This window comes from Scomber japonicus, chromosome 1, assembly GCF_027409825.1.
Source record: "Scomber japonicus isolate fScoJap1 chromosome 1, fScoJap1.pri, whole genome shotgun sequence".
In the NCBI taxonomy this organism is placed as follows: Eukaryota; Metazoa; Chordata; class Actinopteri; order Scombriformes; family Scombridae; genus Scomber; species Scomber japonicus.
The window spans coordinates 25,672,762-25,744,850 of NC_070578.1; the positions used below are offsets into that span (position 1 = coordinate 25,672,762).

General features: G+C 38.2%; 4 protein-coding genes across 5 annotated transcripts in view; all 4 read left to right on the plus strand.

Annotated features, from left to right (window-relative positions):
* The first annotated feature begins 464 nt into the window (after positions 1-464).
* LOC128357180 (ephrin type-A receptor 6-like) lies at positions 465-42,211 on the plus strand. 2 transcript variants are annotated; one of them, XM_053317441.1, is made up of 18 exons: positions 465-590; positions 1,597-1,746; positions 1,841-2,002; positions 2,271-2,499; positions 16,472-16,627; positions 17,440-17,790; positions 26,987-27,111; positions 27,526-27,688; positions 29,280-29,385; positions 31,911-31,981; positions 34,245-34,370; positions 35,577-35,762; positions 35,832-35,932; positions 37,841-38,050; positions 39,834-39,983; positions 40,118-40,311; positions 41,481-41,630; positions 42,097-42,211. In XM_053317441.1, the coding sequence occupies exons 1-18, from the start codon at positions 480-482 to the stop codon at positions 42,209-42,211; spliced, it is 2,856 nt and encodes a 951-aa protein (XP_053173416.1). In that variant the 5' UTR covers positions 465-479. The 2 variants fall into 2 exon arrangements, with proteins under 2 accessions (XP_053173416.1, XP_053173425.1); XM_053317450.1 differs by having other exon boundaries at positions 35,871-35,932.
* A 1,637-nt stretch (positions 42,212-43,848) lies between these two features.
* Positions 43,849-49,414, plus strand: arl6 (ADP-ribosylation factor-like 6). The gene is made up of 8 exons (XM_053317616.1): positions 43,849-43,983; positions 45,560-45,713; positions 45,917-45,978; positions 46,151-46,219; positions 46,313-46,407; positions 46,660-46,789; positions 47,027-47,082; positions 48,985-49,414. The coding sequence occupies exons 2-8, from the start codon at positions 45,594-45,596 to the stop codon at positions 49,008-49,010; spliced, it is 558 nt and encodes a 185-aa protein (XP_053173591.1). The 5' UTR covers positions 43,849-43,983; positions 45,560-45,593; the 3' UTR covers positions 49,011-49,414.
* Positions 49,415-53,579: 4,165 nt separating this feature from the next.
* Positions 53,580-57,307, plus strand: LOC128357213 (high-affinity choline transporter 1-like). Its single transcript, XM_053317497.1, has 8 exons — positions 53,580-53,763; positions 54,146-54,259; positions 54,534-54,689; positions 54,825-54,973; positions 55,172-55,315; positions 55,632-55,785; positions 56,310-56,527; positions 56,633-57,307. The coding sequence occupies exons 1-8, from the start codon at positions 53,580-53,582 to the stop codon at positions 57,305-57,307; spliced, it is 1,794 nt and encodes a 597-aa protein (XP_053173472.1).
* Positions 57,308-70,605: 13,298 nt separating this feature from the next.
* Positions 70,606-72,089, plus strand: part of LOC128357256 (BTB/POZ domain-containing protein KCTD12-like) — a 1,682-nt gene continuing 198 nt past the window's right edge. Inside the window, exon 1 of the mRNA XM_053317569.1 lies at positions 70,606-72,089. This exon is cut by the window's right edge and continues 198 nt beyond it. Within this exon, the coding sequence (XP_053173544.1) occupies positions 70,699-71,490 (792 nt within the window). The 5' untranslated portion in view covers positions 70,606-70,698 and the 3' untranslated portion in view covers positions 71,491-72,089.

Consider the following 72,089-nt stretch of genomic DNA (forward strand, 5'->3'; position numbering starts at 1 on the left):
GTTAGCAAACATTTCTCAGAGCAGAGGTTTATATTGGGATGTCTCTAATATGAGGGGTCAGCATATCTAATCTGTTGACTGATTATGGGAGGAGTCTCTTGCTTTCAGATGTTTTTCCAGGTAGTGTACAAGTGAAGGGATAGATGAAAAAGGTTATTAGAGAAAGGTTGTTTAAAAAACTGCCTTGGGGAAAGAAGTATTTTGTAGTATTTTGAAAATACAAAAATACAGTATTTTATTTGGATACATTTTTTGGCTGCTGTATTTTGTAGCTTATTTATATACATTTTTAAGGTGGGTATTTGGTATTTTATTTGGAAATACATTGTGATGTATTTGTGCCCATCCCTGCTCATGCCAACATGGAAGCAACAACATCTTTCACATTAAAGTAAATATTATGTATGGCAACTATTATTCACCAATTTACTTAACAGCTTCCTACATTTTTTTTTTTACAGTGGGATGCTATCACAGAGATGGATGAACAGAACAGACCTATCCACACCTTCCAGGTTTGCCATGTAATGGAGGCAAACCAGAACAACTGGCTGCGGTCTGGATGGATCCAGCGACAGGCTGCACAGCGGGTCTGAACCACATTACACCACCAGTACTTCCTTAGACACCTGCTCTACCTGTTTAGAATTTGTGTTGTGTTGTCAGTGGGAATGATGAGAGCAATACTGTGAATTAACAGTATAAGTGTGTCATATTTCCATTTCATATATGTCATAATCCTGGATGGCTATCAAAGGTGCCTGAATAGTTCAGTCACTCAGAGAAAGTTAAAAGTATGAACTCATTGGAGGGAAAGTGATTATAGTAACTTATCAGGACTAATACAATAACATCATCTAAACTAACACAAAATGACATTATCTAAGGGTAAAATAGTGATTAAAATCAATACAACCCATGTCAAATCAAATATGGCCAACGGTTACACTGAAACTGAGCTGCATCTGTAACTGTAACAGTTAAAACATCAAAGTCAAAGTCCAAAATTGCTAGACTGATGCCACTAGATTTTACAAATGACCTGCTTGAGCAGTTTAAAATAGCAGAACGTTTTGTATGTCATTGAGTAGTTTTTTCTTTTTTTTTTAAAGATTTTGTCTGGCATAGACACCTTTATTCAGCAGTAGACAGACAGGAAACATGGAAGAGAGAGGGGGGTGTGACATGCAGCAAAGGACTTCCAACTGGGATTCGAACCTGGGTCGGTTGTGTATATGGAATGCGCTCTAACTACTCTACCACCTGCGCGCCTTATTGAACAGTTTTTAGGTGCTGCTTTTATGCAGCCTTTTTTTATGCTTGTGTAATCAGTTTCAATATTTTGGTGTTATCACCTACTGGATTGTTTAATTATATCTAAGCAATAAGCTCTGTGGATAAAAATTAGGATTTAAATAGTTATAACATTATTTATACCTCAAATAGGCTTCTTCCCAAAGACTCTAATTACCTTCCTTTCAGGCAATTTGTAGAGATGCTCTGTAAAATCTTTAATATCCCTGCTTTATGAAATGGGATTTGAAATGAGCTTGTACTCATTGTATTTATCATCTATTTTTTTATATTTTATCTCAGGTATATGTGGAGCTGCGCTTCACGCTGAGAGACTGCAACTCCATTCCTTGGGTGTCCGGCACGTGTAAGGAAACCTTTAACCTCTTCTACCTGCAGACAGATGAGCAACTCCCTGCAACCACACGCTTTCGTCCGACTGACTATGCAAAGGTCAGTATAAGATCCATACCATGAAAAGAAAGAAACTCGTATCATTTAGTAAAGCACTAGACTGTGCTAATAAAATGTTTTTGATTGGTTTTAGGTCGACACCATAGCAGCAGATGAGAGTTTTACACAGACAGATTTAGGTGACCGTGTTCTTCGCCTCAATACTGAGGTCAGGGAGGTGGGGCCAGTGACACAGAAGGGTTTCTATTTGGCCTTCCAGGATGTGGGAGCTTGTATTGCTCTCGTGTCTGTCAAGGTCAGTGAACAGAGTGGTGAGACATGAATCACTCCCATGAACTGTTTTTCTGTTTGAACTGTTTGTTAGTGTGCTGTTATATGTTTCAATTGTGACCTGCTGAAGGGTCTGTAGATGAAAATAAGCTGTAAACTAACTCTGGTACAGTACATCAAATGGTTACATTCACATGAAACACTATACATGAACCCTTACAAAAACAAAAAACTTTCATTTCTTGCACAAGTATGGCTGTACTTTAATGTCCTACTTTACTGTTTTTCACAAGGTTTTCTACAAGCGCTGCCCTTCAACTCTTCGTAACCTGGCGGCATTTCCTGACACTGTGCCACATATGGATTCCTCCTCTCTGGTGGAAGTTAGGGGTGCCTGTGTGGAGAACGCAGAAGAGAGGGACACACCCAAATTGTACTGTGGTGCTGATGGGGACTGGTTGGTACCACTGGGTCGCTGCGTCTGTAGTATTGGCCACGAGGAGATGGATGGCTACTGCCGGGGTGAGAAGTGGTTTTATATGTTTGGTTTGAGTGTGTGTGTATGTGTGTGCTAATTTTAGAACAGAAATAGTCACCAACAGCGTGCTGAAGTTGCATATGCAAACACATTTTGTAAGTAACAGACAGTAATGGCAGAGAAGAGAAGAGAAGAGAAGAGAAGATATTGCATCACATTAACAGATCTCACGAGCCTTCCACCATCATCTGCAAGAGCGGAGAACTGCTATGCCCTCCTCTCGTTCTCAGATCCTGCATTCTTGTCTGATCCATTCCATCCACATCACTCTTCATCTCTTTTCAGCTCCGCCTCCCCTCATCATCCTCTCTTGTCCTCTTTATTTACTCTCTACTTACTCCCCCTTCCTTCTCTTCCTTGCCTCTCTATTTCCTCTATGTTTATTCCTCCCCTTTTATCCTCACTCTTGCTGTCTCTCATCACCGTCCTTTTATGCAATGAGATCCTAAACAATGTGAGGAGATTAGCTTATGTCCCCAAGAGTTTTCTGACATTTTAAATCATTACTTTGATTCTCATGAGGACCTCTCTGGACTCTGTCAATTATGCTCTTCAAATAGGAAAGTCATTGCTTGTAATATCAAGCTGCTTTTGGTTTACTGGTGTTTACACGCCTGCTGTTTCCTTGATAAATGTCACACTAGCAGATATATGCAAACAGTTCACATTCATTTTTGGGATTCTTCCATTCTAATTATTTGTGTCAGTGTTGGGTAAATGTTCCCCATTGTCAGAGAAACAGATTGGGCGAAGAGTTAAAGAAACTGTTGAGTTGCTCCAGATAGACTTTGGCCTGGTTTCTCAATTAGACTGTGACGATAGACTGGGGGCTAGCTGGCTAATTGCCATCATTTGTTAGTTTCACTTCTAATTTAGCTTGCATCTCTTCTTTTCTGAAAAAAACTTCTCGAACCCTCTCTTTCATTTACGAGCCTCAAACTCTTGTAATTAAGGCAGGTGCTAAATTAAACCACACGGCATGATTACAATGGAAGTGCACCCACTCTTACTTATTACATTTTGCACTCTTAGGATGTGTGTCTATATAACATTTTTCTCTGGCAGAAAAGTGCTGGCGGGGTACTGGAGTAATGAGCAAATGAGGAAAAACCAAGAACAAACAAACAAAGGACACTGTGCATGGGTTTTTTGTTTTTCTTCTTCTCTCAGCTTTCTCTCTTTCCTATACGTGTTCCTCAAGTAGTTTTTATTTGCAATTTTCACCTATAGAACTGATTGCCTCAGCTTAACACAACAAGGCAAGGAGACCTTCCTCATCCAAAAGTTGCACCAACACTGTGACGCTATCTAGGATTTTAGCCTAGATAAATAGCTTGTGGCGAGCTACTGTATATAGTGAGACATATGACATACAAGACATGATGACACTGTAACTCTTTACTTGCTCTCCCTCTTTTCACCAGGAATAGGCTGAAGTAGTCAACGCCAACTCTTTAAATGGAGGATTGTAGGACAGGATCCATCATTAGTTTCTTGCCATCAGTTCTGTGTAGTTTATTTTTACAGGTAACACACTGTTCCCTCCATAATCTTTGACACAGTTTAGCCATCATGAGAATCCTTCCAGCATGACTTTTAGTCCTGTTCTGCTTGAACTACAGAAAGTCTTGCTTGAAGTACAGTTGCCTGAGCTCCTCTAGCTTGGCTGACGAGATTCGATTTACAGTGACTTCTGTCAATTTGTTTGTCTGTATGATATCGCTTCCACCTCTGAGTGGTCCATTTACCTTACAGTCTAATATTGTTATCACTGCATATGGTCCATTGTCCATGCCTCTGACCACTTGTAGTGACTCCATTGCCTTGGGAACATGTACTGCTATGAATAATCTCACCTCTGCTTGGATAGTGGGAAGTTTCACCTCTTGTAGGTGAGGCCAGCTACTAATATCCTCTTGGTGGGGGATATTATCATCGGTTTACCAGGATTATTTTGTTGTGAAAACACCTCTAAGTTTGATACACTGGTTGACATCCAGGCTACTGTATATAATGCAGTCATTATGCAATTCCCCATTGTTCACAACAACCGTCCATTCACATTAAGTTAGTTCTCTGTAGCAAAAGCAACTGAGCTATCGGGATCCAAAAAATCATATGTGCCTTGATACACAGTGGAACAATTCAAAGATACAAACCTCCTTACCGGCCCCAGTGACACCAAAAGTTTCATTCATTCGTACAAGGGTACTTGATGTTCGCAACTTTCTTATGCTGTTTTTTCTCATAAGTCTTAAATGTTCATGCACAGCACTGTGGTATGCAAACAAAAGCATTCTTGACATTGAACTTTGCAATCGCTACTCAATTTTCAGACATGCAAAACACAGAACCCAGACTGTTGCTTCTCAGGAAGTCAGTCGTTTCTTTGTGTGGCCAGCTCTTGAGTTTTCTGTAGACAGTGGGGCTGCGTTACTCTCCTGTGCAATAAACAAAAGGCTTGCTGTTTGCGTCCAGTGAGACAGTTTGTATTTTTGATGTTGCTTGTTTGTCGTTCTTTTATGTTTCCATAGAGCAGATGCAGTAAATACCTAACTTGCTTGTTGACCAAATCTGTTAACTTCACTCTTTTCTTTGACTTTTCTTTTGTTTTTCACAGGGAGACTTTCTCCAAGTTTATGTTACAGTAGGTTATGTGGATGGAAGATTGTTTGGCAGTGCCTTTATGTTGCTGTGTCTACCTTTTCTATGGCCAACTTCTGCCTTAGAGATTTTATTTTTTATATTACTGCCTTCATTCTGAGAAAGATGATGACATATTGACCACATTGTTATCCGGGTCTACTTGGGCATTTAGCAATTTAGTGGTCGATGTTAATAATGTAGACCTGCTATATGTGTGCTGGGACTTAGAGTTTATTGTCTTCTCTAAAACCACCTTGATGTCCTTGCCAAGTTTCCTTCTGCCATCATCTGTTTTGTGTAGTATTGTAACAGCATATAGTTGATCCATGGTCTGTACGGATCACCCTCACGGTTCGGCATTCATTTGAACTGCAGCTTAATTGCAAAAATCTTGAATGTTGCTTTAATTCAAGACCATGAGCAGCATTACTTTGGTTTAAGTGTTTACAGAATAATCAAAACCAAGTTATATTTTTTTCCCTTAGCCTGACACTCCAACGATTCCTCTCATCCTTATCCACAGGACCACTTGGTAAAGTTCACCTGTTTACTCCGCCACAAAAACAATTGGGTAGAAAACAACTGTCCATTTACAGTAAGATTACTGAATCAAATTCAAGTGAGAATCATAAGTGAGGAAAAAAAATAAAGAGATCAAAACACTGTGTAGCTCCACCTAACTGCCTCGAGATTACCACACAAACTTTCATCTTGGAAGAGTATCTAAAGACAACTAAAGGTATGTGGTTACTACTTGTAGTAACCAACAATGATAGTCACGCATTCCCATAAATTACATTTTATGCATTTTAATTTATCCACATACATTTCAAATGCAAGGAAATATGAACTGTAAATACATCAACTTGTAAAATGTTGGATGTATCCCTTCCAAATCCTTCTTAATCAATGAATCATGTACATTAGTATCTCAGTAAAACATGCAGTGCTCAAATAGTACGAGTCTTCCTGCTGCTGTCATATTCCTGCATTGTCTACACATTGTTGGACTTTCCTGCCAGTAGCGGATTTTGACATGAGCAGTCGCCCAAGGTGACACAGAGCGCAAACAAACAAAAAAAAAAAGATCAGTTTTACATCACTTAATTGCACCTCATGTCTTTTACTTACTAAACTAACTAAACATTTCGGCTTCTATACTCCTCATTGGGAACAATTCTAAAAAAAGACACTGGTGTTCAACAAAGGAGAATGGACACAAGCCCTTACAAAAGTCTCAGCTGGTTGGGGTGAAATTCATGTATTACCCCTGTGGTGATGAGGTAACTCAGGTTATTACAACGAGAACTCCAGCAGTCATTAGTACAGCTGATATGTAGGGCAGGCTCTAATATCTCCTTCATTTGCTCCTCGGGTGTAATATTTCTTTTATCTGCTTCTCTTTTATCTACTTTTTATTTATCTTTTCTCTCGCTCACTCTTGCTCTCAAATATGTAGTTAAACAACACAGAAGCCTATCAGGAGAGATTACTGATGAGACTGGCAGCTTAAGAGCAGCACTCTCATGACATCCCTCATATAAAGGCTATACTATGTCCTACATCTATACTCACTATCCATCCCCTTTGACTGGCTGTAGTCGCTAGCTCTCATTTGTACTGTAGTTGCAACAGTGTCAAGGGACTCTTGACAGGCACTGCAATGAATAGGTCAATAACTCATGTAGCATTAACCCACTTGGCACTGAAAATAATGTGTGTTTGTCTATTTGTTGGTGAGCATAGTGGGTAATCATACATACTGTATACAGTATTCTCTTACCAACAAATTCAAATTGATGACCAGAATGGACAGTAGGAATCAAATCTTCTATTATAATATATATTGTGATATAATCCATTTTCTGATAAATCAGTTATTTATGGATGAAATAACCATACATGAATATATATGACTGCTTATTGATTTGCAACAATGGAAAGAGATGTATATACTGTATAACTTATACAGTATGGCAAAAATCCTTATCGTCAACAAATGATCTCACAATAGATATCATCCTATCACCCCACTAAATATTTTGCAGGATGTTTTATGCTGATTTCTCAGCATCGTCTCACTGGAATTTGTGACTATTGGCTTTTAACACTGTAAAACTACTGGGATTTGTAAGTACAATATTGACAATGACAGTAGGCCTACATATTGCAGCTCCTTGCAGAGACCACAGACTCACCAGATAAAGATGAACATTTTGAAGGGGAATCGTAACACAGCAACTCTAAACATTTGAATACTGCAAAATAATACTGCATGTGAATTTATATACTGTACATCTGTTTCCAGAAATACTGTTTAACACATGAATAATCAATCACTTACTGATTACAAAGCAACAGTTGTGGCTTAGAAGTAAATATCATAGTTTCCTCTTAAACATATGACTGCAACAAAGGATTATTTACATTATTGAGGATTCTGCCAGTTCTTCTCTTGATTCATTAATAAATTGTTCAGTCTATAAAATGGCGACATCTTCAATTAGCCCCAAACCCGAAGATATTTAGTTTTACATCACATAAGATGAAGAAAAGTAGAAAATGCTAACGGGTGAGAAGCTTGAACCATTGAATATGAAAATGAATTGAAAATGAATTGATTAAAAAAATAGTTCCTGTCTAGTTTTCTGTCAATTGTCAGAATTCAATTAATTGAGAAATCATTTCAGCACTAAACTTATATAATACTGAACTAGCAACCTACTAAAAACTGGTAATTAAAGCAGCACACATCAAGTTGAAATACAAACAACTACAGATAAATGTAATCAAGCACAATCATGAAATTTAAATAATGAGTCAAAAACTCAGTTCAATTATGCATGGGCAACTACCATAATTGCATTAATGGTAATTTATGAGAGTGCAGCAGAGCCTTGTGATACAAAGTTGCACACAATTACCTAGAAATACCTTACAACAGTGACCAATCTGTAGCAAATAAAACTTTAGAAGCATTAGACATTTTCACTTTTGACAGAGCTAGACCAGCAGTTTCCCCCTGCGTCCAGTCTTTGTGTTGGCTAAACATTTCCCAGAGTTAACTCTGCGCTGGATGTACAGACATGAATCTGATATTGATCTTATCATCTGACCCAAGCAAACAAGCCTATTCCCCAAAATGGCTGTTCCTTTAAGATTCACCTTTTTCTGAATTATTGTTGTACTCTCCTGAGCCAAGGAAACTACAGTAGATGTACTGTTCTGCTGTGTTGTTTTGCTGTGCAGTAGTTATTGTTGGGTTCAGAATTGACATTTTATCTATGTATCTACAGCATCTTCATCTGCAGCATTCCCAAATGGCATCGTCGAACTCAATAACTTCAGGTTAGGAGAGGTGACCAGTTGCAAGAATGCATTATTGCCTTGTAATGAATGATTTATGGCCAATTATTTACTCTCATCAATAATTTCCATAGGTTTTGCAGAACAGGGCTTATACTGTGATTAAAATGTGCACTTTGCAAGTAGTTGCAGGAAGTTTAGGCATGAACTTGCGATGACTTCTGCTTTCTCCTCGTTTTCATTTTGGAACACTGCTTCAAAGGGTACTGTGATCAAAGCTGTCTGAGAGGCAGCATGGGGAAAGAGCAAAAGAGGGGGAGAGAGCGAGAGAGAGAGAGAGAGAAAGAGAGAGAGAGTGAGTGAGAGAGAATGAGAGAATAGGGAAAACCCCAGCGCTCCCAAATATGAGCACAGCTTTGCGCTAACACGTCCATCTTTCCCTCCCAGCTGCCTAAACAAAGGCATCAGCGCTTATCAAACCCTGCTTTCCACCCCGATAGCATTCTGCCAGACTGTTTTGACATCTCAATCGAGTGCTTTATTATTCTATTCCTTTCATTCAGTGTCAGCCACAAGAGGATTACTCACAGATAGGCTGGTTATATCATGACCTAGATAAGGCAACATCATAGTGCTAATGCTATTTGTTCCACATCCTTTCGTCACACCATCATATTCAAAAGGAGGCAGTGAGCTGTCGGGGAAGCTAATAGGGATGTCTTTTGGAATTGGGTTTGAATCAGAATAAAGATGCAGACAAGACCAAAAAAACACCAGAAGGCTAAGTGATTACACTCAATAGCTGAAAAAAATCTTCTATATTCAAATATTTTGGTCTGAACAAGACCTTTTGAATATCAGTTTTTGCAGCTAACACCCCTGTATATTTTTGTAGAGTTGATATCGACCAAACAAAAAGTATCTCCTTTTATTAGGCCAGTTGCATGGTGAAGAAGCAAATAAACAATTATCTTTCGAGTCCCACAATAAAGTTGGTCAGTTTGCTTTTTCCTTTCTCTTTTTTCCCTTGACCACTCTACAGTATGTTCTCCAGAAATTGACCATACTTAGCTTGCTCACTGACAACCTCTGGTTTCTCAAGACTCAGGATTGATTCAATTGGAAAAGTACAAACTCATGACCTCAAATTCAGGTAAAGTAGACTTAGAAATGAGGAAATCAATACATTTTCTTAGCTATATCTGAGCCACTATGCCCCTCTCCTGTCCATTAAGGACTGTGTTTACTCTGGCCTCTAACGCAGCAAACCCAGACTACAGCATCATTCATTCTCTGTGAACTTCCTATCTGCATATCAAAGCTGAGAGACCAAGGTAAACACAGTCTCTGGCTCCATCTGTTTCTGACAACGTAAAGCCAAGAGAAAACTTTCAACTCTACATACCCAAACAACTCCAAATCTCTTAATGGGCATGCCATTACCTTCCTGCGTGATGCACTTTATTTGACCGAGTCTCTGTAGTAGATCTATGGAAACTCATATCTTCATCGCTCTTAACCTGAGGTGACTGTTTAATCAGTGCATGGTGTGATATTAACAATGGATCAAATGAGTATGTGTAATGTAAGACTACTTGCTTATGGTGACAAACCTACAGAGAATTAACACCTGACTCTACAATCCCTTTCAGTTCCACAGAGCTAAATATCATCCTTCAGCTTATCATTCTGGTTTCTGGCCAACAACTTCATTGTTTTGATTCATTTGCAATGCTCTAATCAGTACAATTTCCAGCAGACAGTTATATTCAGCGAAAAAGCTCTAAAAATCTGCTGCCACCTCAGCTCCTTCCACGTTTACCTCCTCATTGTCGTTTTCTTTGCTGTTCTTTTGGCGCATCGCCTCAGTGACGTCACTGTCAGAGTCAGGTGGGTCCTATTACGGTCCTACTCCGCAATGGAGACAAAGCGGCTTAGAGGACCGAGTGTCCTGCAAAGTTTCTGCCTCCTAAATTTTACCAGGAACATCCTTAGTGGAAACGGGGCTATGGATAAGGGAAATGCTCATTGGTCTGAAGCCTCATTATTCCAAAACCTCAGTAGTTCAAAAACGTTCCGTTTGGACTGAAAGCCGATAGTCCAACAGCATGTTGTCCCAAAAACAAAAGGCCACTGCCCACTGAGAGTTTGCCTCACTGTGAAAAGTCTGTTTGATAAGTTAATTTACATTTTAAATGACTTCAAAAACCTTCATTAGCAATAGCATATTTTTAAATTTGACAGAGCAGAGTTTATAGGTGAACATCTACTCATTATTAGGCGTTCCTATTAGAATACCTCTGTTGTCTTTTGCCCTTAATGTCTTGGTGTATATTGACCTCCTGGGCTTTTGTTTTTGGATAACAGGCATCAGACTATGGCTTTCGGTCCAATGGGATGTTCTTTTAACTATTCAGGTTTTGGAATAATGGGCTGTCAGACCAATGGCATGGCACCATAGATAATCTGTGTGTTATCTAGACAGCTTGTTGTGCTGCCACCAGGGGGCCAAATTAATGTGTCAAGGGGATGTATTTACAGATCTATATTTTAAATCTGGGACTCCACTGAAATATGATTTACAGTTGAAAAAAACCCTATTCATCTTATAATGACCCTTTATGCAGCCCCTCAGTTCAACCTCTGTCTAAGACAGGCATTTCATTTCCTGTTTCTTTAAAGACCCCCCCCCCCCCCCCCCCTCCCACAGAGCGCATTCTGTTCTGGTTGGTTAGCTTCTGGAGGCTACATCAACAACCCATGACACAAACTATAAGACTTCACTACCTTTTCTTGTTCTGTAATTGGAATGTCAACTTCTTTTGTGCTGGAGCCAAAATATGAGAGTGGAAAACGGAAACAACAAACTTTGCAACCAAAGCTATGTAACGGACGGTTATGTTATGTTAGGTTATTTTATTTCCTACCTTACCAAGAGAAGAAAAAAACGTCATGAAGCATTCAGAGCCAATTGAAGCCTGGGCTTTTGACTTGCAGGAAGAATTTTGGATCTTGGACCAATATTCAATATAAATATCCAACATCATAACTGAATATAATTTTTTTTAAGGAGAAAAAGCTGAGTATTTCTTCTTTAAGTGATCATAATTTTATGATCACTTGCTGGGAACTCAGCTTTGATTGTTTAATTAATGTTATTTTTTTTAAAAATCACTGCTAATGAGCTTTGAAAAGAGTCAAAGAGGATCTGTGGCTCCATCAGGAGGATAACAAGCACTTGTGATGTCAGTGTCATCAAGAAAACTACTTATGGATTAAATGGTGAAGAAAATATGTATTATTGTTGTATGTTTTGTGTGTGCAGCAATATTTATTTGTATTGGAAATGCATGTCTTGTGCCAGCACAGTTTTTTCATGAATAACAATGCCATTAATGGCGAATAGCCAAACAACTGATTAATTGGATCTCATTATGTGTCTATGTGTGTGCATGTATAAGGGAGACATTTTCTAACTTTTGTGATGGAAATAGTGGTATGAGTATTGTAATTGCTTTCTGAAGGTGCTTATACCAGAGAGCAGCTTATACCAGAGAGCAGGGAGCAGCTGAAATTTCAAATGAATCTGGTGTTTGTTGCCTTTGGCGGGAGCTCAGTATAGGAGAAAGTAATATCCAAGTGAATGAGTTGTCTCAAAATTGGAAGCTAGGTGACAAATTACTGTTCTCATTAGGAGTTAAAGCAGCAACTTCATTTTGGCTAGGATTTCTGTCTGTGTGTCAATCTTTAGTCTCATAACTTTCCATATCTGTTTACTCTTCCCATCTTGTGTGTTTTATTTTCAGTCTACCTTGCATATCTAGCAGATACAATGGAGAAAAGTAAAACAAATCTTTGCCCTCGATTTAGTAATCTGTATTCTCAATTTAGAAATGTGTGCTCTCTATTTAGTAATTCCTGCTCTCAGTTATGTAATTTGTGATCTCTATTCAGTAATTCATCCTCCCAATTTAATAATTTGTGCTCTTGATTTAACTATTTTGCCAGTCAGCTGGAAGTTGAAGAAAAAGACAAGGAAGACGTTTCCTGTCAATTACTGAACCAAAGCTTGATCCAAGGCAGAGAGGAAGCCCTCAACAACCATGAATGTATAAAAGAATATTATCATCTATACATGTATGTTTGCATGAAGGTGTTTGCTGGACGAGAGAATGGCATGAGGGTGAAATCATTCTCTGTACCCATCGAGAGTTAGATGAAATGATCAACATGTACTCAGTAAATATGAAGTTACAGTCATGGTGGTTAGCTTAGCACAAAAACCCCAAACAGGTAGAAACTGACCCCAGGCAGAGAATGCAAAATCCCCCTACCAACACCCCTAAAGCTCACTAAATAACATGTTATATCTTGTTTGTTTAAAGTAAACAACAAGTGAGTCGTGGTTATGACAATTTCTTGGTTGACAATTTCTTGGCTGGGCACAGTAACTTTCTGGATTCTCTGCCAGTTGCCTGGCAACTTCACAGTGACGACAAGACACCACGGAGAGTATGTTGCAAACCGACTGAGGTGTCCCAACATACAATTCACAGAAACTTGCAAACCATTTTTTTTTAAAAAGAGTATTTTCCATGTCCATGTTATAAACTTACATAATATAAATTCAGAGTGCTGGGAAAAACAGATGAGTCTTGCTCCACTCTCACATTGATTGATCACCTATTAATCCATTAATCCATTTTAATCCATTTTGAGCTGATTCAATCTCTGTGTACAATAGGAACAAGCAGAGATATATTCAAAGCAGTCTTTGTTCAAATATAATATTCCAAGCGGGTGTCACAGACTGCACATCTAACAAAAAAATATCAGCAAAGCTTGAAACAAGCAAACTGTCGATCATGCAACTATAATAGTCAGACAAGTTTCAACCCCTGGTAGACTCAAGTAACCACAGTCTAGCCTATCTTGTCCTCATTTAACAATCAGGCTTCAAAGCAGACATAAAGTACACAAGGATACTACATATTGTTGGTCGGCATCAGTTGGTCTACATTATGATATGTGAGATTTGGTATTTACAATTAAAACCTCCACTGCTGCATGAGTGTGTGATATACTATGAAACTTCACTGTAGAATAAAATGGCCTAATAACAGGAGAATTATTATGATGATGTTTCTTGACAGAAGCAATAATGCATTAGACAATAAAAGACAACATTTTTGAGATGGCTCACCACAGTGTCTTTCTAGCACTGACTGGAAGGAAAATATTAGAATGGTAACATCATTAAAATCATAAAATCCTTCTGGCTGTCGGCTGTGAAGTCTTGATTAAATGTACCAACCTTACTTTTTTTGCTGTGCCTTTGCATTGTAGCTTGCATATTTATTTTCTAATTTGAAATTATTATGCCACCCACACATATATTCAGAAACACATCAATGGGCAATAAAATGATTCCCAGAATATTAAATTGTAATTTAATAATTTCACTATTAGTTCTTAATTTTTTTCTGCTGAGATAGGAAAGAAAGTGCCAATCTGCAGTGGTTTTGGCATCTTCTGATAAGCTTTAAGGAAAAAGCAAAGGAGAGGAAAGCGGTTGGAGAGATAGGAAAATGAAAACATGTTGAAAGAAAGATGAGACAATCAAAAAAAGGTGAAAATTGTGGCAGAGCAAAACAGTTGGAGGAAATTGGAGAGATAAGGAAAGAAGAGCTGGTTGAATTGATGTAAAGAAAAAAAGTTAAAAAAAATGTAAAAAGGGAAAGTGGAATGGGAGAGGACTTGAGGAAGTAATGAGGTGGGAAAGTAAACCAAGGTATGGCTGGAAAAGAGGAAATTCTTAGGTCAGCAGAATGGACTGCATTAAGTGGATGAAGGTTTTAGACTGTAAGCAGACTATAATTGCTTTTTTTATATAATACATTATTTGTATGTTAATAGTATGATTTTTTACAGTATTTGCATTATACACAAAATTAAGGAATCATTATAATATATATGGTCAGCCATGATCTTTCCTGCTCACCTCAGTGCCCTGAAGGCATGCAGGTTCTTGAGGTGTGTCAGATTATGAAACGTTGCAGTCTTACCCTGTCCTTGGTAGTTGCAGCAGTGTACCAGGTGGTGATGGAGGAAGTCAGAATGGACTCAATGATGGTGGTATAGAAGTGCATTATCATTGACTTTGTCAGGTTGAACTGCCCCAGGAAGTGTATCCTCTACTCTGAGCCCTCTTGATGAGTGAGCTGGTGTTCTGCCTCCACTTGAGGCCCTAGCTGACAGTATATTATAATGACTTAAGTGAATCTTCTGACTTTTCCACAAGTGCCACAACAGTGTAGACTCGTTCTCGTTCTTTATTGAAATATCTCCACAACTAATAGATGGATTGCTGTGAAATCTGGTTGTAATTGACTTTAATCTCCCACATTTTTATTCAGCATCATGATCTGTTGGTAAAAAAAATCAAATTCTTTACTTTATAACAAAATACCTTAAAATTAATTAACACAGTGAACATAGATAACATTATTCCTGCTAAACATGAACGTGCTAGTATTATTATTGTGAAGTACAGCCTCAAAGGGCTGCTAGCATGGCTGTAGACTCTTGTTAATGACTGCATCATCATATCAAATGCAGTAATTTTTTCATTATTTTATTTTTGTTTATTTATTATTATTATTGTTATTTTTTATTATCATCATTATTTTATGCATGTTTTTCCATTGTTCACAGGTTGTATTGAATATTTGGATTCTGCAAGATATTGTCAACAATTACTTACTATAGCAGCATCACTGTCTGTTAGATCACTATGTTGTAGAGCTGCAACAATAGAGCCGCTTCAGCCTCTTAAATGTGATAAATTTCAGTTTTTCTTGGTCATCCATGACAGTCAACAGAATATCTTTGGATTTTGACAAACAAGCAAATTGAAGACATTCCATTGCCTCTGAGAAATTGTGAATGCCATCATTTTCACAATTTTTTAACATTAATTGGGAAAATAATCAGCAGATTAATCGATAATGATAATGATCATTTGTTGCAGTCCCCATTCTAGAGTAAAATAGCTTCAAGTACCGAATTGATTTCCAATACATTTGATACAGAAATTCATGATCCCAACAGGCAACAGACTAAATCAAATGGCCTATTAGTCAGGAATTGATATTCTTAGAGATTGGCTTGTTAACGTAGCTCTTTTACCGGAGGTTGATAGAAGGTTGGTGGTTAGCCTCTGCCTAAAGTGGGGAAAATATACCCTTCAGGTACTCTAAACTTGGTCACATGTTGGGTCTTGTTAGTTCTCTTGCCTTCATCCAATTATCACCAGGGTGTATAGTCTGAAGGAAGTCAGTATGAAACCTGCAGTCAGGACTTTGAGGGACCACGTTAGTCGTTACCATAGTGTTTTCATTTTCAGTTTTTGTTACTTTAGGCACAGAAGATTATGTGAACCTGTCAAAAAGATTATAATGTGAACCTGTGACCTCCTGTCAAATTAGTGATAATAATTAATAATAATTATTCCAAGTAACTTTTCCAACACTGTTATTAAGCATTGTGTTAAAAGGCAACCATTATCATGTTGTTCTGCTCACATGATGTGACAGCTATTGTAAGAAAATTATTTTGAGTCTTGCCAGACTTCAATGCAAAAGAGGAAAATTGTGGTGGTGTCAGCAAATCTGCTAGTATATGTCTGAAAACTATTTTACCATGGAAACGATTAGTTGGTTTATTAACTGTTTGTAATGTGAGTTTGTGATCCTTTATTGAGAGAAAGGGCATTGCAAATGTGTACTGTTGGTTTAACTGGACAATGTGCAAAATATAAGCATGCTTAGAGAGCTAATAAGGAAGTGACAGTGATCCATAGTACCTCAGGGAACAGGGTCAGAGCACAGTTGAGGACAAGGCAGCTGGAGATTTGAATTAAATGTACAGTATGTGTGCTGAAGAAAAATGAAAAACATTAACCTTATGTAACTAACTTCCTCCTCCACCTCTTTCTTTCTCCAGCCTGTAAGCCTGGTTACTTCAAGGCATATGCTGGGAACACTAAATGCTCCAAGTGTCCTCCACACAGCTCCAGCCATGACCAGGCAGCCACCATCTGTCACTGTGACAAAGGCTTCTACAGGGCCATCAAAGACCCCTCCACCATGGCTTGCACAAGTTAGTAGTGTTTATGTAGCCACAAAAATATATTTTACTTTCTCAGCAGGAACATTCTTATCTGTCGGCATGTAATCTGCATCAGTCTTTTCTCCCTTCAAATTCTTTCTATTTTTCTTTCTTTAATGTTATCAGTATGATTGAGCTTAATTTAGATATATGACTTCATTTAAGTATTGGCATTCATATCTCAGTTATGAAAAAACATGCATATAAAAAAAATCTTACAAATGTTATAGATAAAACTGACACATAGCCTGCTGGAATAAATCACTGAGGGCACTTTGAAAGTTTACCACCCACACACTTACACACACAAACACAAGTCATTCAAAGACAGTCACAACTTCAGCACTGATTACTTTGCCAGATCCGATTTATGGAACTGGGGGAAAAAATCAGAACTGTGACTATCTATGGAAATTGACACATTTGAATGTTGGAATAAAACTGCGGGTTTCTTTAAGAGCCAAACCACCTACACACCTTCCTACACACAGATGTTACTTAAGGGGCTTCAACTGTCCGGTTATAGTGATCGTATGCCCACTGTAGCTTCATGCTCAAGGTCATATGAATAGTGTGCTCTGAGGAGCTCTTCTGCACCTCACTGTCGCTACCTTCATACTTACATATATATCTTTTAAAATGTGTGCAGTACAGTGCCAAAAATAAGATGCTATTGCTGCTTATTTCATCATTTTCAACAACTCTATATTCTGCTTCATTTGTACAAGGATAATTCATAGGTGTTGGAATAATTGTTTCAAAAAGGAAATGTCTCTTTCTAAATACCTTTTCTTTCTCCTCAGGGCCTCCATCAGCTCCGAGGAACCTGGTCTCACTGATCAATGACACGGCTCTCTTCTTGCAGTGGATGCCTCCGAGCGACACAGGAGGCAGGAAGGACATCACTTACAACATATTGTGCCAGCGCTGTGATGGAAGTAACGGTGACAGTGGTGTGACACAGTGTGAGCCATGTGAGCCAGACCTGCGATTCATTCCACGGCCACTTGGTCTAACTAGTACCTCCGTGGCAATACTAGACTTTGCAATGCATGCCAACTACACCTTTCACGTGGAGGCTGTGAATGGCGTCTCTGGGCTTGGCATGGCTGCACGCTCGCTGGCCAATGTCACCGTCAATACGCACCAAACTGGTGAGTTGCAGAGCTCTTGTTGTACTTAATCAGTGCAACTTTGTAATTCTGTTGTTTTCACTGTCTTTAAATTTAAATGTCATGATGATGACAATCAGACTGACTTTGACGTGGTTAATATGTACCATCAATCATTAATTAACCATTATTTGATTAATCAATTAGTTGATTCACTTAAAACTAATTTCCAGAAATGAGGATAATTGATTATTATGACTGATTTTCTTTCTTTTATTTAATTGTAAATTGAATGTCTTTGGTTGAAAAGACAAAAAAAGGCATTGAAAGAAATTATCTCAGGTTTCAGGGACATACAATGATTAGTTATTGAACAATTGTAGCCATACATTTTTTTTTACATAGCTGAATGTAAAAATATTTAACGGCCTGAAATTGTACATAGTTAGCTCGAAAGTATTGCGATACATTCATCATTTTAATCTTGCTGGCCTGGGCAATCTGGAATGGTGGGAATTTTCCCCATGGACCCATTGAGCCTTTCATATAATAGGGAGCAAAAAAAAAAGCAGATACAAATAGTTTAAGAAGTAGCAGGTTATAAAAACTACCCGGAGTTAAACTCGTTCACAAATTCATCTCAAGTTCACTGGCTACAAATGAAAAACTACGTACAAAATTACAAAAATGGTCTGCCTCTCATTCCTGCATCAACATTGGACCTAGCATTGGTTGGAGTGTCTGTGGACTAGATGCGCAGGACCAGTTTCTGTTAAATAAATCAGATGATTTCTAAATTAGCTAATTTGAGTTTATTTATTCCATTTGTTTTCCTATTGCTGTTAAGGCTTAACTTTCAACTAGCCACATCTGGCTATAAATTACAAATTAAATTTACATGCTTATACTCCACATATGCACAGTACTTACATACAGTACCTGATTAATAGCTCAAGAATACTTATGTTTGTGCTGCAGCTAGGGGGAAATGAACATATTTCTCCTACAGTAACAGATGGGGAATTATTCTATCTGCAGCTAGATTTGCCTACTGAGCACCCTGTGTCGTTTTACAGTCTCCGTCTCTCTGTCCGGCTTAATGTGTCAATAGGTGAAGCACATTTCTGACCCTTGAATAGCTGACAGAGCCACTGCAACCTGAACTTAGTCTTAATTAGCAGAGCCCAGCTGACCTGAGGTCAACCACAGCTAGGAGTCCTCAAGGCTGCTTTGCCTTGGATTTGAATGAGAAAACATGAAGTTCAACTTGAGAAATCTGAACCTTATAATCTCAGGGTAAGAATATTGATGGAATAATTGATGGAGGATGGATAAAATGAAAGAAGGGAGGAGAGTGGATTAATAAATTATACAGGGATGTACATATGTGGAGATTTTCTCCCCTTTCAACATGTGCAGGAAACCAGTGTTGAGATAATATTCTAATGAGAACAAGCCATATGCTCATATCTGAGGCTCATAATGTATTTGAAGATATGGAATTGTGGGTATATCTGTGTTGGTTCCTCTCTGTGTATAGGGAATATAGTCATAATTGTATTCTTAAAGATTGTCACAGTTTATCATTTGCATTCAATATTTCTGAGGTGACTGAATGGTAGTGTAGGTTTAGAAGTTAATTCATATATTTAAGTTAATTTACCAAAACTATATATTTAGTTTTTACACAGTTAACCATTTACATGTTTATGTGTATGCCATAATTATTTACATCAGCATTTTAAAAACTGTTATAATCTCCTGAATCTACCACTGTGGTTTTACCAACATTTTGCTTCAGTCAAAGTCCTTCTAGCCTGTGATTGTTTAGTTCAGCCAGATATGAGTTAGGAACAAAGAAGTAAAGGAAGTGTGAAGCTGATGAAATGTGGAGGACAATAAAAGGCTGCTTAAGAAAATTATCTGTCCCCATCCAACTGTTTCTTCTCATTTAGATACAACCACCACATATCAGACCCTCACGTTACAGTAGGGAGAGAAATATATTTGTGAAGCACGAACAATTTACACATCATGTGACAGTCTGACATTATTCCAGCTTTAGTTTTGATCTTTGCTATGTGGTTTGAAAGCTTGTTCTGCAGTTACAAGAAATATGTAAAACTACAGAAGAGTGTTACTTATTCATTAAATGGCAGGAAACAAAAATAGCTTGAAGACTGCAAATCTGGATTATGAAGTCTTTGCCTTGTGATGTGATCTCAAGGTTGTCTGCTATTTTTTTAAATGACTGGAAAATTGGCATAAATTGGCAAAGCAGTGCTAATGGAGTCAACCGTTTATGTGATTGACTGACAAGACTGGAGTGGAGTCATTTCACATTCAAGTATTCAGAATAGGAAAAGGCTTCCATTCTGTTAATAAATAACACACTTATGACATTTAATTAATGAATATCAGTGTTTTTATTTTTTTTATTTATTTTTTTGCATTACTTTGCATCTATGAAATGATTTAGTGTTGTTAAGGTTTGACATAGTTGTTCAGACAATATGCAGTGCAGTTTATAAGTGAGTAAAAACTTTTTTGCAATATCATATCACATTCATAATGCTCTTCAATAATGCTCCAGCTCATTCAAGAAAAGTAATTCAACAGTCATTTCTCCTGATTAATTCTTCCCTAGTATACAGTAGAAATACTGTGTTCCAAGTATTACTTTAAGAAATGAAATCATATGCTGATAGGCTGTCATCATACCATGAAAATCAGATGTCAAGAGTGTATGTGTCACTTTATACCTAACTCAAGGCAGCTAAGACTGATGGGAGGAAGTTGGAATGGAAAATAATCTCTGTAGAGGAGGAGAAGCAGCCTGTGGGGATGTTCCCAGGGTGTTTAGAGTGGATTAACTTGTCAAACTGCCTTTCCTCAGTAGACATGCTGTATACACACACAGCCAGGCTCACTTATAAACAAGCAGGCAAACAAATTCATACACATATGACTTTGCACACATATTTGCTTTGCCCATATTCCACCTACAGCCTTGCTAGTCACTACAGATCTTCCCCCCATGTCCTCTGTTTTTCTCTCTCCCACACAAAAATACACATTTTTTCTTATTGTACCACATTATTTTCCCCTTTCCGTGACTGTCATTATAGAATTGTTAAATATATAGATATTGCTGTATCTAGTAGGGAGAGTACAATGAGTTACATTCATTTGATAGAAGACAGAATCATTATGATCCCTTGTTTACAGTTGTATAACTGTCTTGCATATTTTATGTGGAAGAAGACATAAATATGTAATGCAATGATCTGTTGATAACTCGATCAACAGAAAATTAATCAGTAACTATTTCTACAATCAATAAGTCTTCAAGAAGACATACCAAGAATTCTTGGTTTCCAGCTTCTAATGTGAACATTTGCTGTTTTTTCTTTGACATAAATAACATTCAATTGAATATCTTAAGATTCTGGAGTGTAGGTCGGACAAAACAAGCAAATTGAAAGCATCACCATGGGCAGAGATAGCAGTATGAATGCACATCCAAACCACAGAGGGCAGGTGCTGAGCTGAGGAAATAAATAAATAAATATCTTGCACACTGCAGGGCACTGCAATGTCCAATTATTATTTATTGCACAAAGGTCTTATTATTACACAAAGCTGACGTTTCTAGTATAACTGCTCTTCATCAGACTCCATTCTGAATGAAACATCATGTTGGTACAGTATAAAACAAGTTGAAATTGGAGCCCTGCAGTACACAAGCTGTTTATTCATTTATTTAAAAAAATGTTGTAGCCCATTAGCTTCTATGGCTCAGGATCTGCATGTCATTTGACTGAAATGTTTACATTAGGTAATTCACAGGATTGTCCCTATCTTTAAAGCATTTATTTATTATTTGAGTTGTTTAGTGAGACCAGTACCTCTTAATGATGCATCAAATAACAGTGCAATATCAGAAAATCTATTTAAGCTCTTCAAAGTACCATATGTTTGTTGTTAAATGCATAACATTTTTCATGCACTCTGAAACTTATCATAAATTCAAAGGAAGTGGAAACAGGAGATGATACACATAGCATATTACATATGACCATGCCATCCACCCTCGCACTATCCTGACAACAACAACTTAGAACAACAAAGAGTGATGCGTGGCGATGGGACAGTGGTTGTTTTTAATACTAATAATAGTCAAAGATTGACTTCCAGAAGGTAAATAATTTGAGGCAAATCCAAACATGTGTATCAATGTAGTTAGAGCCTGCTTGTATCCATCACATAGGGGTCGATATTAGGCTTAATTTTAATTTTAGACAGCCTGACCTTGGTCCAGTATGTGTAATGAGTGAGTTTGAATTGGATAAGAATTTGGCAGGCGCAAATGGAGGAGGAATGGGTTCTGTCAAAGACATCATCCTACTCATCATCCTGAAACTCATCATCTAAATCAGTCTCCCACTGCTGTTTAATGATAGATCTTGAGGTGGTGTGAAGTTTGTGATACGGTCATATAGATAGGAAACAAATCCTCTGTTGTGGACACTGGTCTCTGGTATAAAAAGTATGACATCGTCATAGAGATTTTTTTGTTTAGGTCCCAGAGAAGATAAGAGGCACCCCTGCTTGGTCCCCTGCTGCTTGGTCCCCTGTTAAACAAGAGAGAGGGGATGTCATTAGTGTGAACAGAGGCAAGGGGAGATGTATACAGGAGTTTGACATAGGCAATAAAGCTCTCACCTGTATCAAATCTATGCAGAGTGGCAAATAGATAATCCCATTCGACACAGTTGACATATCGAAAAGGGCAAGGATCTCCTGTGACGTGTAGTAGAAGGAGGATGAACAATATTTATTACCTAATATTGAGGAAAGGCATGCTATAAAGCTTGCTATTTTCGATAAAAACACATAATTGTGGATTAGTTTTGGATTAGAGTGGACTAACTTTACTACTTTAGGATAAACTCCAAGCCAGAGCTGTAGCCAGTCCTTTGGCAAAATGGGCACATGCTTATGAGCTTGAAGCTGCCATAGTCAAGTGGGTCTTTGTCCTTTTTTCAGAATCAAAGAGGAATGAGGCAGTATACCAGTTTTAGGGGCCTTATTACACATGTCAAGCATGGGTTTCGCCCGGATGTTTGAAAAAAGCTCAATGGGGAACCCATCATGTCCTGGGAACCAGGACATTCTGCCTAGACTGGGTTAAGGAGGGAGGTTGGTCAAGTTGGGACTTTATGCCTAGACTGGTGGCAAATTGTCAAGGACTCCATCTAAGAGAGACTGATCTGCCAATGATTCTGACTGAAACACCTGTTAAGTAAACAATTGCTGATACTGTGAGGTAATTCATATAATCAGTTGTGATATTATGCCAATGATGAAATAATAGCCAATCAAAAGCAGAATTAGCAATTAACTGATTTTTTTCCTGAGAAGGAAGGGGTTTATAAATTGCATGTTAATGCCTCATTATGCTTTTGATTATGCTAAACCTATTAATTAAAATTACTAATAATTTCTCTTCCCTATTGCCTATATGCCTAACATTTCATTTGTGAGTTAAAAAGCCAATTAAGCAAGATGCATGTTTATTTTGCCTTCGAACAGAGATGAGTGTTCATTGCATTCAACACAATGGAATTATCATTCAGCTGTGTCGCTCTATTGTGCAATATCATCACACTCTCCACATTTAATTTCACTTTCTAAAGCAGGATGCCGGTTTCCTGTTTGTTGAAGCTGATGAAGGTCAGCTGTTGTTGTAATGCCTCACAAGGCAGCAAAGCAGAACAGAGTGAGCAGGATGATCTCTGTGTTTATGAACAGTGAGCTGCACTCTGCTCAAAATATACTGTAGTTATTGCTCAGCAGAGCGTTACCCAACCAAGATTCCTCCCACCAAGTTCACTGCAGTGCTCTATGAAGAGGCACACAGAAATCAGTGCAACTTTGTGTAAGGTTTATGGTGCACAGTGTAAAAAAAAGTGCTCCCACAACAAGGGCAGAGAGGAAACCAAGAGAGAGATAGACTCACCCTGTGTTAAAAGTAATCCTAATGTAAGATAGAAAGCAACTGGTTGTATCCTAGAAGATATTGAAAAATAGTCTAGACTAAATCATAAATAATCATACATGTCAAGTTTACATGTATTTTTGTTGGCAGTATCAGATTAGTTTTTATACTTGTAGAGCTTGGAAGAACCAAAATGAATGGAATTATGTATCTTATCACATGAAATCATTGGCAAAATGTGAGATTTAATGATCCAATAAATCTTTTCTCGAAGAATTGAAATCTAATAGCTGCTAAAATCCCTACATAGTTGTCCATAGTGACTCTGAATTCATTCCAAACTGCAGTCATTGGTGCATCACCCACTTCTCATAGTCCCTGAGGTACACATTTTCCTCATCTTCATCAAGCTAGTTTGTAGAATTAGATAAATGATTATTAATAAGTTGTAATGTTGAGTTTTGATGGTGGTTTTTGTTCTGTCCTCAACAACTGATAAATATGGGTGATTACAACCAACATTATGGTTGAAAAAGTGCAGTTAGTCAGTTTTCGTGTTATTTTAAGTCACATGACATGACTAAGTGTTTGTTTTTAGATTTAAAGTGGCATTAAAATGGTAGACTAGTTTGGAGTGTTTTTTGTTTGTTTTGAATTACAATTACTTCTGGTTAGTTATCAACATGTGCATGAGGAAGGATGCACCATAAGGCATTAAGTTGTTTTTGCTAGCTCTTGATATTGGCGTGTTAAAAAAAAGATGTTGTCTTTCTCTGGACTGCTGTGAGGAGTTGCTAATATGAATATCAACTACCCTATCCAAAATATTCTGTCTCTTTTTAAATTGACTTTGCTTTTCATCATTTTCAGTTAAAGCAAAAATTGTAGTTGCTTTAATTTCATCACATTTCTCTCTTTTGCGAAACAATAACAAGAGTCATGCAAAGTTCTCTCATGGTTAATCCACGTGTGAACATTTCCCAGTGTTTAGCGATGTCCTTATGCAGGAGATTTTCTCTCTTTTACTTTGTGCTTTTCCCCCTTTCTCCAGCGGGTTCTCTTCTGTTTTCATCTTCCTTGCTCTGGGAATAAGGCTGACTTCTATTTATATGCTCAGATGCTAGGGAGATACAACCTCATGGGACTTCTTTACAGCTCTCCCTGTTCATTCCTTCTCTTTCTCTCTTTTCCCCTCTGTCCTTCCTGGATCTGTTAGAGCATATAGTCATTCATGGCAGTAGGTTGTCTAACCAGTCGATTGATTTATCCTGAACTTAAAATAGCTCCTTGCATAAGCATTTTCTCACCTTATAAAAATGTCCATGCATAAAAAATGTGATCTCAGATAGATGGAAGCACAGTGATACTCATGCATGGTGATAGATCCATAACATACAGTATGCTGCAAACATAAAACCCCTCGAGTAACTATAGCCTATAGCCTGTTTCAGAGCTTTTCCTCTTCAGATTAGTTGATGTTTGGCCTGCTTATTTCACTGATACTTACAGTATGTCATGTATGGTATTACTCTGTCCTTGCTTGTGCAATTTTGCACCATAGTGTTCTGTCAATAAATGCTGTATATTTTTATTCGTGTGTCTGCTGTTTGCCATTAATAACTGCAGAAGACAGCCAGACTGAGAGCTTTAAGATATTCCCACAACATCTTCTCTAGACACTCAGTCTGTGCAGCTGAGGCACCACCTGTCCTAGGACGGGCACATGTTACCTGGATTAACATGGCTGATGGCAAATGTGTGGTCTGGCTCTGCAAATTGTTTAACGTACAACACATTCCAATGATTTAGACTGCACTGATGTGTGATGCTCTTAAGGGTGTGTGTTGATTTTTTAATGACTCTTTTGACATATTTGCTTCTTTTGATAATCTCTAGGAAATGTGAATACAGGAAAGTTTCTCAGAGTTGTCATATTGATTATAACAACTATGATAAAGTTTTTGTGTCTCAATGTCACTGATAGGACATAGTGTTTTATGTCCATAGGTAAATGCATTATAGTTAGGGGTCTGAATTTGTGCATTGTCATGTAAAAGTTGGACACACCTTAAATTTACATGTCTCACCTCGATTGTGCATTTTTGCAGAAGTCAGCATCAAACTCCTGCTTTTCATGTGCACCATTTCTCTTTCCTTTTTTTGGCTTTTGAACAAGTTGTAATGGTTGAGCTGCTGGGCGTGAAAAGTCTGGGATGAGCTGCTACTAGAAAATCTTGGCTTCTTGACAAGATGTGAAAGTCGCATCTGTAACCCGATGTGTCCGACTTAATACAGCAGCACGTCACATTTTCTGAAGTGCTCCATCCGGTGTGTGGCCTTCTATGTGTAGCAGGTTATCTGCTTATTTGAGCATGAGGACAGGTCAAGACATCAATCTAGGCCTAAATTGGTATTCCAGCAATGATCCGCAGAACAGCACACTCGACAACAGAGGGACTGGATCTATTAGTTTGCCGAAACATATTCTGTTCAAGCGAAGGCTTAATGAATAATTGATGGTAAATATTTGAATCTTTACAAGGTGATTTTGTGTCTCCTCAGCAGCCTGGTGTAAAATATTCTCCCAAATTCAGCAGTAATGACAAACATGATAAACAGTTTCTGTAGAGTAAGTTTAGTGGTTAACAAAAATGTTTCTCACAGGCTAAACATCATACTGAAGCCGGACAGCTAAATGGCTCTCCATCCCCTTGGGATTTTCTAAAGAAGTTCTAAAACTTTTTTGAAATCCTTCTTGTGATGGCTGAGGGACGTCACTTCTGAAATGTGTTTTTCAGTACTGTCTCTGAACTCAGTGAATTCACTTTAAAGTTCACTTCAGTTGCTTGAGCAATAAATGGCTGGAATCACTCAGTCCCTTGGGCTTCTCGGACAGGTGACTCAGGGACATCAGCCATTCTTTTGCTCATGTTTCTCCTAATCTTTCCACTTTATATGTCAGGATTGTCTGACAAATGTACAATGACGATAGTAAGTTAGTCAAGTAAACTCGCTCACTTTTTTGTATCTTTTTTAAAACTAAAATGATAAAGCTTTTAACATGTATTAGTTTTATGTTGTAGAGAATATTAAGACTGATTTATCAATTAATTGAGAAAAGTCAGTAGTGTTTGACAAAGGAAAACATATTTTGGCAAACTATACCTGTTTGCATAACTGTAAAGCTTCAGTTTTATAATCACATTTGACTCAAATCCCCAACCTCTGCATCCTTAGGTCCTGCTCTGGTGGGTGTAGTCAGGAAGGACTGGGCCTCTCAAAACAGCATCGCCCTCTCCTGGGCAGAAGTGGAACAGCCGCCCTCAGACATAGTGGACTATGAAGTCAAATACTATGAGAAGGTAATTATTTTTTTTGAACTAAATAAAGTAGTTTTCACTTATTTTTTCAAAGACAATGATTATACACTATTAATGCTTAGTGGCAATAGTGATTTGTATTATAATAATTATTTAGAAAAGTTATTTTAGCTCTAAAATGCACAAGTGATGAAATGCACTGTAAAAGAACAATCACAGCCCACAGAACAATGTGCATTGTTAGTATACAGAATCCCAAATGTAAGTGCAGAGCATTCATAATTCGTTGTTATCTCTACACTGTTCACCATCTGTTCTGGTAGTTAATAGGATAAAAATTATGTGTTTTGTTCAGACGTTGCTGTGACAATTGGTTTATGCAAAAACATGATTTTCTGTCGTGCCTACAATGTGCTTTTGTTTGTTGTCTCTGGCAATCTGTCTCTACATTTGCAGGAACAAGAGCAGCTGAGCTACTCGTCAACACGGACCAAAAACCCCAGTGTGGTCGTAACGGGCCTCAGACCCTCGACTGTCTATGTCTTCCACGTGCGCGCTCGCACTGCTGCCGGCTACACAGCGTACAGCCCCAGCTTTCAGTTTGCTACTGCAGCTGAGGGTATGATTGTGGAGGAGTGGGGCATGAGGGAATTGTGCCTTGGTTTGTGTTTGTAACAGGCTGTGCTTTAGGCAAGAATGACACTGAAATTTTGTCATCTTTTCAGAAATTAGATTTGTGTTGAAATCCCAGTGAGTATGAAGTTTTTGTTTTAAAACAATGCATCAGAGCAGACAGGACTTTTAACACTTAAAGTCAGACACTGCGGAGTCACCGGTGTTGATCAACAACCCTATAAAATCCCTGGAGACATTTTATGGTCATTCTTTGTTATGGATCAGTGAAACTCATCAGTGCTCCTTCGGGCATGAGCCATTTATTTTAAATGTTTATAAGCTCTGTAAGTTCCTGATTCAGGATGTGCAGTTGTGCTTATTACAGTTTTCATGCACACATAACGCTCTGCTGATTCCAAACCTGAAATATACAGAGATGCACAGCCTCCTACAAGATGCTCACTTTAGATGATGAATATGTAGATGTCCACCTTCACATTCCCATACACTCATATACCGATGCTCCTGACATAGCTTTATTTAAACACTTGGAATGGGCATATAGTACGTGCTGTATTCTCTCTCACCTCATTTGACCCAAACACACACTCACACAGTTGCATGCCACATCAATGCAGCAAGTTTGACTTCTTTTTAATTATACAGTCCTTCACTTTTTTCATTTTATGCCAATTGATTAGAATTAGGTTGGAAAAAAGATCAAGTTTGTTAAAATTAGTGTTAAAAAGTTTAATGTTCAATGTCTCATCAAAAAAGGCATTTTACTGAAGAAAAGTTACATTTAACAAACGTCTTTTGTATCAAGTTGTATCAAGCATTTCCGCATGTACGGAGATTGAGATGTCAGTCCTAATACATCAGGGAATATTTCTAGTCTCTGCTTAACGTCAATTCTTATTGGAAATGTGTTGACACCTCACTAAAAATCATGGTAATATTTGCCAGACACTTCACATTTAAAAAGATGTAAGACTGTTATTTTAAACTTTACAAATGGCACGTCAAAGAGCAAATTCATGTGTTACCCGGTTGCTACATTCAGTTGTCAGGAGCTGCCATCAAGGCGTTTTTATACCATTGTTATAAAAACATTTTTCATGTGTATATTTCATTGTTTGCTCACATGCAAAAATGCAGTATAGTTTAAATCATTTTAGTTTGTGTATGTAAGGCATGAATGTAAGACAAGTGACTTTCCAACATAGCAATGGGAAAGTAAAATAAGTCACAGCTTTAAATAGATTTGTCTGCAACCAACTGTGTAGCCAAATCTTTTAGTGAACATGATAAATTGCACAAGTCTGAATAGGAATAGCGTCAACTTTTATCTTAATCAGTTTTATCTGGATTACTTTAATGCAGTTTGAGTTAGGCCCTGAATTCAGAACAGAAGCAGAGCAATTACTGTACAAGAATTTTAATTTGGCTTTCTATTGATTAAATTGGGTTGTGTTGTCAAGATACATTTAGGCGAGGAAACCTGAGCAAAGGATGTTATGTAATGAGTTGCTAATATGAACAGAAACAGATTTTTATTTGTTTTCTTTTTTTTATTGTGGTCTCACTTTCTCCAGATCCTGATATCGCTGATCAGGGTCAAGTTCTCGTGGTTGTCACAGCATCAGTTGGAGGCTTTTCCCTGCTGGTCATCCTTACCCTCTTCCTTCTTATCACTGGACGGTGAGACACTCTCTCACACACACACACACACACACACACACACACACACACACACACACCTCTGCACGCTCTTCTCATAATCTCCAGAGTCGATGCTACATCCAGAAGTCTGTTAATGGACTCTCTATTTTGCCACCAAGCAGACTTATTTTCCAATTGGCTGAACCAATTTTCTGCCTAATTACTCAGCATGTAATGCATGTAGCAGCCATTTGCTCCATTCCATTAACCTCCTCAGGTTAGCTCAGACTTTTGTCTCCAGTCCACTTCTGGTTCACAGGGTTTTGTCATTAGTGGCACTTAATAAACAGTGAAAAATGACCCAGAATCAGTGCATACTTTCTCTGTATTTTTACCTAATTGTGACATGATCAGAAGAGATCATTTTTGATTACACTATTTGCAAACTTCATACTCTGAAAATATCATATTTAACAATAGTAGACAATTAATATTAATTTCCTGTCAAAAATGTTGGTTTAGATCACATTTCCACATTACTAATTATAGCAACAAAGATGCAAATGTTTTGTTTTTAAATGGTTTGTATTCGTCGGAAAATCTCCTGCATCTATAGCCCTAATACTGAATTCTGGCTTTTTCATTGACTATAGCATGCTGAGCTTAAATGTAATGACTATCTTCACCCTCTGTCACAGTTAGTCTATTTATAATGTTTATGTTGTGTTTGAGTCTACTCTGGTACCAGGAATGGGTCACATAGGATAATATAGAGTCTATGTAAACACAACTTTGTTTTAACTCTACTTTCCCTCTTTGACCCTGGTTCAACTGAGTCTAAACATTAAAGGTAGAATATGTAGAATGACCAGAACAACGCCATCTAATGTCTCGTAGTCGCAACAACCAAAAGGTAATTCCAGCAGTCGGGTTGCCAGGTCCGGTGCCGGATTTTATTTTAGCTTTATCTCTGTAAATATACCACTTTATCCACATGTCTAACCTTTTTAGGCGAGAAAGTAGCCCTTTAGATCCACAATGTGACGCTAATTTGTCCAAATAACATCTGCTTAAAGTTTTGTTCCTGCGAATTCGGAGCCACTCAAGTTAGCCGTAGCGAGTAACGCACTTCCGGTCATTTTCACAAAATAAAACACCCGTTGCCTTTTATTATTAAGAAAACCATAACGATAGAGTTGGTGCTTTTATTTTGAAAACAGGAAGCGAACATACCCTCGCTGTAACTGACTTGAAACCACCGAGGTACATTACATTGTAACGCCAGTGGGAGTAGCAGTTAAACCTGGGGAGCGTACCCATGTTCCCTGGGTCCTATGTTCCCCGATCGCGGCTAACTCGGTTGCTAGCTCGGCGGCTAACTCGGCTGCTAATTCAGCTGCTAGCTCGGCTGCTAACTCATCTGCTAACTCGGCGGCTAACTCATCTGCTAACTCGGCGGCTAACTCAGCTAACTGGTTAACTGTAGACGGGATCATTCCTATGTTCCCCGGTCACATACAAAGCGGGGAACATAGGACACGGGGAACATAGGGAATGATCCCCTAATTATGTAGCAATACAGTCATACTGCACATCAAATTAAATAGGAGAAACTCCGCTACAAGCACGTCATTTTTACACACACCAAACACAACTCAAACACCAAGCATATTAATGATCAAATATCAAAATCCGAATAGCGTCAGAAAGTCAACCCACTCTCCACATTTCCATTGCTACTGTTTTGATACTTAATGGTACACAAACAAATAGCATCTCATATGAAAGCTAAGACCCTGGCGAGTTCAACAGTGCCACTATTATTTCGCTAAAAACTCAGTGAACCAGCAGCCAAAGAATACAAAGGTAAACAACTTATTTACAGCGACTAACAGATATTCTGTCTTACCTTTGAAGTTTTGTGATGAAAAGTTGTACTTGAGAGCAAAAAACGCTGGTTTTAGTAAGTCCAACACGGCTCTGCTTGTTTACAACTCCATTTCACCCAGTGCCAGCCTACAGTAGCTGCACCGGAACAACAGACAACCCTGGCAACCCGCAATTCCGGCCGCTAACTGGCTGGTACAATGTACACAGAACCTCTCAGAACCTCTCAGAACGTCATTGTCGAACCCGTCAAGAAAATGTTATAATATTAATTCAGACTAAATTTTTTTTTTTTTAAGGAAAAGCAGTACTTTCATTCTGTACCCATCAAAAAGCCCCGTGGGTGCATTATTTAAAAAAAAAAAAAAAAAAGCTTTTAATAAATATTCTACATATTCAACCTTTAAAATAACTTCATAAAGGCAAGGACAAATGTTGCTGTATAAGAATGGGTTATAGAAAAGAGGAAAAGTAGAGACGTCTTACAAATCAAAAGTTTGATGATGTGGTATTATAAGCAGAAGCAGAAGCAACACAAATTCACTGTGTTGTCAAGCACAAAGCACTGATAGGGGTATTATTATTATATATATATTATTATAAGTAAAAGTACAGGTGATATAGATGAGGTGATAAAGATCATTGTTGATCCTTGGCAAACTTGTTCACATGTACAGGTGTCAGGGTTACATCAAAGCCAGGATGAAGTCAGAGGAGAAGAGAAGGACACGCTTCCGTAGTGGACACGGTAATGAACACAATGTTTTTTTAATATTCTGTTTTTGCTGTTTTCAAGGAGGCAAAGATGCAAGCCACAATAGATTTCATGCTCCGTCTCCCAGGCATTTAGTTTTGACACAAGTTTTACAAAGACTAGTCACAGTTATCCCAAGAGTGGCAATTTCAGGATGATCCATCTATGTGAATATGTTCCAGCATTTTAATGATTACGCAATCCAATTTTTCACCCACCAACTGCTCAGTGTCTCATACAGCCTTTATTGAATTTTGACACAACTTGGGTAACCAATGTTCCGTTTTCTGAATTACAGGACTGACCAAAGTGCTGTGCTACAATTACAGATAAAAACAGGGTTATTGATCGCCCCAACAGCCAAACACACAATATATTTGTTGGGGAACAAAATGGTGTCCTCTAAGACAGATCAGTGACAGCTCTAGTAGGATTCAATCTGAGGCCTGCAGGGGCACAAGTGTGGCTCCTGAGACAAATCCAATCAGTGTACTATCACTGCACATTATTTGGAGGATTGTGGTTGATATTACCAGGAGGACTATGAATTACACTTACAGCTGTCAGGAAAAACACTTGAACATGCTGTCATACCAACACCTCCACATACACACAAGCATCTTGTGTGGAGGCAAAAAAGCACAAGGCCTATCTCACATGATTGGTGGACTTGAGCCTGAAAGCAGCAGCAAGTGTACTGTTGCTGTTTATCTGCAAGTGTATTTGTGTGTCTTCATGCCGTCTTCAGCTTTTTTCCTCAAGCGTACAGAAAGCTGAATATAGTTTTGCTGCATACTGTATCTGTCTCGTCAAACTTTTGTTCTGTTATTTTAATTTTTCATGTCAACTGAATGTGTTCTTATTTACAGTAAATAACAAATAATGATAGCACTTTTTGGGATACAAACTTGTGTTATGACCAATTTATTCAAGTATAATGAGAAGTATTTGAACTTCTTTGTCATCCTTGCTTCTCACAGTGTTTTCTTTCTTGTTTGTTCTTTGCTGTTACATGCTGGGGAGGCATCACCCAGACAGGGGATGCCAGCAGGCTCAACAAACTGGTAGAAAAGACTTGTTCTATACAGAGCTGAGCTTAGACACCCTGGAGACAGAGGTAGAGTGTAGACACCAAACTGGAATCTCTCTGAGACATAGCCTTCAACCCCCCACAATATGAGCTGACACAGCTATAAAGTACATTTAGTCCCAGCTCATCTGCTCGAGGTGCACCAGGGGCTGCTTTAAGTTATTATTTGTGCCAGTCACTGTGCACTGTGCTCACTGTAGCAACTTCCCCAGCCTCAGCCAGAAAGGAGGACGCTGATACCTGGCTGCCTGTAATGTCTGTGCTGCTCTGGGGGTTTTCTCAGCTGTTTCTATGCTGCCCTCTCTCTCTCCACATCTTGACTGAATAACAGAAACACCTTACAATATAATAGAAGAAAATACACCACAAATTACAGCCTTATATAGTTCAACCGAGAATCAGCCTCTCTGGCACAATGTAATATGCTTCAGCATTAAAAGAGTTTACTGCAGGACTAGAGTTATCCAGCAGTAACTACTTTATGCAGGAAAAGCTGATTCACTATGAATTTTAAATGGGATATGTCTAGTTAAAGTTTTGCATTGGAGTTTGAATAAGTTAAAAAAGTAAACACTGTGGTTAACAAAACAAACAAAAAAGATCTAATGGGTGATATACAGTATCTAAGGTTGTGATAATCTAAATCTGATGTGGCAGCCCACTCTTTTTAGATGTTCAGAATACAATTTTTAATGCTCTGTTGTACTTGGTGCCATTGTATTACACAGGTGATGATATTATTACAATCCAGACAGTAAGTATCAACTCTGAGCTACATGTGAGCTCTTCTGTGCATAAACTTTGAAACGACACAAAGTTGTTCAAGAAACATTTTGGAGCCAACTGTTCAATTACATCTGATACCCTAAACTTTGGGCACTATCTGTTAATAGGGCTATATCTCACATACAGTCATAATATATTGATGTCAACCTACTCAAATTAAACTGCTACATAGCACTGTAATGTAGTTTCATTTATTGTTATTCATTGTTTATTATTGTGTGAGTTGTGTACCAGTGTCATCAGTATGTTGAATCTTTACATTTAGCTATACTTTTATTAAGAATGGTGATTATCAAAGTTATATTTTTTAAGTTATATTCTGCTCTGTTTAATCATAAAATGCCAAATAAATATACTATATGTTGTTTTTTTCTCTTCCAGTCCCATTCTCTGGCATCAAGACCTATGTGGACCCAGACACATACGAAGACCCCACTCAGGCTGTGGAGGAATTCGCCAAGGAGATAGACCCCTCATACATTTGCATTGAAAGGGTTATTGGTGCAGGTAAAAATCAATATACATAGTACAGTATTTTATCCATATATATATGGATACTGTAGATACTGTAAGTATTTGGTTTTATGGTACCAGTGGAACAGCACGTGTACCCTGTTGAAGAGCAAAACATGAATTCTGATAAAGCTTGATTAGTAATGTAAATAAGAAAGTTATAATAATGCTGGTAGTATTTCCTGAATTGATATTAAGTGATAAGTCTAGCACTTCATATAAGTCATATTTCATGTTGAGTAACATTTTCATTTCATGAAAAAATGTCGAACTTCATAAAGTTCTACTTACAAACTCTTCATAGCCACTCTTAGCAAGCTGATTTCAAAGTAATTTATTGTATTGTACATTAGAGGAGCAAAGCCACTGCTGCTGAAAATGAATAATAGTATTTGATGGTTCATAACATTGAAAAGATAGTGTCTTAAGTATAGCCCTTAGGTAATTATCAATGTGCCATCCCTTTGTCTGGTTTCTATAACATGGGCGCCATCTGGTGGAGGTAGAACAGTATATTATAATATTTATTTCACATTATAGTCTTCTTGCAAATGTTCAATCAATCAACCAATAAATCAATCAATCAATCAATCTTTATTTGTATAGCGCCAAATCGCAACAAAGTAATCTCATGGCACTTAACACATAGAGCAGGTCTAAACCGTACTCTTCAGGTTTTAATTTTAAAGAGACCCAAACTTCCCACATGAGCAAGCACTTGGCGACAGTGGCAAGAAAAAACTCCCTTTTAACAGGAAGAAACCTCAGGCAGAACTAGGGTCAAAGTGGGCGGCCATCTGCCTCGACCAGTTGGAGTAGAGAGGAGAGAGAGGAAGAATAGGAGAGAGAAGCACAATGAAAATCAACAATGAAGCTAGTAGGTCTTGGTGGACTGGAATCTGTCATCCGGACGTCTACAGGCCCAGATTACCTGTGAGACGAGAAAGCACAGACAACTCCGGGGAAGAAGTTTAAGTTATTGAATGTATTAGTGGTAGATGAATGTTAATGGATATAGATGGATGGATAGAGGGAGATAGAGAGGAGGAGAGAGGAACTCACCATGGGAGTCCCCCCGGCAGTCTAAGCCTATAGCAGCATAAACTAGGAGCTGGTTCAGGACAAGCCTGGCCTGGTTTAACCTACTTGAGATATATGAGGTATCATTCAGTGCATCTGTGTATTGTGTTGCTTCTGCAGGTGAATTTGGAGAAGTCTGTTGTGGTCGCCTGCGTATACCTGGAAGAATGGACATTGCTGTGGCAATAAAGACACTTAAAGGTGGCTACATGGATCAACAGAGGCGAGAGTTTTTGCGTGAGGCATCAATCATGGGACAGTTTAATAACCCTAATATCATCAGACTGGAGGGAGTAGTCACAAAGAGTAAGCAATATATATATACAGATATTGCTCTTTTGCGCAAGTCTTAGTTCGTGACATGGTTCACTTAAGTCTCTCTTCTCATCATCATGTGTTTTACCTTTAACTCAGGCAGACCAGTGATGATAGTGGTGGAGTACATGGAAAATGGAGCTCTTGATTCTTTCCTGCGGGTGAGAAGAATACATGTTAAGAGATGTCCCAAGTGGCATGTGTGTGTGTGTGTGTGTGTGTGTGTGTGTGTGTGTGTGTGTGTACTCAAGTATAGTTTCTGAAAGTATACTTCACATGCTTTAGTTTACTTTTTAAGTGCTTAAAATTACTGTACAACAAGGTTGCAGGCTTAAGTTGTACCTAATATACTGAAAGCTGCACTAAATACATTAAATACATATTGGTCGTTGTGAGGTTGGTTGTTGTGTAAAGAAAAATACGTCCTTTCATCTTTTTCTAACAATTTTCCTTGAGCTCTGGTGGAAATGCCTAGAGGTCAAGGAAAGATGTGAAGTAGTATTCATGAAGACATAGGAAAAGACAACAAGGACAATCTGACTGCACTTTATGATTTACTGTGATAATGCTAATGCTAATTTTGTCTAGCGATAAATGGACTTAAAACCATTTAAACAAAATGTACTTACTGAAAAACTTAACATCCGACTGCTTAGAGAATTTTTTACTACAATCAAATGCTGAACAAGTAGAATTTAGGTGACCAAAGTGTTACAATGATCTGAAAACAAACTGAAATAGAGACGACTAAGTATACTCTTACACTTTTGCTCATTGAATTTGCAGTTCCGCCATGTTTACGGTTCGTAACCAACGTTGCCATTGTAGCGATGTGTCAATCACAATGTAGCCACGCCCCCAATCATACCCTGATTTATTGTCAAATATAAGTTAAATATGACCATAGTTTACAAAATCAATATCATGCTGTATTGAAAAAGACTTGTCGCTAGCACTAAGGACATAAACTCACTAGGAAAGTGTTTAATGAGGTAATAATTCACTGCACTTCTGCACTGACTTCACTTTTCAGTATTAACGGCCGACAGACATGAATACACTTGGAAAAGAATATGTCACATCCAGGAACACATAGCTTAAATGAAATGACACTTTCAGGCTTATACTATACTATATACTATAAAAGCACAAACATACATTAAAGAACATTGTCTTTTATGATATAGTACTTAGAAGAGAATAGAATATAACGCTATTGTCCATCATAGAGGAAAATTATCTTTGGCTCACCAATAACAGAAATACAGTATACAGAAATTACATACTGTAAGATCCATAGAATCAGTAAACTCCATAAAATCATTCTTGAAATACATAAAATACATAGATATATAAAAAATATGTAAGGTATAAAATAAAAGTGCATATCAGTCCCTGTGTGCATATTGTGTATCATTGATCACAAAATATGAATTGCACTTGGGATAAAAGACTTGGCGCCTCCCAGAGCTCAAAAGCTCAAATTGGCCAGAGAGAGGATATGAGAGCTGTCAGTGACAAAATATACATACAAAAAAAACGTATACTTTTAAGTATAATTAGTCGATCTTAAATTAAGTACATGTTGGAGTGAACTTGCTATGAATATATTGTTAAAGCACATTAAATACAATAATTCAAATAGATTTAAAAAAAAAATGTATTACTGAAGTTACACTTTGAAAAAATGTTACATTAATACACTATTGAAAACTATACATTTATATAAGTTAGAATATATTTTAAATGAAGTGCACTTTTAAATGCAAATGTACTAAATAACAAAATAATTAATAGTTATGTTATCAATATGCTTTGCAAAAAATTACTTTTTAACACACTTTCATTGTATCTGTAACTAATTGTTTTTTTGGAGATACCAAAAAAAACTACCATTGTTAATATGCTTAAATACAAATATAAATGCACTTTTTTAAACTTTTAACTCACTTTTTAAGCTAAACGGACAATTTAAGTATACAAATATATGCTTATTTTTAATCTGGGGTACACTTATAATTGTTAATAATTGTCCTCTCCCTGTTCTGTATCTCCTACAACACCTCCAGACACGTGATGGTCAGTTCACAGTGCTCCAGTTGGTCGGGATGCTGCGTGGCATCGCAGTAGGCATGACATACCTCTCCGATATGGGTTACGTTCACAGAGACCTAGCTGCTCGCAACATCTTGGTGGATGAAAACTTGGTCTGTAAAGTGTCTGATTTTGGCATGTCCAGAGTCCTTGAGGATGACACTGAAGCAGCATATACTGCCACAGTGAGTGTGGACCTAACAGTTATCACAGGTTATCACAGTATAACAGTTATAGCATTATGACAATATACTATGTGTGTATATATATATATATATACACTACCGTTCAAAAGTTTGGGGTCACATTGAAATGTTCTTATTTTTGAAGGAAAAGCACTGTACTTTTCAATGAATATAACTTTAAACTAGTCTTAACTTTAAAGAAATACACTCTATACATTGCTAATGTGGTAAATGACTATTCTAGCTGCAAATATCTGGTTTTTGGTGCAATATCTACATAGGTGTATAGAGGCCCATTTCCAGCAACTATCACTCCAGTGTTCTAATGGTACAATGTGTTTGCTCATTGGCTCAGAAGGCTAATTGATGATTAGAAAACCCTTGTGCAATCATGTTCACACATCTAAAAACAGTTTAGCTCGTTACAGAAGCTACAAAACTGACCTTCCTTTGAGCAGATTGAGTTTCTGGAGCATCACATTTGTGGGGTCAATTAAACGCTCAAAATGGCCAGAAAAAGAGAACTTTCATCTGAAACTCGACAGTCTATTCTTGTTCTTAGAAATGAAGGCTATTCCATGCGAGAAATTGCTAAGAAATTGAAGATTTCCTACAACGGTGTGTACTACTCCCTTCAGAGGACAGCACAAACAGGCTCTAACCAGAGTAGAAAAAGAAGTGGGAGGCCGCGTTGCACAACTGAGCAAGAAGATAAGTACATTAGAGTCTCTAGTTTGAGAAACGGACGCCTCACAGGTCCCCAACTGGCATCTTCATTAAATAGTACCCGCAAAACACCAGTGTCAACATCTACAGTGAAGAGGCGGCTGCGGGATTCTGGGCTTCAGGGCAGAGTGGCAAAGAAAAAGCCATATCTGAGACTGACCAATAAAAGAAAAAGATTAAGATGGGCAAAAGAACACAGACATTGGGCAGAAGAAGACTGGAAAAAAGTGTTGTGGACAGATGAATCCAAGTTTGAGGTGTTTGGATCACAAAGAAGAACGTTTGTGAGACGCAGAACAAATGAAAAGATGCTGGAAGAATGCCTTACGCCATCTGTTAAGCATGGTGGAGGTAATGTGATGGTCTGGGGTTGCTTTGGTGCTGGTAAGGTGGGAGATTTGTACAGGGTAAAAGGGATTCTGAATAAGGAAGGCTATCACTCCATTTTGCAACGCCATGCCATACCCAGTGCACAGCGCTTGATTGGAGCCAATTTCATCCTACAACAGGACAATGACCCTAAACACACCTCCAAATTGTGCAAGAACTATTTAGAGCAGAAGCAGGCAGCTGGTATTCTATCGGTAATGGAGTGGCCAGCGCAGTCACCAGATCTGAACCCCATTGAGCTGTTGTGGGAGCAGCTTGACCGTATGGTACGCAAGAAGTGCCCATCCAACCAATCCAACTTGTGGGAGCTGCTTCTGGAAGCGTGGGGTGCAATTTCTCCAGATTACCTCAACAAATTAACAGCTAGAATGCCAAAGGTCTGCAATGCTGTAATTGCTGCAAATGGAGGATTCTTTGACGAAAGCAAAGTTTGATGTAACAAAAATCTTATTTCAAATACAAATCATTATTTCTAACCTTGTCAATGTCTTGACTCTATTTTCTATTCATTTCACAACGTATGGTGATGAATAAGTGTGACTTTTCATGGAAAACACAAAATTGTTTGGGTGACCCCAAACTTTTGAACGGTAGTGTATATATATATATATATATATATTATGAATATCTCCTTAAGAAATGTATTTTGTGTCACTTTTTTTGCCAGGGAGGAAAGATACCAATACGTTGGACAGCACCAGAGTCTATTGCTTATGGAAAATTTTCCTCAGCAAGTGACATATGGAGTTACGGCATTGTCATGTGGGAAGTGATGTCATATGGCGAGAGGCCTTACTGGGAGATGTCCAATCAAGATGTACGGTCCTGAATTAACACTGAAGCATGATCAACACAACATGTCTATGCATTTTCTTACCTTTACAAAAATAATGCCTGTTATAATAGAAATATGAACCTGTACAAATATCTTTTTACTGATGTTCACCTCAGGTAATTTTATCAATTGAAGAAGGCTACCGTCTACCGGCACCAATGGGCTGCCCTGTCACACTGCACCAGCTGATGTTGCACTGCTGGCAGAAAGAACCTGGCCAGCGCCCACGCTTCAATGATGTGCTGTCTTTCCTTGACAAACTCATAATCAATCCGAGTAGTCTGCTCACTCTGGTGAACGATGCACAGAGGTGTGTGTCAAATCATACACACACTGTGAGAGAAAGGACCATACTTGTGGCTATAAATTGTTTTAGCCCACTAACTAGAACTTGAATGTGCTTTACATTTCTGCCTACTATTTTCTAAATTTAAATGGGGTATATTCTGCTATGGGAGATTTTCTGTAATGTGTATACTGTTATTACAGTCATCAGCCTAACTTCATTAGCTACACATGACACAATCTAATTAGCTACACAATCTAATGAAATCCAATACATTAGCTCTGTCATAAATCCAACTTTTTTGTTTATACATTTTCAGTTGACATTGTCAAAAAGGTGATACTTTATGTTTATTATTGACGTCGTACTAAGTGGTGGTGGCGTACTGAGGTGCATTATATTGAATAGTATTCCTAAGATTTTGCCCCTCTCATGTATGTTAATGGAGTGTACAAAGTATTAGGCACACTATTTGATATAATGCACCCTAGTACATCGCCATAACCCACTATGACCACAGTAATAAATATAATAATGATAATATCAACAAAAACTGAAAACTATGTAAGCTTTATAAATGTAGAATTTATAGCAGAGCTGTTGTATTGGATTGCATGAGATTGCATGGGTGTTCCTAATAAAGTGGCCACTGAGTGTATGTCAGGTATTTATGCTAAACACGCTCAAAGCTCCAAATCTTAAGGTCAACATGTGTAGAAATGCTCCTACTCTGAACACTTAGTTTGCAATGTTTTTTTCTCTACCTTGCTGACAAGCTGATGTCTGCTCAACAGCCTGCTTGAAAATTATGATACAATACAACAATAGTAGGCTGTTCAATAGTTGCTTCTCGAGGACTGGATGTTACTTTTCCAGAACAACTTGACACAAGGAGAAAAGTTTAAAACAACCCCAGTTTGCTCTCACAATGTCAGGCAACAATAAAGTAGTTTTGACAAAAATAAATAAATACTGCTGAAATATTCACAGGGACCAAATGTCTATTTCACTGTAATTTCTGCAAGTTGACTTACATACCAGATTTAATTAACTAAAACAAATGAGATATTCACAGGCATGTGGTTATGATATAGTATGCCAAACCACCATTATGGTCCTTTAAATGATATTCACTATTCAGCCCAACAATATGCCAACCTGTCTGTTCCTTAACTACCTGTTTGTTGTCTCAGTTTCCCTGATTCTCCAGAGGACATGCCTGACTACCCTCTTTTCATCTCAATCGGCGACTGGCTGGACTCCATCAAAATGAGTCAATATAAGAACAACTTCCTCGCAGCAGGATACACAACTCTGGATTCCATTTCCACCATGAGTATAGAGTGAGTGAAGCACACCAAAAGAAAAAACATAGAGATACTCATTGGGACAGAAAAAACACTGTAAAAAAAAAAAAGTAAAGAAAATGCTTGTATGCGCATATCTTGTTGCTGTCTTTTAAATGATTGTTCTATTTTTTTCTTTTTTTTAATGATGCTAGAACCATATCTGTGTCTGCTTAGTCACAGTATCATCATTAAACCTCAGATATGTCACTCCAAGTCACACAGTGTTCTCTGAATTTACCTTGTTTTCTACTCTACATGGAGAGTGGTTTTCACTAACTGTATTTTATCCTTTAATGACAAATACTGTATTGTTCAAATGGTTATTCAAGTTGTCCCAGTGTGCTTTTCGCAGGTTAAAGTGACATGACAAACTTAATTGCATGTATTGGTGTACAAGTAGGTCCACTGCTCTTATCAAAAGATTAATTTCAAACTGTATAAATCTTTTTCTCCCCTTCAGCGACATCAGACGAATTGGGGTCTGTTTGATTGGCCACCAGAGGAGAATCATAAGCAGCATACAGTCTCTCCGCCTGCAGTTTCACCATATCCAACAGAGTGGCTTTCAAGTGTGAGACCACTGCACAAAGACAGACTGTGCACATACTCTGAGTTGGAAACAAAGCAGAGTTCCTTGGCATCATCATTCGGCAAATTGCACAAACACCAGACTGTTAGGTGTAACAGGTACCACACGCTGCTCATATGAGAGCAGTCCGCTGCTAGACCCCATGTGGTCTAGTTAACACACACTCATCATCTACTGGATCATTATCAATGCAGCCTCCACAACAACCAACCTCTGTCAGCGTTGGCCAAATGCGGTCTCTTTATTATCTCAGCAAATACTAGCAGTCACTTGAATTTAGGACTTATTTTCTCTAGTGTCGATTCAAGTGTTCACCAATACCTCTTCTCTTTCCAAGTGACAATCCAATGGTTTCTATTGACTTTGAATGGTCTCAAGTCTGTTACCTCATGACCAGAGATGACATGGAGAAGATATACGATGTGGTATGGTAATGTACGGTACAGTGTGTGATATTAATAACAACTTTCCGGCTGGTTTGTGAAAAAATTCACCAGAAATACAGATTGACAGAATGGTAAATACAATCATGTTTTATGAACTGAAGACCGCTGAATGTCAAAAGATTTTATAGAAGTGTATGTTCTATCCTCATAATAATGCAGTATGTCTTGTACAAAAAGTCTTGTGAAAGGTGTATGTTTTATTCAGTATGTTTGTTCCTTAATAAACAACCCTATTTTAATACCTTGTTTTCTCTAAGATGATACAGTAACCACTCTGACATCCCTAATATCAAAAAGGTATTTCAAAACAGACTGGACAGTTTTATGACTTGTGAGGTAATGGCTCATGCATGCACAAACATGGGCATGCGCACACACAGACACACACACACACACACACACGTATCCATGGATGCACACTCACTCTCAAACACACACACACACACACACAATAACTGTCCTCTTAATTGACACTCAAGAGACTGACATGTTTTCTGGACATGAAGAATTGTCAGGTGAGTTTGTCAAACAGGTGCTTGTACAGCCAAAGATAACAAATTGTTACACACTTTGTTCAATGTCTATAAACTTTCAAATTTAATGTGGATTTTTTAATTTATATATAAATTAATTAACTATTGTCATTATTTTATTATAATTGTCAATGTCGATTTGCAAAAAATAACTGACAAATGCAGTTTCAGTAATTAAAGCTGCAAAAAGGAAAACAGAAAAGAAGTACATTTAACAATCTATAAAGAGAAAAGGGTAAGTAAAATGAAAATGGGATGGATTCACAGTAATTCATTTACAGTAAGTAATTAAGTTTCATTATACTTTATGATAAAGTCATTAATTTCCCAATTTTTAAGACATTTTAGGAATAAGTTGGTGTCATTTCTCATTATTTTGGTCTGTAATTTCAGTCTACTGTTATGTTTTTCTATTTCACTTTTTTTTATTCTGCATATATACTATACTACATATATATATACTACATATATATATACTTTAGGTAGAAAGTATTATATGTATGCCATGACTGTCACAGATCATGATGTGTGAACATTTGTGTGATGACCTCAGCATCAGACAGGGCGCTGCGTGGTTCGGCCTGCAGGTGGCGGACGTGAGTCAGCTCTCCGGTCACCCAGCAACACAGTGTAAATAACTCGGTATCTTCTGCAGCCTGGAGAGCATGAGAATGGAGGCGAAATGAATCAAACACCGGTCTGAGCCTGGTTATTAAATGAACTAGCCGACAGCGGTGTTCAGTACATCTGGGGAACAACACTGCGAGGATAAATCACAGGTAAAACCCAGCTCGACAACACAGTCTGGGAAAGAATAGTAGTTTACATGCTAACGTTAGCTAGCGTATAGCACCACTAGCTTTCGTGTTAGTTACAAACTAAGATATGTTTTATACACATTTGTAAAACTGACTTATGTAGTACCGTAGACAAGTTGTCAATGTATGTATATATGTTGACTATGTATGTCCAGCGAGCTGAAGTACTTAAGACACAACGCCAACCAGACTCTAGCTAATGCTAGCTAGCATCAGTACCAACAAGAGATTAACTAAATAGCAGTTAACGAGTGTTAATTACGTTAAAATCTGGTTACAGCCCAGTAAGCATGTTAGCCTGAGCTAACGCTTAACTAGCTGCCATGAGCCATCAATCTTTGCCTTTTTCTCTTAACCTAATGATTAAATCAGTTTATAGCTAAGTGAAATGCATTTTTGTGAGAGGATGTTAAATAAGTCTTTGCTAAAAACTGACGCCTCGGTCGTCTCATAACGTTGAGCAGTTTATGAAATGACTACAATAAACTGTGTGCACTGTCAGCTGTAGTGATCCGTCACCCTGTTAATGATGACTAAAATGTAATTTTGAGAGAAAAAGGAAGATTTTAAAAAATTATAATTACAGTGGAAGTAGCTCTGTCACCACGACCAGCCTGATGAGTGTGTGGATTTAAATGACGGGTTCACAGTTTTTGTACTTTCTGGATTTTTGAGTTTTCAATGAGGGACAAGTTTAAGGTTTTTCTAAAAGTCTAACAACCTATTAGAAATATATTATTCCAAGCAGAGTACTTTAGATATATTTTACAACATGTCCGGATCACATGGGGATCTTTTAATAAGTACCTAGATATTAGCAACAAAATGTACTCGAAATGTCAAAAGTTAAAGTACTCATTGCAGTTTATTTAGTGCCAAACGCCCTCTTTCTCTCCTTTGTGTTACTATACTTCAAAAGGGAAACACTATCAGAGGAAACACAAAGAGGGAATTTGACGTTTAAAAGACTGTAAATGTGTCAAATATCCACTTGATATGACTAATTCTGACTGCTGAAGCATAAGCTTAAGATCAACTTTTAAATGACTGTGTGGACACACTATTTTGGCCCTTGTCATTTACATTGAAAGCAGATTTGAAGGGGTTCTTTTAATGGTAATAATAATATAACAGGAGGAATAATTACAGCAAGGAAAACCTCTTTCAGTGTTCATTTAGACACCTTACTGTTGTCTGAAGACATACTTGAAAAATTGTGAGCCTGCCCTTTAAGAGCTTTTGGTGTAAGTAAACGTTGTAAGTGGAAATGGAAATTGATGAATTTCAAATGAGTGAAATGAGACATACGTAATATGGCTGTGTTTGGACGAATGTACATAGCTAATTTATTAACTTCTTGTGACCATTTCAGATCACAAACAGGTGCTCAGTGCAGACAAGTGGTTGACCCAGTGCACAAAGTCAGAATACTGCAATAGTAATAACTCTGCCTCTGTGGAATCTGAACCTTGGAGACGTAATGAGATGCTATCACCCTCTAACTGTTACAGCGTTTATTGCCTTTTTGTTTGGGAAGGTCAGACAGACAGCTGATGGTTGTGGACTAGCCAATGGGGCTGTTTGACAAGTTGGCAGGATGGCTGGGGTTGAAGAAGGAGGTGAATGTGCTGTGTCTTGGTCTGGACAACAGTGGAAAAACCACCATCATCAACCAGCTCAAGCCATCAAATGTAAGTCAACCCACCGATTTACAGTTAAAGTAGTTTAGGAAGCGCTGTAATGAATGAATAACATTTGTTCCCATCCTTTGTTTGCCTGTAATTATCTATAGGTTACTCAGATGATTATGATATACTAGTGAATTTAAGACACGCTGCTTCTTAGTGCCTCCCATTAAGTCTCTTAAGAAGAACATGCTGCTTTTGTCTCACAGGCTCAGGCACAAGACATCGTCCCAACCATTGGCTTCAGCATAGAGAAGTTCAAGACATCCAGGTAGCTGTTCGTCATAACATAGTGACTTCTTAACATTGAATAATAATTGAAATTTGAATAATGTCATGGTGTTACACGTTGGTCTGTTTTTTCAAGTGGTATAGTATTTGAACAGGAAGATAAACCTTCTCTTCTCTTCTCTTCTCTTCTCTTCTCTTCTCTTCTCTTCTAGTCTTTCCTTCACAGTGTTTGACATGTCTGGTCAAGGCAGATACAGAAACCTCTGGGAACATTACTACAAGTGAGTATGCTCATGGTACAAAAACAGCGTCCTCTTTTCTTTTTATACTATTGCTATACATATTAACACCTTTGATCTCTTTGAATTCCTCAGGGAGGGTCAGGCCATCATATTTGTCATTGATAGTGCAGATAAGCTGAGGATGGTTGTGGCCAAAGAAGAGCTGGACACATTACTAAATCATCCTGGTAAGTTCATGTATATTTTACACAATTCCTGAACTTAAACAATTCTTTGTACATTTAAATGATTGTCCAGCTACCTGCTGTTCCTTTTTCTTGTCTTTTTTAAGTCTAGACTGTGTAGCACATAAAGATGGATGATAATTTGTGTACATTTTGTTTTGCCAAATGAAACATATTATATAAAGTTTTTTTCCTCTTACTTTACCTCGTTATGACACTGATTGTCCCAAAACGTCACTCCCTGTCTCACAACAGATATTAAGCACAGGCGGGTCCCCATCCTGTTCTTCGCTAACAAGATGGATGTCAGGGATGCTCTGTCTTCAGTTAAGGTCTCACAGCTGCTCTGCCTGGAGAACATCAAAGATAAACCCTGGCACATCTGGTATGAGCATACATCCAACACTTATTTAATTGTAATCAGCGGTAAAATCATGCATGCAGAATCTGATTTATCATATACCTTCTCTACTAAAATCACCAGAGCACGACTGTTAACTCCACAACCAGGATGTGTGTGTGTTACAAAGGATATGGATTCTTGACACAGTTTTTCTTCAATAACAGCTATAATGATAATGATATGACAAAGTGATTAATGTGAGCTGTTGATATATTTCAGTGCTACTGATGCTCTGAAAGGAGAAGGCTTACAAGAGGGAGTCGACTGGTTACAAGGTATGATGATAGGTGACATGAATGAAAGTGAGAGTGGGAGTGTCATGTTGTGCTTACAGTGATTTACAACTGTTCAGTGTAGTACTGTACAGTGGTGGAATGTAATAGGGTACATTTGCTCAATTACTCTACTTAAGTACAATTTTAATGTACTTGTACTTTCCTTTAGTCTTCATTTATGCTAATTTCTACTTTGTAGAGTTGCAGTTACTTCTCAGATTAAAGATTGACATGAAATCATATATAATAAGCTTATAAAATGCTACAAGTTAAAGAGTAAACCAGTACAAACCTCCCAAACCTTTGACTTGCAACCTTTTTGTGTAGTTGTGGCTCCTTGTAACAGTTACACCAAATAAATAAACGTTCGCAGCCCAAAGAGGTAAAACTTTCCAATATTTCGTTTAGAGAAAAGTTTGAAAAGTGAATAATAATTTGTGTGGCAGTTTTGATATTAGTCACAGCAGCTGATCTTTTACCTTTAATACATGAATTACTTAAATTTAACTGATAACACTTACACTTTTACTGAAGTGGGATAATAAATGCAGGCATTTTACTTGTAATGGAATAATTTTACATTGTAATATTCTTCTACTTAAATAAATGATCTGAGCACTTCTTCCACCACTGGTACTGTAAGAATCATCTTTTACGAACATGTTTATGTGATCACTTAGCAAAGAAATGTTGTTATGAACCAAATTTATGAAAACAAGTATTCTATTAAATCAACTTTGCTAAACTAGTAGCTAAATTTCATATGTGAACATAATGGTCAACATATACACAATATATTATTTACCTTTCACTGTTAGTGAATTAGTTAGTTTTTTCAGTTTACATCAGTAGGAAATAACCTCACCAGCCAGTTTCAAAACGTACAATGCATTCAATGTATATTTTTACATTTCAACAATTTAACTGTGACATCATAACAAAACGTTAAGGTGGCCTGTTTTTGTGGTTTCCTAACCAGGGGATACCCTCATTGTCCATTGTTTTTAATATTTATATTTTAACAAAGTTGGTTAAAATGTCTTATTTGATTTTTCTCATTTCAAGCACATCTAACGTGTTTCCTGTTAGTCCTAAAACAATGTACAATTGAATATTTTCTTTGTTCTTCTACATATCAAAACAGATTGCTTGTTTGTATTTTTTTCCATATCTGTGTACGACTGGAGGATACACTGCACATAATTATTCTCTCCATAAAGTCGACATCTTTGTTTGTTTTTTTGTTGTGTTTTATGCTCTCACTCCAATCCATCTATAGATCAGATAATGCAGTGAGTACTGACTGTTTGTCAGGTGTTGTGTTTCTGTGTAGCTTTAGAAACTCATATGAACAGAAAACCCCTTGTTGTGCTCCCTTCCCATGTTTGCTATGTTATTTTCACTTTTAGACAATCACCTGATAACTTTGCCTCTTAAGTTACTATGAATCAGCAGTTCATCCTTTCCTGCTGCCATCCAACCAACTAAAAGGACATCCTCTTAAACATTGCATTGGGCCCCATCCACCAATTTTCTTGCTATTTATTTGGGAAATGGACATGGTTTTGATTTCAGCAAGGATCTTATGAGTGTTTGACAGTTGTTTATGTGGTTTTGGGAGTGCCATTCAGGCCTCTCTTCTGATAAGTTAAGGTCCTGTCCCAGTCAGACCCTCAAAGGTCACAAGACTATAACCATTCATGTAGAAAAAGAAACTAAACAAGTCATATTTCCTAAGCTGAAAAGGAAACTCATTTCCCCAATTGAAATAAATTGAAATAATAGTATCAGTGTTCAGTATGTTGGATCCCTCCATCATTTGAGAATATTCACAAATGACAGAGATGTTGTTTTTTTTAACATAATTAACTGTATTTATCATATTTTTAATGTTATTTCCAGATCAAATCAAAACAATGAGAACATGAGGTCATGAAGAGTGACGCGCAAGAGGAAGTCTTTCTTGAAAGAAGGTACCACGGAAAACAAATGTTTTCAACAGGATGTTTAGATGGTTGTTTAGTAACTGTGGTTTACTTGAAATCTGAGCGCATGATTTGTGTCTCTGGTACCAGTGAGAATAGAAAAATGTATACAGAGGGTATTTTTCTAATATTTGTTATTTGTTGACTAATACCAGATGTTTTCATGCGCTCCAGTTGACATGGCCTTTTTCAAAGTTGCATATATCTATATCTTATACCATATATCTATATTGCAGCTAATACTTCATGCAGCTCTGCTCATGTATCACATCTGATAACATTACTATTAGCTGTGAAAATATATTTTACATATATATAAAAAATTATATCCAAATGAATGTTTTCCAGGGCCCAGTAGATTTTTGTTGTGTATGTTGTGGCTAAGTGTACATAAATAATTGTTAACTTAGCTGGGAAAGGTGATATAATGATTGTCATGATGTGAACTAGCCTGTCAAGTTTGTTTGAACTTCTCTTAACAAAACTCATTTTCAACTAGTGTTTTATCTTTGCCTTATATCAGTGGTCATATCTTTATATTTGTGTGTGTGTATATATATATATATATATATATATATATATATATATATATATATATACTCATGCTACTTCAGTGATTTAAGATCTGTACCGTCTGCACATAGTTTTTATGTTCACTTTTGATCCCCCTGTTTAGTTTCTGATTGAAAGCTTCTGCAGATCAGAGTGCGTGGTTGCTTTTTTTGGTATTTGTCAGGATAACTTCATCTAAGCTTTACAGCAAGTGAGAGGATCTTCACTGCTTTTGAGTACTTTTAAGGCAAAAGGAAGTTACTGACAAAATGTTTGACTTGTGATAAAAAATCTTTTAAATATTTCTGTTATATTCCATATACTCTGTCTCTTGTTGTAAACCCTCATTTTAATACCGAAACAACACATATATTGCAAAACCTGCAGTATGAGTCAAAAAGAAGGTGAGCATACATTTCACTGCTGATACCACTGATGGTCCTTACCGTCCTGTTCACTATCACAAGAGTCTTCGTTTTTAAAGGGAATTGTGTTCATGTGCTAAAATCTTGTTGATGAATTTAGGGTTTTGAGTGTAGGAAATTAGTCAAAAGTCCATTCATGTTTGTCCAGCCCTTTTTATAACATTTCACTGAACAGATATAGATTATTTTATCATTTCAAAATTGAAAGCTTCAAGCTGAAAATCTTGCTTTTGTTGTCATCAGGTGTTTTTTTTTTACACAACAAAAGTAGTGTAAAATTGTACTACCAAAAGTCCAGATTTTTAAAGTCGTACACACGGTGGCTTTCAGCACACCTTATTGATTTTGTTTTTGTTATTTTCTATCTGTAACTGTAAGACATTTCAGCAGTATGATCTTCTGGGAGAAGTTTGACCCACACTCATACTGTCCATTTTCAAAACAAGGACCCTCTAAGCACAAGGTCACTTTAGCTTCAGAGAAGTTGTAGATCTGTATCATCAGATGGGCTGTGTGTCTTTTTTGTTTATTACAGTGTATGTGTTAATTTTCAAAGAATAAATGTAATGGAAAACCAACATTGTTTAAATTATTTAGGTACTGTTGTAGCTTCACGTGTGTCTCATGTTATGTGTGATAAAACTGTCTCCTTCTCTGTCTCTGTCTCTGTCTCTGTCTCTCTCTCTCTCCTCTCTCCTCTCTCCTCTCTCTCACTCCAACATCTTGAACGCTGCCAGCAACAGCTGCTCATTAAACCTTGAGTCCTTGGGCCCTGAACAATTTATATGGTTAAACATAAACATCCACTAATATAAATAATCAGGATCTCTGTTATAATGCTATGTATCATGTGAGACGCGCTTGTTCGTAATAACTGTACTTTTTTTGTATTTATTGTTCATATTGTGCAGTTACATAACTATATGTTTTTTTGTGAAGTCACAAACAAGTAGTGTCTCAGCTTCAGTGTAAGGCGTGTGAGTTGCTCCAGAAAGTGTCAGGGTCATGTGCCAGCCATCTGTCAAACACAAGATTAGAAACCGTTCCAGCTGTCTGCCGGATGTTTCAGATGTTGTTGGCATCAGTATTTCACATAATTACTCGTCATAGTTAAAACATTCAAGTCAGTTCTTGCACTTAACTTTTCAATTGGTCCTGTTGGATTTATATGTTCTTGATTTCTATCTTTTGTTGGTAAATTGATCAAAAGTGTGTAACAGCAATCTTAGGGTCCTACCAAATAATACATACAGCTACACCTTAAATAAATTGTCAAAGAATATTATTATTATTGTCATTATTATTATTATTATTACCATCATAGTTCAAACATTTATTTTCTCTAGATATGCAAACATTCAGCTGAATAAACCTGAGACTAACATCTTGATGTCTGTCCATGGTGCTGAAACGGTGCCTTTGCCTTGCCAACAGGAGGCGCTGTGCACGTTTTAAGCGGCTATAATAAACGTGTCTCCTTTTCTCTTAATAAGTGAACAGCTCCGCCCTCTTTAAATAACTTGTCAACGACGCAGTTTTTGTGTTTTTACGGTAATAATTGGTGAGTTGCCTTCAAATGTGTGTGCGTATGTATTTGTGTGTGTGTTGTGCGCGCGCGCGTACGCACGCACGCCAGGACTATTTTTTAAAAGTCAGGCTGTATCATTAAATCTCTCTCCTCGCTGCTCTTCAGGATCCATCCTAATTGGATGCCTGTCAGTTTTGACAAGAGTTGCCCGGATTAAACGACTTGAGCCAGAGGAGACCATTAAGTAGACTCACTTCATTGATACATATCCTGAAGGGAAAGTGGCAGACACAGAACACTTAAACGATTTATGATTGCTCAAAGATGAGGAGCATTTCAGTCTGTGAATCATTTTGCGTTCACAGGTAGGCAGAACGGAAGGGTAGACTTATTCTGCTGAAGAGGGTATGAAAGAGGGACACACCTCAGTGAGGTTGAATTGCTGAAAAGTGTAGTTGAAGAAAAGTCCAGAATTAAGTTATAATAGGCCTGTATTCAACAGTTTCCTCCAGTGAAATCGTTAGGACGACATCCTCTTCAGTCGAGCAAAAATGGTTGCCGAGGAGCAAAGTTAATTGCGGTTGTAAGGTAAAATGCTGGCTGGGAAGACAGTGACAGCGGGTAAAAGGCCACATTAAGTATGGCTGCGCAATTAGGAGACTTTTACGCACTGAGTTTGAAGGAGCAGAAACACGTGACTCGTGAAACTCTCACGATATTATCGATTAATCCATCTGTAAAAATGCAAGTAGGGTTTGAAATTCATGTAATACCAGCCCCTTAGTGTTTTTTTTTTTAAGATGTCCATCCGTCCCCACCACGAAGTGCAGGAATCTCACCCCCACCCTCTAGTCAGATCAGCTCCAGCGTTCAGTGACGTGTTTCTATGCAAGGTGCTCATTAAAAGGGACGTCTGGATTCTCTGACGTGCGTTATCCGTCCTCTGACGGCACCTGCCCCCTTTATAAGCTCCAGTAAGTCACCCTGGAGACCCCCACCATCGTTTCTTTTGACTTCCTCACGGTGCAGACGGGGACGAGACTCTTCATAAACCGTCTAACTGTTGTGCTCGCTGTTTTCTACCTCTGGTGCCCCAGCACATGACTCTAGAAACACTTAAGGTAAGTTTTGCATCTTTCTTTTTCAAGTTTTATTTTTAATTGTTTGAGTACGTGTATTACATGACGTCTGAGAGGATAGTTTATTCATTCACGCATAACCAAAGTAGAAATCTTTAGGTGTCAGTTCATTTTCTGCAATATACTTTGAATCAGGGCGTATTTAAGTTAAAGTGGTTAAACTTTTTTTGTCAATAATTATGTGCGTAAAATTACGCACATAATTATGTGCTCAGATGGAAGAGAAAGGAAAAAAGCAAAACCACAGTAACGAAGACGAGGGCGAGAGGGTTTTGTTAAAGGTTTTTTTTTCTTTTTTCTTTTCTTTTTTTTCTTGTACCAGTTTTCACTTATTTTTGTTTATTACGAGAATTACTTTACATTGTGTAGATTGAACTAGACATGGAATGGCAATGTATGCATTTGTCAAAAGGAATAGAGTAAAAAAAACTAGAAAATCAAGCTTCTACTTTTCGTTTATTACATTTTCACCTTTTTGTAATAAAGAAGAGAGAAGATCAACACACACACAAATGAACTTATTTTGATATTTATAAAGAAGGCGACCAACCTGACCTCTGAGTTCTGTTGCAAGAGCCCATGAAAATCTACCAAGTCGGCAGAAGAGAATCTTTCTTTTTGACGATTTTGATTGCAATTTTCTTATTTAAGTCAAGGCATCTTTTGCCATTATTCCACACAACCAAACTGAATGAAAAAATAGTCAAAATGCTGACATTGTCATTTATTCAGTCTACATAGCAAACAAATCAAATGATTGTCTTTCAGGAAATATGCAGGCTACTTTACGCAGTATCTGACCATCTCTTCTCCGTGCGCCAAGCAGGTCTCCATGCCTCCTCGCTCCTAGCGGAAGACCGGTGCGACAATGACCATCCATGTAGAGGGGCTTGTGGCTATCGCGTTCTTCTATCTACTGATCCTGTTTGTGGGCATCTGGGCGGCATGGAAGAACAAGCACTCAGGGGAGGCGGCGGGTACCGACCGAAGCGAAACCATCATGGTCGGCGGGAGGGACATTGGGTTATTCGTCGGTGGATTTACCATGACAGGTGAAGTTTGGATATGTTATTCATCACTTAAATTGACTTCAGAATGAGCCATAATGCTCTATTTTAAGATTTTTTTGAGTGAAAAATGAAGTGAAAAATCTACTCTTGAAGTGACAATTTTTTGTCAATCTAGTCTGATTTATCTCACCATGGTTTTTAGAGTATTTTTTCACTCCACAATTTTTAACATCAAGTTGATTTCAGCATTGCACGGACAAAAAATGAAATGACCTTGTGATTTTTTTTTCCTCATGGAAAAGTATATTTATAAGAATAGTTGTAAATACATTCTTTAAATTGATATTAATTTTGTATAGAACACATCTAGTTTTTTTACACACATGGAAAACTGAATTTCATTTTCAATCTTAATGATTTTCAGCGACCTGGGTTGGAGGAGGATACATCAATGGAACAGCTGAGTATGTGTATCTACCAGATTATGGCTTGGCTTGGGCACAGGCTCCCTTTGGATATGCCCTCAGTCTTGCTGTAGGTGAGTGGCGCAACACGTTTAACATGTTTCATATCATGTCTGATAGTACTACGAGGCCATATCGGACCATTTTGGGTCTTTTGCACACTCATCAGACGTGTTTCTACCCATTTACATATTTAAATGATACGTTTTAGCATCCTTCCAGGGAGGACAATTTTAGGTTTTAAGTTTTCTTAAAAAACATATTAAATTTCAGTATTTATAGATGTTCACTCTCGACTCCTCCTCACTATCGCATCTCAACCTGCGTCATGTGCACTCTTTGTTCTAGGTGGTCTTTTTTTTGCAAAGCCCATGCGCTCACGAGGTTACGTCACCATGTTGGACCCATTCCAGCAGCTGTATGGGAAACGCATGGGTGGCCTTCTCTTCATACCTGCATTAATGGGTGAGATCTTCTGGTCTGCTGCCATCTTATCTGCACTTGGTAAGTTCATAAATCTACGTGCAACAAAATAAGGAGTTCTTCTGGTTTCAACAAAATCAAAAATTTGTGTCTGAGTAATGTCTTCTATGTTGTACTGTCACTAATATTCTTTCATTTGTTTCCTTCTGACTTCAGGTGCTACTCTCAGTGTAATTGTGGACATCAACATTAAGATGTCTGTGGTTATCTCTGCACTTATTGCAATTTTTTATACCCTGGTTGGAGGACTTTACTCTGTGGCCTACACTGACGTTGTGCAGCTCTTCTGTATCTTTGTGGGGCTGGTACGTCACAACTAGACAAGTAACTAATTGCTGCTAGTGTAAATGCTGCTCTGAAGTAGATTTATCTAGAAGTTATATAATTGAACCAAGATGGGACATATAGTAGGCAGAAGGAAGCCACAATTTGCATTTACCCAAGCTTACAGGTTTGTGTGTTAAACATATGTATGTCCTGTGCTTGTTTCTGTCCGGCTTTAGTGGATCAGTGTCCCATTTGCTCTGACCAATCCAGCTGTGTCAGACATTACTGTCACTGCAGTGAAGCAGGTGTACCAGTCCCCCTGGAGAGGCAGCATCCACAAGAATGACACCTGGGTCTGGATAGACAATTTCTGCCTCCTGGTACAGTAACCACCTCAAACTAAAGTGGATTATAACCATTTCCCTTTAAGTGTACTAATCAAGGATAATTTTGTTGATAATCAGTAATGTTAAATATTTGCTACAACTTTTAAAATGTGTTATGTTTTTTTTAAAGAAGCGGCTGTTACAGTAAATTGTTTGCACTGACTGAAACAGAGCTCTTTATAAAATCACTCAATTGAAACTTATGGCATAAAGGATGAGTTTTTCCTCCGTCTTTTCTGTGTAACTTCTTTTTTTTTTTATTAATTGAAGCACATGTCAGGCTCATTTATTTTTTGTAATTGTACCACAGATGCTTGGAGGTATACCTTGGCAGGTGTATTTTCAAAGAGTCCTGTCTGCCTCCTCGGCCACCTACGCACAGGTCCTCTCTTTCCTGGCTGCTTTTGGGTGCCTCGTCATGGCTGTGCCCTCCGTTCTCATCGGAGCCATTGGGGCTTCCACAGGTTAGAGAGCTCTCATCTGAGCTTGCATCTGTACATACTGTGTGTGTGTGTGTGTGTGTGTGTGTGTGTGGGGGGGGGGGGGGTTTGTGGGAGGTGTTGGTTGCATTTATGTGTATGTGTTTGGGGGTTGCTCAGGATGGCTCCATGTTGCCCTTAGATCTGAGAGAGCCCAGTAAATAGCAGCTGGTTCACCTCATCCATAATGAAGCAGCAATCCATTTAATAACCATGCTGCTTTTGTAAATATTACATCAGAGGGAGGCCAGGGACCAAATTAGAGATTTGATATCCAGATTTTTAGGCGTCAAATTCCTTGGTGAACAACTGAATACACACTCTGTTTGGTCCTGTCTCCATCTAACTGTAGGCATGAGTTGTAAGTAGATGTTAGTTTATGGTATCATGTGGTTATTAATGTATTTATTTGTTTCTTTCTGCTAAAGGACATGGATAAAGTACAGAATATAACATTTTATGGACATACTGAGTAAATCTTGTGTTCATTGACTCTCTCCCCGACTCAGACTGGAACCAGACATCGTATGGTAGCATTCCTCCTAAAGACAAGGAGGAAGCAGATATGATTCTACCCATCGTGCTCCAACACCTCTGCCCACCATTCGTCTCTTTTTTCGGCCTCGGTGCGGTGTCAGCAGCCGTCATGTCCTCTGCAGACTCATCCATCCTGTCAGCAAGCTCCATGTTTGCAAGAAACATCTACCAGCTTGCCTTCAGGCAGTCGGTCAGTACTTGTGTGTGTTTCTGTGTGGGCATCTGACCCTTCTGTTGAAATATGCTTCAAATCTTGGCTTGTCTACCTGTGTCATAACCCACTCTTTTTACACAGGCATCTGACCGTGAGATTGTGTGGGTGATGCGCATCACCATCTTTGTGTTTGGTGGCCTTGCCACAGTGATGGCACTGGTAACCGGGACAGTTTATGGCCTCTGGTACCTGAGCTCGGACCTGGTTTACGTCATCATCTTCCCCCAGCTGCTCAGTGTGCTCTTTGTCAAAGGCACCAACACATATGGCTCGGTAGCTGCCTATTTGTTTGGCATGTTTCTACGTATAGGTGGAGGGGAACCCTACCTGCAGCTGCCCCCTTTCATTTATTACCCTGGCTGGACCACTGAGTTGCGGAAGCACCACGTAACTGGAGAAATGGAGAAAGTTGTCATACAGAAGTTCCCCTTCAAGACAGTCTCTATGGTCGCCTCCTTTTTGGCTAATGTTGCTTTCTCCTACCTGGCCAAGTACCTGTTTGAGAGCGGCAAGCTGTCGCACAAATACGACTTTCTCGATGCAGTGGTGTCCAAGGACAGTGGAGAGATTATGGATAAGACAACGCTTGTAACCCGTGGCAACAACATTGGGCTGTCAGAGATGGCGCCTGTCAAACCGCGGTTGAGTGTGACCTTGGCTGCCGCCTTCACGCGCCGTGACACGTTGCCTGCAGAAATGGTCGAGGAGGAGGAGGAGGAGTTCAGCCCCGACTCCTCCCACCATGATGACGAATGACAAACTCAGGATGTGAAAAAAGAAAAAGTAAAGACTGAACAGGTGACTCACAGAGGACTGGTTACTCTGTCAGACACTCTTAAAAGAAAATGTAACAAATAAGAGACAACAAGCAAACACTCCACAGGACTACAAAGTACCACATCCCACTCGTGGTTTGTGCGGACATGAAGCTGTCTTTCTGTGAAGTACATACACTCACACAAACATATAGTACATATAGATAATAGGGTATGTATTCGTCCTTTTTCTTTAACTTGATTTGGACATATAGTATACTGAAAGAAAACTGTGTTCGGAGACTCTTAGTTTGATTCAAATTATTGTCTCTTTCACAAAAAGTAGACCATTATCAAACCGCAGTTGAGTGGCGATACGAGATGATGTGAACAATTTCTTTGGGGTAGAAATATTTGATCAAAAATGTTACAAAATGTAGCCCTTAAAAAGTAACTCTGCTTTAGTGAGGAATGAAACAGATACGACAGGACAACCCAAATTTAAAGGAGGAAAAGCTGTGTAAAACAATTATTAAAAAAAAAAAGAAGCAATATCACACACTCTCTAACACCTGTACAGTAGTAATTATCATAAAAAAATCTAATTATGATTGAGGATGTGGACTTTGTGAAAATGAAGGGAAATAAGGATATTTTACAGCTTTAATGTGTCATGTCAATCCAGATAACTTATGCTAATTCACATTTGTGGCACTGAATTAATCAGGTTTTGAAATTGAATATAATTAACACATTAAATAAACTGTAATATCATAAAGTGAAATAGAGAGTACATTAACCAACACCCAGAACTGATTTTGTTTGACACGGTCACTTTCATGTATATTATTACTGATAAACACATCATGACTGTGAATCCAGGAAGAAACAACCCATGTATCATGCTGAGTAGAAAAATATACAAGCAGTAGTGATGGTAGTTGACTTGAAGCATTAGCGAATATTCTCTTTAATGTCAGGTGTAGAAGCTGATTTCATCATAGGAATAAATGTGAATTAGACTACAACATGTTTAAAATGATCTCATATTCAACTGCCTTAATGAAAGAACAGATGCTTTTAATTTCCAATGATCTGACCGCACCCTGGTCAAGACTGCAGCAAACAAAGACTTGAATATGAATGTAATGTCTACAGATGATCTAATTATCTCAAATAGTGTACCTTTACTGCTATTTGTGTATGTATTTGTTTGCCATTTGCAAAGTCAAACAGTAACTGTAGCAGAATAATGTGGTGGCAGGTTCTGGTTTATGAATCTGTGGTTTATTTGTTGTTCACAGCAGTGTACAGATGATTTTCTGTGTGATGTGTATGTTTGTATGAATATGGGGGGAAAAGATATATAGATGTCAAATAATGCTGGTAAAAAAACATATTCATATAAGATGGAAGGATGCTATCTAAATGTTTATTTATTTTTGATGTCATAAAAGATGAAACAATAAAACTGAAGAAATTATTTCACAAAAATATATAAAAATCTACTTTGGTAAAAACATTAAATTAGTTTTGCTTGCTGACAATAGTGCTTACAGTATTGCAAATGTGGTTTTACATAAATAAAACTGCATTAATGCAATTTTATAGATTTCTGTATGCACTTTATATTCTTTTCTTTCATTGGTCACGATGCTGAAACGTTAAGAGCATTGTGTCTGCTCGTAATGAGATTCTGTCGTGTCTGTTTTGCCGCAGTGGTTTCTGACCTGTTTGCATACGTTCAAACAAAAAGCGATTTGATTGAGATTGTTGGATTTGAATACATTTAGAGGCCTGGTGTGGTAAAATTATTCAATAATTTACAAAAAAGTCTGAAAAGTACGTATTTAATATTGCTTTCTAACTATGTTGATTATTTTGCAACTCCTCAGATTTACTTTAAAACCACTTTGGAGGTTCTTGGCCCCCAGGTTGGAAACCACTGTTTTATAATATTGTAAGCCATTTTCATAATTTCTACATTTTCATTTATAGGATATGTATGTGATTTTAAGCTCCTATGTACCACAGACTCACTTTCAAAGCTGCTCTTTGCCTGTTACTTTAAAATGTATACATTTTTGTTAAAGCCGTCTTTAGGAAGTCTTACATTGAATTTACAGCCAGTTTCCAGCTCTTTCTTTTCTGTCAGGCCCTTCAGCCAGTTAGATGGCAGACAGAGAAAGAGAACATGTCCGAAAACGTGACTGAAATTACAATCGCTTGGCTTGCATCTTTGTCCCCCTCCATGGCCACAGTGAAAGACAGCATCTTAAAATAGCTCTCCCTCTCTGGTTATTTACATTACCTTAAGTGCTTTACTCTCGTCTGGGACTCGGGGAGGAGCCACACTGGGGTGGGTGGGGTTGCTGATGGTCAGGGAAGATGGACTTGGGCGTGGGTTAGAGGTTAGTGTAGCTTACTGGGGCCCATTGCCATAAAATCCACCAACCCCGATGCGCAGAAATGACGCAGGTGCCCCACCCATCCACCGCGCCCCCTCCCTCCATGGCAGTCGACCTTTTTGACGTCCTTGAGAACTGAGACCAATCCCATAAAAAGAGAGAGAGAGAGAGAGGGAGAGAGGGAGAGAGGGAGTCTCATCTCCATTCATAGAAAGTACCTCAGAGAGCACTCATGATAATTAACAATTATGAAAGAAACTGTCGCTTGTCCGAAAGTCAATCCATTTATTTAGGGCTTTATGGTGAGGAGAGGGTTGTTGGGGGATGGTTTTGCATAGGACTCACTTCAAGAAAGCCTTTGGATACAAACCAAAACAGATTTATTCATTCATGACTACTAGATATATTTAGAATGTCCTATTGTGTCTTTCAGGGAGTCACCGATAGTTTGGCCATTGCAGATTTTTGTCTTCCAATTGTAATGATCAATAATTAAGAGTCTAATTATACATTTCTTTTGTTTTGATACATAATCGTCTTTTCTCTTCTCTTCTCAGAAAGCTCATTATTTTTTATCTCAATATTGATTTTACATTTTTTTGCTTTTTAATTAATTAGGAAATATTGAAAACTTGATCAATCAGTCATACAGAGTGAACACTCCCAACATCTCCTACCACCTATCTGCTTTGTCTGGAAGAAGATGCTTTAAATGTCTAATGAGATCCAAGAGCAATGGACGGATCGTGGCCCGTGGATAGACAGTTAGTTAGTGAAATGTTAAACTGAACCATTTTTCCTTCGCTACATTTTATCTGTTACAACTGTCTTCTCTAATTTCTTCCTGTACTTATTTTCCCAGACCAACCTTAAGGGATAAAAGCCATTCTGGGAATCAAAGTCCCACTGGAGCACTTTCCCTCAATGTGGACATCGGAGATGAGATAACAGAGAGGAGCCGGTGCATTGGGATAGTGATCTGATGTGCTATAATCAGGCATAACTTTAAGAAGAAGATTTAAAGCAAGGTGACTGTCCACATAGCAAACTGCTCGCTGCCATGTTATTTGTGACATGAGTGAATGCTCTTTTGTTTTTGTTGTTTTTAGACTTGGAATGAGACACACATTTGTCAAATAGACACAATACTGGTGTGTATGATCATTTAGTCTAGTTTCAACTACACAACAGCCACAAATGTCAATTATAATAAAAAGCAACATACTGTAGCAGTACAAAGTATATAAAAATATCAATAATTACAAATAATTTACCATGAACTTCATCATCTTTCTGACACAGAAACTTAACATTAAGATCAATTTCTGGATTATATGACACATGAGACACATTTTAAACAATATCAAGAGTAAGTGATAAATGGTAATCTTAGTTGGATGAAGGGACATTTTTTGGATTCCTCATTTTCACATACTTGACTGATTCTACGACCAAAAAGTCAGGATGTCTCAACCTCTGCTGCTTCAATTTGGGACAGTCTTTTTAAACTCTTTCTCTTATAAGTCTCTCATCCCTATGGAAGGGAAACACAAACTCACTTCTGCAGGAGATTTATGTAAGTGATGGTAATTATGATGACAATCATGAAAAAACCCTGTGAAGGTCTCACTGGGACAGTCCTGCAGCAATACCCGTGAGAGCTTTCATACAACTGAGGCCTCCGTGTCCCCCGGAATACCTTCCCATCAACACAATGTCAATGTAACAGTGAGCCTGGCTGTAAAAAAAAAAACACATTAATAATTCTCATTGCAACCACAAAACACATACATAAGTGTGGTTTAAACATGATAAGGTTTCTTGATCAGTCTCTCCTCTTTAGATAGTGTGTCACACAAGGAAGGGTTAGGGTTAGGCTCATATCTCATCTGAGGCTGAGGCTCTGCCATCACGAAGTCAGGCTACTATTTATGTCCTTCTTAAGTAATGTCCCCTGTAATTTAATTTCAAGGCAGCTAATTGAAACATGGGAAGAGGGCGAGGAGGAATGGAGAAGGGGAGGAGAACAAGAAGATATGCAGATTTAGGTTGTGTGAGAATAAAATAGGTGTTCTATTAAAGGGAAGGTTGAAGAAATAACTAACTAAGCTTTTTTATACATCAGAGCATACAAAACATGTGACAAGATAATTTGTCTGACTGTTGCCCACATATCTCTCCATCTCCTCCATTAGTCCCTCCAAGCAGCTGAGGAGCATCTTTACCAAAATGAATGTAGCGGCTCATCTAATTGAATCACCCACAAGAACCTAATTATAGAACCAGCTTTGTTCCACTCAGTGCCGGCTGCAGGTAGACCGTCTGGAGCTCACCACAGGAATGAAGCGACTTCTCTCCAATCAGCGATCTGCCATTTTCTAATGAGTCAGAGCCATGAATCAGCTTAACTAATATTGGAATTAGAGCTGTGAGTTGAATGGTTACTCAGATTCTATGAGAGCAGATTTTTCAAGCAGTGGAGAGCCACCAGCTTCAATAGATCAATGAAAATCAAATTGTTGCATTAAACCCTTCGTGTGTGAGTCATCAATGGTGCAGAGACTTGAACAAGCAACAGTCACAACAGAATATCACATTTTTCTATTATTTTTTTCCTTAAGTGTTTTTATTGCTATTTTTAACATATTTCCAAAGACAAATTATTAATTTCTGTGACAGAATGGCTGACCCAGTTTCCATAAGAGAATTTCAATGTGCCAAATTCTTACTGCAAAAAACCATACTGACTTCCTGAATATAGCTTTAAGCACAAAATGCTATATGTGGTGTTCATGCACCACCTCATTTTAGTACAAGTTTCAATGGTTAATCCTGGTTGTTCAGATCTGGTGAAGTTTTCATTTTGTGTGCTACATGACATTTTGAGGTCAAAATTAGATTATAGCATTTTGTAATGTTGGAAAATTGAAACTCTGTTGGGAAATCTGAACCAAAGTAACTGCAATGTAACAGCAGCATGTCTGTATCTCTGACTTTTCATGTGTCTTTATTCATCTGATCTGCTATACAACATGTTCCCCGCAGCCCATCTCTTTTCTAAAGATGGGGAGGAGGGGGCACACTGGACGAACAGTCCTTTTTTTTATCTCATAGAAAGTCAGTGGGGAGAATAATGTGGTGGCCACACACACACACACACACACACATAGGTACAAAAGCACACATTAGCCCCAGGGGACCTGTTCACTCTCAGAACAGAATGAAGATGCTGAGGGAGGGAGGGTGGATAGTACCCATCTGAACGATTCTATGCACACACAAGGGCCACAGTCCAGATAGCAGTGAGACACAGAAGGAAAGATGTGACATTTGTCATGAAGCCATCTCATGTTTTATGGAGAATTTAAGGGAAGCCTTTCTTTAAATGTCTCTACATATTTAAGATTCTGTTAAACTTAATATAGTTACATTTTTGGCAACTAGTTTTTTCACGTTACTTAAAATGTGACGGTGAAACAGCAAGAGAAGAAACAGGACAAAGACGGCAAGAGAATGTTAGGAGGGTCGTTGTACCTCTTAGCTCATCACTACGCACATCAGCTTCCAGCTCCACCCTGTCTTGTGTGTGTGTGTGTGTGTGTGTGTGTGTGTGTGTGTGTGTGTGTGTGTGTGTGTGTGTGTGTGTCTTTAGTATCACAATCAGTTCCAAGCTGAGTCTGAGCCAGAGGATCCATTAGAGCTGATTGAGGAGCAAAAGGGTGCAGACGCAATCCTGAGAGAAGGTGACGAGAACACACGTGCACACCACACAGTCCAGTCTCATAAAGCATGAATAAAACTACACAAGCAACAAGACATACTATACTCATACAAACACACACACACACAAAATATCATTCATCACCAATGACGTAGTATGAATTTGAAGTTGAGCCACAAAGGAAGTTAAAGGTCAAAGCTCAGGAAGGGGTTACGCAACATCTTTTCCACAGTAAGTGTTTTGACTTATCGTAATAAAAAAAACACAGAAGTCACTAATAACATTGACAATGTCTCTGCTCTATACAAGTATCTCATTAAGCCATGACTGTGTGACAGTGAGCCAGCATCAAACACAACCCTGAAACAGAAACAGCCAAATGGAAATAATTTCATTTATTCTGTTAATTACAGTGATGCCTGAAAGTTTGTGAAACATTTAGATTTAGTTCCATTTCTGCAGAAAAATGACCTAAATGTGATCATATTTTCACACAAGTCCTAGAGCTATAGACATAAAGAATCCAATTAAACAAAGGAATCAAAAACATCCAAACGTATTCATTTATTTGAGGAAAATTATCCAGACAACAGTGTGTGAACCCTTAACTACCATAATCTAATTTCCCCTTCAAATGAGCTGATATATTGATATGATATGTTCACATACATTTGCCAAGCACAAATATGTGACATTGGTTTGTTTTCTTCACTAAATAAATGACCAAATAAGGGTAAGGGTTTTGACTCATTCGTTTAGTTGATGTCTCTTTATCTATCTGATCATGTTTTAGGGTGTAAAGTTCAGATAAATTATATTTGATAAATCCAAAATAGTCTATAGAGACATGATGGTAACACAGTTAAAGCATAGACAATAATCCTTATTAAAAAAGAAGGGAATAAGAAACAAACATAGAAAAGACCAGACCAGATCAGTTTGTGGATGTGGTGAAGTGTGTGTATCAGGGATTAAGACAAGTGTGTTTTTATGTTAAAAGGAGGAAGAGCGAGGACAACAGTTTCCCTGTTGTCATAGACGAGAAGAGAGGTCTTTCTGCCTCTCGTCTCTGTCTTTGTGTCAGACTGGAGCAGGGAAAGGGTCACTGTAGACAGGCTGAGTGAGGGCGAGAGGGGAGAGACAACACAGGGATGATGGGCCGGGTGGTGACAGTGTTGAAGAGGTCACACTCCAGTAAACTGCAGAGTGACAGTGTTTGACTGGGCATCACGTCAGAGGCAACCTCGCATCACATGCTGGGGGTCACATGATTGCTCAGAGGGAGAGACAGGTAGTAATAAAGCAACACACACACACACACACACACACACACACACACACACACACACACACACACACACACACACACAATATGTACAAATACATATATACAAGTAGCATAAAGCAAAATCACACAATACAACAGCCAGTGTTCCTTCTCTAATAATCGCTGAATATTTATTTAGAGAACCTTGTAAAATTGTTTCCATCTAGTTTTTTAATTAAAGATATATTTTGGGGATTTTGTTACAGCCTCAGTATTTTCTAGAGGAGGAAGGGTAAAACAGAAAAACAGGTTGGAAAAATGTGACTCCTTATAACATATTTGGATACAAGCTGTTTCTATGTTAAAAGACACATTCTAATATATATATTATTTTCATTTCATTTGGAAAGTGTAAAGGCACAGTAAAAACGTTATATATGTGCATACACCTATAAACCACTAGGGGGAGCCAGGTGGTCTGAAAATAGAGATGCACTCTTTTTGGAGTCTAAGCATCTGAGTTTATTTTCCTGGAAAAAAAGTGTTGTAAATTCTAAAATTTCCATCTCTATAGAAACTTCTTTGAACTTGGCTTTTTCACTGTTTGCTTTTCTGCTACAAAACCGCCAATAAGTGTGTCAGCCATGGTTCTGTGGAAATGTTTGTTCTGTGGTTTACTGGTAAAATTAATGATTTCACTGCTCTAAAAACTCAACAAAGCACCTCTAAGAAGTTAACCAGAGTAAAACAGCAATTTAAACCCACAAAACTATAAACACACTACAATACATAAAACAGATCTGGCTTAAGTCTGACTAACAACCACAAAAGAAGAAACTATTTATGGACCGATGTGCTGCATCATCATCATGGTGCCAGTCAGGGACAACACCTAACACAGTAGGAGGTTTAGGCCCCACATATAAAATCCAAAAACTATAACTAAATACATGAACTGTCAGATCTCAAATGAAGCCATTAGAGACGGTGTGGAGAAGAAATTTCTAAAAGCTGCCATTTCTTTTAACTAAAGAGCTAAACATAACTTCCTCTATCCAATTATCTTCTGCCAGACTGTGAGAAAAATGAGTAACCTTTAACAGCGCTGACACAGACATGCAAGAACATAAAGACAGTTTGGTTTCGTCTGTGTGTGTGTGTGTGTGTGTGTGTGTGTGTGTGTGTGTGTGTGTGTATGTGTGTGTGTGTGTGTGTGTGTGTGTGTGTGTGTGTGTGTGTGTGTGTGTGTGTTTTGATATGGTCACTTAATTGGTGCGTGAGTTCATGGATATCAGAATTTTTACTTGCTTAATACAAGATTACTGATCAGTGATATTGGTGATAGGTCTGTTCTTTGGGTGTTTGCATGAATTTAACCTTTTAATCAGTGGTTTTGGTTTGTGGTGTGAAATGTGTAAATAATTCATTATGTTTAAACACTTTGTTTTTCAACTTGCAAATGGTGACTCCTTGTCTTGCAGTGGATCCCAGAAAGAAGTTGCATACAAAGTTGTGGCTTATTACACAAGGTACATAAATTATTATATGTTCAATATGTCTGTCACCACAGGAAAAAACAACCTACTTCTTTCTATACTTTCCACTAGATGTCACTGCAATCCAAATATTGAAATGGAAAATGGGACAAATACAGGCTGAGAGATATAACATATAACATGAATTTCAACATACCAGGTTGATGTTTTTTATCTTTGAAAACTGCTGTTGAAACTAGTGGGGCAAGTTTGTCTCATTGCATTTACCAAGATACACTTGTTATCATGGCAGTGGAGCCTCAAATGATTCATTTCATTATATTTGAATACTATCAAGACAAACTCCATCAACATGGCACACAGTTTTTAATTACAGGTAAAGTTGGTCATTCAAAAGTCTGCATTTTTGCACTTCTTTGTATTCACAGAATGTATTTAAACCAGCATCATGACAGGATTTGACCTGAATATCCAGATATTTTTAAGATATGTTTAGCTTCAACAACACATCTATGACGTGAATTAACACTTTACATTATTATTATTATTATTATTATTATTATTATTATTATTATTTGCATAAGACATTGGCTGATATGAGACTTTTTCCCCAATCATATATATTGTGCCCCTTTATTAATTGCATTTTACTGTAACACATCGTGAATCGTTTTTTACTTCCTGTATAATCAAGATCTATTTTTTTGTGGCTGCAGCTGTGTCTCTAAATGTTGCACCCAATTTGTTTCTGTGCAATAATATGACCATTGCTGTTTTCCATAATACAGATGGATCTTAGTCAGTGTGATTCTGATGCTTTTTATGCATAACACACATCTCCCACTGGTAAACTGGAAATATTGGTGTGTGTGTGTGTGTGTGTGTGTGTGTGTGTGTGTGTGTGTGTGTGGTTCCAAGTATTCCTCATGTTGTGGGGAGCCAGTCCCTTTACCGTAAATTATTAATTTTAGGATGAAGACTTGGCTTAAAGTTATAGTTAGTTTAAGGTTAGGGTAAGTCTCCAGGAAATTAAGTCAATGTAATGTCCACTGAAGTAATTATTGAACAATGCTACTGTGTGTGTGTGTGTGTGTGTGTGTGTGCATGGGGGGCCTAAAATATGAATAGTGCCTACACTGCACTCGAAGTCTAGATCAAAGAGCTCTTTGGTGTTAAGCTGAAATCGATCCTGGGTAAGGACTTATGTGGGTTTGAGGAAAAGTGCAGCCTCTTTTCAAGGGATTTTGGAGACACCTCAGATCAGTCAGACTGGCTTTAACATAGCTTTAGAGTGCAGCGTTTTGGTGCATCATTGCCTGTTTCTCTAGTTTCAGCACAAAGGGGCACACACAAAGGCCCTGGGCAACCATACACTTCCTGTGCCCTCAGTTCAACGGGGGATTTTGGGGTCCATTGATGGAACCTGACTGACTCTTGACAAAAAATGATGTTATTTCATATCAATGGAGGAAAGATGGCTCTGCACACTCTTGGTATGCAAGTTTAAAGCCAAGGCTTTGCTCACTAGATCTTCATCAAGGCATGCAGAGCCCTCTTTTCTCTATTTATCATGTTTGTGGCTTTTTTGCATCTTATCAATGCATCATGATTGCAGTAATCTGATCAAAAAAATTCCCTGACACCGTTGTAGCACTACATCATTAAAACAACAGCCAGTAGCTACATACTGAATCATAACACATGCATGTCACTGGAAACAACCATAAATATCAAACTTCTGTGTAATCACACTGCTCATTTTGCATGGCAGGTTGTAAAGTGATGGTAAATAAGCATCATGGTGCTTTATGTAAACAAGAATATACAACAAACAATATGTTATAATTTGTGACCTTGGTTACTGTCATGTTCAGAAAAATATATAAACATCCTGTTACTGATAATACATTACCCTGCTTCACCCTACTTCACTTGAAGCAGCCAGTGAGCACATAAAGGCATTATGGCAGGCAATAAAAACATTCACTATCCTTTATGGTAACAAAAAGCTCCCCAATGTTCTTAAAATCTTTATAACACAGCTTGAAAAATGAGTACTCAAAACAAGTGTGATACCTGACCTCAAATATTATAGCCTAATGCATGCATGATGAAGGCTTTTAGCAAGTCCTATTAGCTAAATTAAAGTCCTCCTCCAATTAAAATGTGTTTTCCTTCTTGTTCCTTCACTTGGATGTTTGAGCTTGATGTGCACAATGAAGTATGTGCAGAATTTGACAATAGAAGGTTGTTCACATTCATCTGCTGAAGGGGAAAAATCTCATTGGAGATCTGAATAGATTCAGTCATTGTTTTGTCCCAGTCTGGCTCTATGTCCCTCCACCAGTACAGTCTTAACTGAAATGAAACACTAATTATGATATAAGCAGATCTTTCAGCATTGTGCTTGATAAATGTATTGGTTCTTATTTGTCAAAAGTTTCCCGTCTTTGGAAAAGGTTTCTGGGTTGGCGATGTAGCGTTTTGTTTGCTGTGTTTGCTTGGTGTGATTTGTGCACTTTAAGTTATATTTGCAAGTTTTATTTTTGATGTGTCCCCAGCCAAGAGCAGTCATTGCCTTTTGTGTTTTTTGTTGTTTTTCCCAGCCTGCTATTCCCTCTATACCTGCTCTCTATGTCTTTCCCAGCAAATCAGCTCCCAGCCTGCCCCCTCAGTCTTGCCAGGTGTTCTTTGTTGCTTCATTACTTCAGTCCTGGTTTTCTGTTAAGTTATGTTGGATCCGCTGTTTAGTTTGCTCTGTTTTGTTCTGCTCATTTGGTTCAGTTTTACTTTGCATGTGCATGAGCCTGGAATAAAGACATTAGGCTACTCTTTGAGCTTTGCTCTGCCTCTGAACTCTTGCATTTGGGTCCTCCTGCTTCGCTCCACCTGACAGGTTGGGCCTTCGAGCAACAACTTACACTTGAAACCATAAAAACTTGAAACCCTTCAGTACTCCAGTAAAACTGACTTTCCAGCGAAGTAGGAGACATCCGTTCAGCAGTTAAATATTTAAAATTAAATACTACACATGTTAAACTGCATAGATGTTGGATTTAACTACAACAGCATTGATTATTGTAGCTAAGGAGTTTAAAGGATGGGCTCACATTTTTCAAGTCTGTCTTAAAACAACAGTCAGTTGCCAAAATAGAATAGAATAGAATAGAATAGGTCTTTATTGTCATTGTACATTGTACAACGAAATTGAGATGCAACCAGGCGGGGAGTTCCTGTCCTCTGAAAAGAAGTCAATGCGGAAGTAACTTAGAGCTGCATTCTATCAAAAGGCCACCAGGGGGCGATCGTTTTGTGTTCAAAAAGACTTCCGGCTCTATACAAGTCAATGGAGAATTCACCAACTTCTCACTTGATTTCTAACCTCAGTAAACGTTTTCAAAATGTGTTTATGGTCTCAATCGCTAGTTTAAAGCCTTCTTCAATGCAGTCTGATGTTAATTTGTGAAATTTTGGCCTCCCTGATTTTATATTTGACGATAAAGCAGGCTACATGGCTACGTCCTGATTGACAGGTTGATTGACCAATGTCCTTGAGATCCAGCCCTCACAACCAATCGCAGCCTCCCGGCTCCGCCGTTGGTCCCGCCCATACTTCCGTCCATGACTCCGCCTCATGCCCATATAAGTAGAATCCGTGTTCTTTTTTCCCAGCATGCACCTGAAATTTTCAAGATGGCGCTGCCTAGATTCGATACTATTGGCTTCCGAGCAGCAATCCACAAACCAATGGGTGACGTCACGGATGTTACGTCCATTTCTTATATACAGTCTATGGATGCAACCCCTTATTAGTGCAAATCGATGAAAAGTCCTAAGATAAAAACATTAATACTAGGATAAAAATAAAAAACATAAATACCAAGCCTCACATACAACATGTCATTCAAGTTATTGCACAGTACACACAAACTGTTCTTGAACCTGTTTGTCCTGTATTTTATTGACCTGTATCTAAATCCAGTTTACATTTAAACATGTTTTCCTTGCCATTATCATTCCTCCTCTTCATACTGGCCACTAGAAAAACTCTTCATAATGCAAAAAGAACAAAAAGTTTATCTAAAGTAGTGATTAATGATTTTTCCCATGGGGGATTGTGGATTGTGTCCCCCATGATTACATTTTAAGCACATATGTAATGAATCATGTAGTAATTTAAATGTATAAAATTTCCCTCTGAAATGCTGTGGTAGACAAATTAAATTACAGTTGAGTAAATGTAAGCTTATTTATTTTGTTTCCAGCTGTGATTATTGGGATATAAGCAAGATGTCAAGATGTTTACAGGTTTTAAAGCCGGACGTTGGGGATTACAGAGAGTCCTTGAAGGCAGCATGATGTACACTGAACAGTTAATAGTTCTGTTGGCCGTCCTTTTCCCTCTCCTCCCACTCAGCCAAACCAATATAAACATTTGTGAACAGTGGGGACACTCCCCAGCTAACCACCCTCGTTAGGGCACCTCGGACACTAACAGAGATGGCTCAAACCGACAGTCAAAGTACAGCTTTCCCTGAGATAGTGGAGTTAAACGTGGGCGGACAGGTGTATGTGACCCGACTGGAAACTCTCACAGCGGTCCCCAACTCTCTCCTGTGGCTGAAGTTTACGCAGAGCTCCCCGGGCGCCCTGCCAAAAGACAGCAAGGGCCGCTTCTTTTTCGACCGGGACGGCTTTCTCTTCCGCTACATTTTGGACTACTTGCGGGACTCTGAGCTTTTTCTGCCTGAGTTGTTCAAAGAAAGGAAGAGGCTGCAGAAAGAAGCGGACTTCTTCCAGCTGCCGGAGCTGTCGAGGCGCCTGGCAGCTGTCAGCAAAGACAACTCGTATGAGGACGGAGGGGAGCCGGAGGAGGCTGAGCTCGCCAGCCCGGCCACCTCCTCCTTGGACAAAGCCCTGCGCTCTCCCGGGGCCACCGCCGGCTACATCACTGTCGGGTACAGAGGCAGCTACACTATCGGGAGAGACATTCAGGCTGATGCCAAATTTCGCAGGGTTGCCAGAATAACCGTCTGCAGCAAGATCTCTCTGGCTAAAGAGGTTTTTGGGGACACCCTAAATGAGAGCAGAGACCCCGACCGACCCCCTGACAGATACACCTCCAGGTATTACCTTAAGTACAACTTCTTGGAGCAGGCGTTTGACCGGCTGGCCGACGCTGGTTTCCACATGGTGGCCTCCAACTCCACTGGGACCTGCTCATACGCCACTAATGACCCGGGGGAGGACAAATTGTGGACCAGTTACACCGAGTATATTTTCTTCCGATGAACTGACTATCTGGGTACAGAATCAGTGCATTCATGCTCATGACTTATTACAACAAACAGGGAACAACCATTAATTGTAAAAACATCTATTAACCTTTCAAACTGGCAGTTTCACTCTGATAGTTCATGTTTTGTGTTTGTTTGAGTTCAGTTGGATCAGGCTGCAGCCACAGTTAACTTTTCTGTCATTTTGCCCTCTGTTCTGCAAGAGGAGGAGAAGGACTCACAAACTCAGACATATAAATCTCATTGGTTAGAGAGGAGCGAAGACAAATATGACTTTTTCGTGATGCGTCACTGGGTTATTTTTATGGCTCGTTTGGCCTTATGGCTTTCAACAGTCACAGAGGCCGTTTTGTTCTCTAAGTAGATGACAAAAGGCTGGAGGGTCTCTCAGGGTGGCAGAAATGTTAAGAGCTGGTTTCCTTGATCCTCACTGAGCTGTGCTTGCTTGTCATTGTCATTGTGTTATTTTAGAGAGGCTACTGATGTTCTGCAGGCATTAACAAGAACAGGTAGTGTATGCCTAATGTTTGGTCTGGTTTTGACCTGCAGTCATGTATTTTCTTAATATCTCACATCTTAATTTGAATTGTTTTG

Bases quoted from the DNA above. Each gene is read 5' to 3' on its own strand.
- arl6 (XM_053317616.1), top strand. From the start codon at position 45,594: ATGGGGCTGTTTGACAAGTTGGCAGGATGGCTGGGGTTGAAGAAGGAG. The intron at 46,408-46,659 runs GTAAGTTCATGT...GTCTCACAACAG, and splicing joins CACATTACTAAATCATCCTG to ATATTAAGCACAGGCGGGTC. The intron at 46,790-47,026 runs GTATGAGCATAC...GATATATTTCAG, and splicing joins GATAAACCCTGGCACATCTG to TGCTACTGATGCTCTGAAAG.
- LOC128357180 (XM_053317441.1), top strand. From the start codon at position 480: ATGGATGAACAGAACAGACCTATCCACACCTTCCAGGTTTGCCATGTA. The intron at 2,003-2,270 runs GTCAGTGAACAG...GTTTTTCACAAG, and splicing joins TTGCTCTCGTGTCTGTCAAG to GTTTTCTACAAGCGCTGCCC. The intron at 17,791-26,986 runs GTGAGTTGCAGA...CTGCATCCTTAG, and splicing joins CGTCAATACGCACCAAACTG to GTCCTGCTCTGGTGGGTGTA.
- LOC128357213 (XM_053317497.1), top strand. From the start codon at position 53,580: ATGACCATCCATGTAGAGGGGCTTGTGGCTATCGCGTTCTTCTATCTA. The intron at 54,690-54,824 runs GTAAGTTCATAA...TTCTGACTTCAG, and splicing joins TGCCATCTTATCTGCACTTG to GTGCTACTCTCAGTGTAATT. The intron at 55,316-55,631 runs GTACAGTAACCA...ATTGTACCACAG, and splicing joins TAGACAATTTCTGCCTCCTG to ATGCTTGGAGGTATACCTTG.